The sequence below is a fragment of the Solanum lycopersicum genome, chromosome 9 (genome assembly GCF_036512215.1).
Source record: "Solanum lycopersicum chromosome 9, SLM_r2.1".
NCBI classification, from domain to species: Eukaryota; Viridiplantae; Streptophyta; class Magnoliopsida; order Solanales; family Solanaceae; genus Solanum; species Solanum lycopersicum.
In genome coordinates, this window is record NC_090808.1 from 68409928 (window position 1) to 68481388 (window position 71461).

At 31.9% G+C, this 71461-nt stretch overlaps 10 protein-coding genes across 12 annotated transcripts in view; 6 read left to right on the plus strand and 4 right to left on the minus strand.

The window, feature by feature from the left end:
• The first annotated feature begins 2290 nt into the window (after positions 1-2290).
• LOC101244122 (F-box/kelch-repeat protein At3g23880-like) lies at positions 2291-4925 on the plus strand. The gene has a single exon (XM_069289062.1). The coding sequence runs from the start codon at positions 3070-3072 to the stop codon at positions 4210-4212; it is 1143 nt and encodes a 380-aa protein (XP_069145163.1). The 5' UTR covers positions 2291-3069; the 3' UTR covers positions 4213-4925.
• Positions 4926-7242: 2317 nt separating this feature from the next.
• On the plus strand, positions 7243-9103 carry LOC101244418 (F-box/kelch-repeat protein At3g23880-like). The gene has a single exon (XM_004247904.5). It carries the CDS (start codon positions 7434-7436, stop codon positions 8598-8600), a length of 1167 nt encoding a protein of 388 aa, XP_004247952.1. The 5' UTR covers positions 7243-7433; the 3' UTR covers positions 8601-9103.
• Positions 9104-11446: 2343 nt separating this feature from the next.
• LOC101260477 (2-alkenal reductase (NADP(+)-dependent)-like) lies at positions 11447-12916 on the plus strand. Its single transcript, XM_004247795.5, has one exon. The coding sequence runs from the start codon at positions 11726-11728 to the stop codon at positions 12779-12781; it is 1056 nt and encodes a 351-aa protein (XP_004247843.2). The 5' UTR covers positions 11447-11725; the 3' UTR covers positions 12782-12916.
• A 205-nt stretch (positions 12917-13121) lies between these two features.
• On the minus strand, positions 13122-16561 carry LOC101260766 (F-box/kelch-repeat protein At3g23880-like). The gene is made up of 2 exons (XM_004247796.5): positions 15145-16561; positions 13122-13459 (listed from the first exon to the last, which is right to left on the minus strand). The coding sequence occupies exon 1, from the start codon at positions 16397-16399 to the stop codon at positions 15191-15193; it is 1209 nt and encodes a 402-aa protein (XP_004247844.1). The 5' UTR covers positions 16400-16561; the 3' UTR covers positions 13122-13459; positions 15145-15190.
• An 8532-nt stretch (positions 16562-25093) lies between these two features.
• On the plus strand, positions 25094-27279 carry LOC101244712 (probable indole-3-pyruvate monooxygenase YUCCA10). The gene is made up of 4 exons (XM_004247905.2): positions 25094-25720; positions 26201-26434; positions 26803-26925; positions 27118-27279. The coding sequence occupies exons 1-4, from the start codon at positions 25094-25096 to the stop codon at positions 27277-27279; spliced, it is 1146 nt and encodes a 381-aa protein (XP_004247953.2).
• Positions 27280-36107: 8828 nt separating this feature from the next.
• Positions 36108-39400, minus strand: LOC101261269 (probable pectinesterase 29). The gene is made up of 5 exons (XM_004247798.5): positions 39029-39400; positions 38252-38411; positions 37957-38169; positions 36930-37177; positions 36108-36466 (listed from the first exon to the last, which is right to left on the minus strand). The coding sequence occupies exons 1-5, from the start codon at positions 39265-39267 to the stop codon at positions 36295-36297; spliced, it is 1032 nt and encodes a 343-aa protein (XP_004247846.1). The 5' UTR covers positions 39268-39400; the 3' UTR covers positions 36108-36294.
• A 1367-nt stretch (positions 39401-40767) lies between these two features.
• LOC101261552 (large ribosomal subunit protein uL13w) lies at positions 40768-43421 on the minus strand. The gene is made up of 4 exons (XM_004247799.5): positions 42975-43421; positions 41366-41482; positions 41185-41272; positions 40768-41025 (listed from the first exon to the last, which is right to left on the minus strand). Exons 1-4 carry the CDS (start codon positions 43244-43246, stop codon positions 40882-40884), a joined length of 621 nt encoding a protein of 206 aa, XP_004247847.1. The 5' UTR covers positions 43247-43421; the 3' UTR covers positions 40768-40881.
• A 1269-nt stretch (positions 43422-44690) lies between these two features.
• On the plus strand, positions 44691-54094 carry LOC101261856 (26S proteasome non-ATPase regulatory subunit 1 homolog A). The gene is made up of 13 exons (XM_004247800.5): positions 44691-45238; positions 47865-47928; positions 48043-48148; positions 48609-48720; positions 48833-49001; positions 49706-50181; positions 50275-50410; positions 50508-50756; positions 50845-51065; positions 52082-52340; positions 52411-52643; positions 52732-53248; positions 53390-54094. The coding sequence occupies exons 1-13, from the start codon at positions 45090-45092 to the stop codon at positions 53711-53713; spliced, it is 3015 nt and encodes a 1004-aa protein (XP_004247848.1). The 5' UTR covers positions 44691-45089; the 3' UTR covers positions 53714-54094.
• Positions 54095-54409: 315 nt separating this feature from the next.
• Positions 54410-56802, plus strand: LOC101244996 (transcription factor FAMA). Of its 3 annotated transcripts, XM_069288983.1 has the most exons (5): positions 54566-54732; positions 54820-54921; positions 55041-55385; positions 55902-56306; positions 56548-56802. In XM_069288983.1, the coding sequence occupies exons 3-5, from the start codon at positions 55128-55130 to the stop codon at positions 56626-56628; spliced, it is 744 nt and encodes a 247-aa protein (XP_069145084.1). In that variant the 5' UTR covers positions 54566-54732; positions 54820-54921; positions 55041-55127; the 3' UTR covers positions 56629-56802. The 3 variants fall into 3 exon arrangements, with proteins under 3 accessions (XP_004247954.2, XP_069145084.1, XP_069145085.1); XM_004247906.4 differs by lacking the exon at positions 54820-54921 and having other exon boundaries at positions 54410-54732; XM_069288984.1 differs by lacking the exon at positions 54566-54732 and having other exon boundaries at positions 54805-54921.
• A 14636-nt stretch (positions 56803-71438) lies between these two features.
• krp1 (p27KIP1-related-protein 1) overlaps positions 71439-71461 on the minus strand; it is a 2919-nt gene continuing 2896 nt past the window's right edge. The window contains 1 exon segment of the mRNA NM_001247051.2: positions 71439-71461. This exon segment is cut by the window's right edge and continues 249 nt beyond it. The gene's annotated coding sequence lies outside the window, so the exon portion shown is untranslated.

Genomic DNA, 71461 nt, shown 5'->3' on the forward strand with positions numbered 1-71461 from the left:
TTCGTATTGGTCTTACAATAATTTGTGGGCAAAGGATAATAATCAGATATTTTAAAGGTAAAATTTTCATTTATCCTTTATAAGTTTATAATTATAAAAATCTAAAATGATACAATCGTTGATATATTAAACTAATGCACGCGATACATTAATCAGATGCGCGAGATACTTTAATTATTAAGTAAGATGCACAACATTTTATACATGATACACTAATCTGATGCGCGAGATACATTAGCATGATGCGCGAGATACATTAAATATTTGATGCGCGAGATACATTAATCTGATGTGTGAAAATGAGGGATTTTAAAAATTTGTAAAACTAATAGGGTTTATGGTAATAAGAGAGCTCAAACGTGAAATTTTAGTCATTTATCCGTAATTTTTTCATATGCTAAATAAAACAGTTTTTTGTGCCGTAAAAAATATTTCACACATAAATTATTCAAGAAATCTCACATATAAAAAACAATTACATAATAGATTAATGAAAATCAAAAGGCAATAATACTAGAAAAATTAGAAATCACTATCTTAACTATAAGAAAACTAAACTTATTATTTCTAATTAATCCCACGGAATCTTCAAAGAAACTAAACTTTCAACGTATAAAGGTCCTATTTTAACCCCTAATGGAACTTTTTTCAATTTAAATTCAATATATTCATTTTTTCTCACATTATACTCAAGAAATCGACCATCATTTTTTCTATATTGTAATATATTTCCATTCTCCTTAACACAAAAGACATTACCTAAGTACCATTGATCATGAGGATCCCCATACAAAATAGGTAACTTCATGATGTTATTCCATGCTTTTCCATCTTTTTCGAGTGGCCAAATTGATATTTCCTCGTTAATATCCGTCATAACATATGCGCGAGTCCGAAGCCTAAAGGGTAAAAAATGTTAACAAAAATTCTAAAACGGTATATGAAATTTCTTTTAAACCAAAAGGGCAAAATCGCTCGCGAAGTAGCGATTTTGTCCATTCGAAAAAACAAAATCGCTGCTATAGCAGCGATTTTATTAAATTTGATTTTTTTTTAAAAAAATAAAATTAAAACAAAATCGCTCCCGAGGGAGCGATTTTCAATTTTCAAAATTTTTTTTATACCTTTTTAAGTAAGTCGCTGCTTATGCAGCGACATTACCTTAATTTTTTATTTTTTTTTTTGCTTTTTTTATTTAAAAAAGTTTAAATGAAAAAAATATTTTTTTAAAATTACATTGCTGCAATTTTTAATTATTTCTTTTTTAATTTTTAAAAATTAAATCACTAAAAAAAATGGCAGCGATTTATTTATTTTTTTTAAAAAAAAATATTAATTAAAAATCATTGCTTTGGCAGCTATTTGATTTAAAAAATTGATTTAAACTTTTTTTATAAAAAAAAAAACAAAAAGTATTAATTAAAAAAAATTATACACAAGTCGCTGCCTAAGCAGCGACATATCAAAAAAATATTAAAAAAAAATTTTTATTTTGAAAATCGCTCCCGAGGGAGCGATTTTGTTATAATTTTTTTTTTAATAAAAAGCAAATTTAACAAATCGCTGCTATAGCAGCGATTTTGCTTTTTTCAGTGGACAAAATCGCTACTTCGCGAGCGATTTTGCCCTTTTGGTTAAAAAGAAATTTCATATACTGTTTTGGAATTTTTGTTAACATTTTTTACCCTTTAGGCTCCGGACTCACATATGCGCGATTACCCATGCACATAATTTCACAAGTTCACCACATTTACTCGGCATGGGTGTTACAATAAATTTTTCATCTGCTACGTGTAAAGATATAACCATTTGTTCAGATTTGGATGAAATCGAAGTAGTCATCATGTGAATGACACCGTTTAATGAAACTGGATCATTTTTTACGTACAACGATAAATCACTACTAGGAAGGGGGAAAATATCTTGAATTATTTTCCACGATTGATTTTTAACTGAATAAATTCCAACAACGTAACGTGGATGCATTGTATTACTTTGAAGTTGTAATACTATACATAAGACCTTGTAATCCTCCGCCACAAAATCATAAGCAAAACCGAATATCGGCCTAACGAAATAATTCATGAAATAAGTCATATGTTGCAACATATATAACACGTTGGAATCCGTTTGTATTTTCGAATGACGGGATTCCATAATATTGTGCCAGTGAAAGAATCATGAATAAAGAACAAACCATTGCATGAAATCACTTTTAAATAACCAATGTGTCTACATAATATTGGGATATTCGGGTGCTTCATCAATGCAACTTTGGAATCAGCGCTAATTGAACCTTCCATCGATAATACTTAAATCGAATAATTACAATCTTTATCATTTAAAAAAATGAGATTCTTTTGAAGATTAATATCGTTAAATGATTTATATAGATGAGAATTAATGAATTCGGGATCATTAATCGTACTACACCATGACTTACATGTAAGTTTGAATCGTGAAAGAGATTTAACAGGAAGCTCTAATAGGATGGAGTAGACAATATCAATAGACAAATTTGGAATACAACCCATAGAAGAAGTTAGTTTTTTTTTTTTTTGGGTCACGAGCCAATTATATAGAATATAATAATCCTAATTCAACTCGAATACGATTAAATATAATACTTTGAAAACTATACAAAAATAGAAGGCATAATACATATATTGGACCCTAAATTTGGTTTCAAATTTTAACTTGACCTCCAACTTTCATAATGCACAAACAGACACTTTAACCATCCAACTTTTAAATAAATAAACGCATGAGTCCTACATGACAAAATACACGTAGGATAAAAAATGATATGTAGGATGACATGTAGGACATGTCTGCCTATTTGTTCAACTTTATACAAGTTTAAGTGTCTAATTGTGTACACCCAAAGTTGAAGGACATAAATGTGATTCGAAGCCAAGTTAAACGTATTATGCCAAAATAGAAAATACTATATGGAAAGAACACTTTAAAAACTTTATGATTTTCCAAATTTAAATTAATTTTATAAGTAGTATATATATATATATATATATAAAAAGAACAAAAAACCCTAAGTAAACATATAGTCCAATGAGTCTTAATTTGGGAGATGATGTAATTACTTGCATCCTCTCAAAACTCCCTGTTGAATCTCTTCAACGTTTTAAAATTGTTCAAAAATCATGGTGTTCAATCATCAACGATCCCAATTTCATCAAGTTGCATATAGACGATTCATCGTCCGATATTAATCGTCAAAATATCCTCTTAATTTCATCAAAAACAACTCCATCACCTTGTTTAAAATATAACATGTTAGCATTCAACATTGGTACAACATGTGCATCATCACTTAGTGTGAATTCTCAAGTTGTTTCTCTTAATCCACCAAATTATCTAATGTCTCGAGATATTTCATATCCATTGGTGAGTTCTTGTAACGGCTTGTTATGTGTGGTGTATAAGTTCGCGATATTTATATGGAATCCAGCTATTCGAAAATACAAAACTGTTCAAAAGACTCATCGATACATATCAATGCTATATGAATTCGAATCAACGTTGTATGGATTCGTGTATGATTCTATCTGTGATGATTATAAGATAATCGCTATATTTGTGATTAATTCGAAAGATAGACATTATGTTATTGGAATATACTCTGTGAATAATGAGTCTTGGAAAAAGATTGACTTTGTTCCTATTGGTTATCGTTTGTTTGACCAAAATCCAGTTTCATTAGATGGTACGATTAACATGATGGCCAATGATGATAATAGTGGATTAGATAATAAGTTTGTGACTATATCTTTATTTGTGGCTAATGAGAAATTTATTGTAACGCCCGTCCCATTGCAATATCATGGGACTCGTATGAAATTATATAATTTTGCTAATCGTCTCTATCTTTTCTCCGTGTTTGTTGAGATGGATTTTTTGTTGTGTTCACTCGAGAAAGATGGGGAACGATGGACATGGACTAACGTCATGAAAATTCCAACGATGCCCTCATTCGTTGGAGTTGGAGAGAAGGAGAAATGGTATTTAGATGATATCATATGTTTGAAGGAAAATGAGAATATCCTGTGGAGGAAAACGAATGGTGAGTTTATAGAGTACAATGTGCGTGAACAAGAAGTGAATGAGTTTACCTTGAAAGAAATTTCGCCTTCTACAGATTTATCCATCTTGTTCGCGGGAAGTTTAGCTAACTTGAGAATTCCATGGGACTAGAAGTTCAGGAAGAACATGTTGTCTTATTCTTCGATTTTACCATTACATGTTGTGTTTGAGATTGCGTAGTTTTGCTGATTGTGAAGAGATTGGTTATGAGTAAGTGTGATCTTTATGTTATGTAAGCTTAGACGAAAAACATGCTTCAGTATCTGCTTAATAGTTGTCTATATTGATTGTTTCTTTAATCTTCACGTGTCGTTTGGGGTTTTATTGAATCGTCAAAAGATCAAGTCAGTTTCCTTGAAGGCTTTGAGGATTTTGTATTGTAGGGTTTATATGGGAGATTGAGGATTTTGTATTGTAGGGTTTTTATGGGAGATTGATGCTCCAATTTTGGTATAAGTTGAGTACATAGGACTCAACCTTGGCTCATTGAGTACTAAAATGATTACATGTTTCATCAATCCCTTTAATGTATATGAAAGAATTAAGAAAAAAGAGAACTAACAAACATCAAAATAATGTGATAATCACTCGAGTACGGGGTCGAGTTTGATAGGGAGTGTTTTACCTTCAACATGTACAAGGTCGAGTTTCTTAGGAAGTGTTTTATCTTCAATGTGTACAGGGTCGAGTTTGTTAGGGAGTGTTTTACCTATAATGTGTACAGAGTCGAGTTAGTTAGGGAGTGTTTTACAAGGTACAGGGTCGAGTTAGTTAGGGAGTGTTTTACCTCCAACATGTACATGATCGAGTTTGTTAGGGGTGGTTTACCCTCAATGTGGGACCTCTCGGCGTGAATTCACCGAGCTCTAATGACAAATTACCAACATTTTTAGTAAAGATGTCATACTTCTACTAATATTTTACATGAGCAACTTTCACATATAACAAACATAAAAATCATACTCGTATGTTATAGTTATAGTTTGTGCTTCGTAATAAATTTTATGTTTGCTATGTAGCTTGTATTTTGTATATTTCACTATGCATATACGAATGTCTATTAATCTGTATATTTCGCTATACATATACGAATGACTATTTAATTTGTATATTTCAGTATGCATATACCAATATGGGTATTAATATGTATATTTCGGTATACATATACGAATCAATTGTATAATATGTTTTTATATAAAGTGAGAAAGACAAAAGAACACTAGACAAGGGAAGATCTGTATTTGTATAATTTTAAGTGTATAGGACAAAAATATATGTATTTATATATACAATTTTTTCCTCGCTTTATACAAACGGAAACACAATTTATACATTATGTTTGTATAAAGTGAGAGAAGTAAGCGAGCGAAACAGAATAAAATTAAATGAAACTCTATTTATAATATTTTATTTGAATCAATAATTGTTATTTTATATAATTTTTCTTTTTTTTAATTTAATATGCGTCCACAAAATTCAACTACTCATATATTAAATAACACTTGTTATTTAAGTAAGTATTTAAATAAATAAAAAATGGGTAGTTGGGTAGTTGCTGTCACGTGTACTTTTTAAAAAAAAATAATACAAAACTTAGGAGTATCTTAATATTCACATATAGTTATAATATAAAACTCGTTTTCATCAAACTTAAAATAATCAAAAATAATTATAGAATATAAATATAATATTTTTTAAGAATTAATTAAATTAAAAGGAGAAGAAAAAATTGTGTGATTCAATTTAATTTAAACTTTGTTATATAATAGCTCAAAAAACTTGTCTTTTACAACTATTTACCAAAAAGTTGGAGGAAATTCCAAAGTCAATTATCCAAAGACTTCCACCATTTCTCTCTCCTCACCTACTCACCTCTATTATTAATTGTTAATAATTTTTAAATTTAAGCTATGAATAAAAAAACTTATTAAATATCATTTTTTTAAAAATGGATTAGACAAAGAGTGAATTAAAATTTAATATGACTATCAAATATCGTTAGATTAGATATAGTATAAATAATATTCATTACATAATTTTCTTTAAAAAATTATCTGTTTAAAAAAAAGAATCATCCACAAATACAATGAAAAAGATATCAAAATATTTTGAGTGATAATTATGTCTACATTCATGCTAAATATGTAGTAAAACCTCTTGCATGACTAATAATTTCTCATATATCAATTATACCTAATATAATAGCAAAATAGAGTATAGTTATGGAAGCTAATGCATTATGCATAACATTATTTTTTTTAATGCATTATGCAAAACATTATTTTTTAAAATGTATTCTATAAAATGACACTTAAAGAATCTATCAAAGATAGTTTACTACTCTTTTTAAAATAGTAAAAATAAAATAATGTAGACTTTTTTTTCCAAACCCTACTCATATTAGTCTATAAAACTTTAGATTGGGATCTTACATTCCTATAATTGTGCACGTCGTTTATAATTTCAGTATTTTCTTTGAACATTCTATCACGTAAAATGTTCATACATGTATCAGATAAACTTCTTATTATGTAATAACTTTAAACTATATAAGGATATAAATCACATTAGATAAACGCAATACAATAAAGTCGAATCAAAAAGTTCTAAAAAATATTAAGGATAAGATAACATATACATTACTTTTTTCAAACCCTACTCATACTAGTACTAAAAAACTTTATAGTTGAGATCTTACATTCCTGTTCCACCTTTTTTTTTGGAAACTTGAGAGCATAACGTGCACGCCGCGATAACCTCAGTATTTTTCATTGAACACTCTATCATGTACATTTTACATGTATCAGATAAACTTCTTATTACGTAATAACTTCAAACTATATAAGGATGTAAATCACATTAGATAAACGCAATACAATAAAGTCAAATAAAAAAGTTCTAAAAAATATTAAGGATAAGATAACGTATACATTACTTTTTTCAAACCCTACTCATACTAGTACTAAAAAACTTTATAGTTGAGATCTTACATTCCTATTCCGCCTTTTTTTTCTGGAAACTTGAGAGCATAACGTGCACGCCTCGATAACCTCAGTATTTTCATTGAACACTCTATCATGAACGTTTTACATGTATCAGATAAATTTCTTATTACATAATAACTTCAAACTATAAAAGAATGTAAATCACATTAGATAAACGCAATACAATATACTCAAAAAAATTCTTTAAAAAATCGATTCCGAATCATCCAGGTGTACACACCACATGCCTTGAGCTCCAAAACTTCACTATCCAAAGACTTGGGACCTCATATCTCTCTCTTTCTTATCACCTCTTCCAATTCTCCAATCTAGAAGATTTTTGCTTCAATGGAAACTCAAAACAAATTAGCTGAAGCAAAAATTCCTCAAGAATTGCTTCAATTTTCATGTCTACCAGATGAAATCATCATTGAAATACTCTTGAGGTTACCAGTAAAATCTATCTTGAAATTCAGGTGTGTTTCAAAATCTTGGCTTTCTTTAATCTCAACTCCATATTTCATCAATACCCAGATCAAATTTTGTGTTAAAAAATCCAAAAATGTGAATCTAAGACTTGTTATTGTAGCTTCAGTAGCTGGTTTAATGGGTAAAATGTGCTCTGTTTACTCTCTTGATTGTGAAAATTCCTCTGTAAATGTTGATAAAATTGATTACCCATTAAAACCTCCTTTTGGATCTGCAAAATTTTTGGGTTCTTGTAATGGGTTGATTTGTTTAACCCCTATGTCATTTAAACTTATGATATGGAACCCTGTTACTGGAAAACACAAGGAATTTGAAGATTCATTTGTTCAATGTGCTGTAAATTGTTATATACGATATGGGTTTGGTTATGATTATGTTAATGATGATTATAAGGTGGTTAAGATCTTTAGTTTTCCGCGAAATGAGGGGAGATATGAGAATAAGGTGAAGGTTTATAGCTTGAAGTATGATTCTTGGAAAATGGGTGAGGCGTTTGATAGTGGTTATGTTAATGCACAATCCGGGATGTGTTTGAATGGATATCTTCATTGGGAGGTAAGCCATTGTCGCGACTCTGGTGATGGTGATGGTGGTGGTGGTTCTTCGGAGATAATGACATTGGATTTGTCTACGGAGACGTATGGAATAATGGCATTGCCTAATTGTGGAAATGGGAACACTAGTTGGTCGTTGAGTGTTTTAAATGGATGTTTAGTTGCTTGTTGCAACTATCATTCGGTTAGGACGGATATGTGGGTGATGAAGGAGTATGGTGTGGAGTCGTCGTGGACTAAGTTGGTCTCTAATATCACGGCCCCTTCTGGCCGTTTAGGTTATGTCTCGCCTTTGTCTGTGTCGGAGAATGGTGGTGAGGTTTTAGTGAGGCTTGGTACTAATATAAGTTTGTACAACGCGAGGAATGCTTCACATGAATCCTTGGACATTCATTCATTGGGTTATTGTCTTCAAGTACAAGCGATTACTTACATTGAGAGTCTAGCTTCGCCTAATGTTGGTGATACGTAATGAGCTCGGGAGGTTATGAGTTTGAATTTAGTTAGTAAGACGTATAATGGGATAGTGGCGTTGCTTAGTTATGGAAATGGAAACTTCCGTTGGATAATAGTTGTATGTTGCAACTATTATCGGGATAGGAAGATGATGAAGGAGTACGAGTGTGAAGAATAGTCTCTCTTCTCCGGTCTCCCTTTGCTCGTATGGGTTATATATCGCCTTTGTTTGTGTCAAGAGAACGATGATGAAGGTTTAGTACAGATATAAGTTTGCATAACAGGAGCAACGCTTCATACAGATCCCCGGATATTCATGCAAGTAGTTACTAACATCGAGAGCCTAGCTAGCTACGCCTCGTGTTGGTGATAAGTATTTTAGCTTACATCAAAGAAATTACTCTGCTTGTGTTGTTCTTTCTGGAGATTTACTAGTTATGTTTGTTGTATTATCGAGCTTCGTCTTGTTAAAAGATCCCCCTATGTATTGTTAATAATGTAAAGTTCTTGTTGTTAAAACTACTTGTCTTAATCTTCTTTGAAAATCAAAGTACTATGTGTTTGGTTGATCAGATATAAGAATCACGTGTTTGGTACGATGAAAGTCATTTACGGTGTTTATTGGTGAGTGAAAAATACTTTTCGAAAATGTATATTACAAAAATAATAACAATAGCAATCAGAGGGTGTTTTGATGAAAATTTTGGTGCTAAAGATTAAGGGAAGTCATTTCAGCATTGAAAAATGACTTCTAATTTCTTGCATGTGAAGATAATTACGAAAGGAAATTTATTTTCGTAAAAAATTAACTTTCATCGTATCGAACGTATGAAAAATGACTATAATCAGAAATTAGATGACACTGATAAAATTAAAAAGCCAATAAAACAAAAAATGTTTTTCATTTAAGTTGTTATTTTGATTTATAATAATTTTTTTGTAATAGTTAATTTTGATTTATATGTATTTGATACGTTAATTATTATGATTTATAATAATAATCATATAATTTTAAATATATAACAAATTAAAAAGGAAAGTGATAATACATGAAAAAAATGTTGTGATAATATGATACTTATATAATCTTGTTTAATATTAAAAAATATAATAAATATTATTTCCTTGGTCTTAATATTTAAGTAATTTGATCACCAAATTAAAATGTGTGATGTTACCTACTAATACTTGTTTTTAAAGTCGTCATTCCTTATTATATTTGTTTATTTAAGAAAAGATTTGATTCATTACAAATTGAAGATTTCGAGCCGAAAGAAGTAATAGTCAAAATATGGATCTTTATCAATTCCTCTCCGTTCTCGATTAATTAACCGTTTACTTTTGAATCAGTATATTTATTAAGAAAATAATAATTGATATAATGAGTTTATGATTTGATCGTTTATTAATTGCGACATGGATGAATTGAGAGGTTAAGACTTTCAAAAAGTTTTACATTTTTTAAAGTAATTAATTGAGAGTATAATTGATAAAAAAAAAAGTTGTTCTTATTTTATTTGTCAAAATAGACAAAAATTAGAACAACTAAAAAAGAAAAAAAATGGACAACTAATTAAATATACAAGGAGTATGATTTACTTACCTTTTTAATCGGTCTAAAAAGAATAACATATTTTCATATTAAATAATAATTTAATTTTTAGATGTCCATTTTACCCTTAATGAATTATTTATAGCTATCAAAATATTTATTACTTATTTTAGACCACAAGTTTGTTTTTTTAAAAAATATTTCTTTCTTAAACTCTTTGTTAAATCAAAGTAACTCATACTCACCATATTCTTAATTATTTTTCTACTTATGATTTGACATACCTATTAAGCAAACAATACTATTTTACCCCAATTAATTGAAATGGATGAATTAAAAACTTAAGATTTTTCAAAAAAAAATTCTACATTTTTTAGAATATCTAATTGAGGAAATTAAAGTAAAAAAAATTGTCTTTCTCAATTATTTTAAAATAAACAAATAATAACTAAAAATGAAAAAATTGATAAATAATTAGACACGAAAGGAAAATAAAATAATTTGAAAATGCTAGAGGGGGCAAAAAAGGAAGAACGATCAAACAAAATTTTAATAGGCCCCACTTATTGGATGAATCAAATTTAAAAAAAATTGCATAAAAAACACATGTAGTAAACATTTACGTAAGGACCACACTACATAAAAAAAACATATATTAAAAAAGGGTTGGATAATATAAAATAGCCAGAAAAATTTGGTTAAAAAGATAAAAAAATCTAAAGGAAATTTTTTTTTGGCCAAAATAATTTAATCATAATAACTCAAATACATGTTCACACTATAAACTGATTTATTTTTGACAAATTATATCTTTTTTAATTTGACAAAAAACAATATAATTGTCAAAAAATAAATCAGTTATAGCGTGAACATGTATCTAAATTATTATGGCCGAATTATTCTGATCGAAAAGAGTAAAAAAGCACGTGGTGCGTTTCGTTAAGTAGGTGGGGTTCATAAGTCAGAATAGTAATAAATTTTGTGAAAGGACAGATGAATCATATATATTATTACAAGAGGAAACAAAAAAAGTTAAAAATTTTTACCCTTACTATAAATTAAAAAGTTTTAAAAGCATTTAATTATTTAGTTTAAATGTTAAATTGTATCATTTTGATAAAAATGTAGATGAATTTTGCATTTCCTTAAATTAATTCTTAATTAAAATATAAGCAAATAATTAAATGTTTGGAATGTGAAAAAAAATATATTTTAATTGTACATGTATATCCTAGAATAATTACTGGCATATATCCGATTAATGCCACTTGGTTTTATTTATTTGATTTATTATTACTAAGATATTTAAAGTGTTATTATATATGAATGAATTAGTACAAGTCAGTTACAACGAATTATGTTTGATAATACCTAATTTACCCTTTGTTCGGCAAGTAAGCATGTTGACGAATAGCTGCTGGACAAATCTTGATGCTCGCCACATACTTAGTTGTCACAGACGGCATCTATGCACTTTGTCATTTTTCTAAACAAAAAAAACTTAAATATAAGCACCAAAAGAGCATTTCACATTATATTCATCTCAACTTTTTTCTTACCCTTTGTTTAACATTTTGCCAAGCCAAAAGATGGAAATAAAGAACAAGTATGTAACTATAAAAAACAGCATAAATGGTGCACCAAAAGAGTCAGACTTTGAGATAAAAGTCGAAAACGTCTCACTTATCATTGAGTCTGAGTCTAAGGATGTTGTTGTGAAGAACCTGTTTGTTTCAATTGATCCATATCATATAAACAGAATGAAGAGCCAAAGTTCGTCACAAGGAACCATAAGTTTTGCAACTGCTATAACTCCTGGTGAGTGCATTGACAGTTATGGTGTAGGAAGAGTTTTGTTCTCGCGTCGACCTGATTTCAGGAAAGGTGATTTGGTAGCAGGGCTACTTACCTGGGGAGAGTATAGTATAGTAAAAGAAGGTTCATTGTTGAATAAGTTGGATCCTAATATGGGATTTCCGTTGTCTTACCATCTCGGAATTTTTGGATTCAGTGGACTATCTGCCTGTGCTGGATTTTTCGAGGTGTGTAAACCGAAGCCAGGGGAGAGAGTTTTCGTGTCTGCTGCTTCAGGTTCGATAGGGCATTTGGTAGGACAGTATGCTAAATTACTTGGATGTTATGTTGTTGGCTCTGTTGGTAGTCAAGAAAAGGTAAATTTTCTTAAGGAAAGACTTGGATTCGACGATGCATTCAATTATAAACAAGAAACTGACCTTAAATTAGCTCTGAAAAGGTGTTTCCCTCAAGGGATTGATGTCTACTTTGACAATGTTGGAGGCAGGATGTTAGAAGCAGCAGTGGCAAACATGAACATATTCGGTAGAGTAGCTGTCTGTGGGGTTATATCTGAGTACACGAATGCTACAACACGAGCTGCTCCAGAGATGTTGGATATAGTCTACAAAAGGATTACCATCAAAGGATTCCTAGCAGCTGATTTCATGAATATGTATGCTGAGATCCTGTCGAAAACAGTTGAGTACGTCAAAGATGGAAAACTCAAGACCGTTGAAGATATCTCACAAGGCGTTGAAAGCATTCCCTCTGCTTTCATTGGACTGTTCAATGGCGAAAATATAGGCAAAAAGATTGTCAAAGTTGCAGATGAGTGGAAAAAAAAATGATTGTTGGCATATGAATTAATAAGTGAAGAACTTACTCACTTCTGCTATATTACCAAACAATATCTTTCTTACCTGTGATTCTTTCAAGTTGTAATCCATTTGATGCTCTTAATCGATGTGTAAGCTTTCTGGTAATTCAAGTACTCGAAAAGTCTGTAGAGCCATCTCGACATAGAGTAGGAGGCAATTCAATAATTCATATCCTGTGCAATTCCATAAATAGAATTTGATGTACACAAACCTTACCCTTACCTTTCGAGGGGTAGAGAGAGTACAGTATAAAGGAAAATACAGACAACAAAATAGCAAGATAACTAAATATTGGAGAAAAATACGAATCTTAGGAAGATGAACATTGTATAGCCATTATCTAGAACAAATTTGTCTAAGATCATCATCATCTACTACAAGTAGCAGATGGCATATCATCTTCTACTACAGATCAATATACATACAACAGATGTTCAACGGAAGGAGAAGCTTAAAACTATCAACAATGTGAGATACAATTAGTAGAAGTAGGCAAGTCTCGCTCTGTACATTGCACACAGTAATAACATTAGTACATCACAAATGAACTGTAAAAACTGGGAAAGCCCGCGTTTCTTCCTTGTGCTCCATGCAGTTACAGGTGGTGGATTAGTTGTTCGGTTGTTCCATACATAGCTTTTTCACTTCCTGAAAGTTCAATAATACAGAAAAGTTAACCAAAAACCTCATTGACATCTCATATGACGGAAAAAAAAGCAGGGCAGATATAGATACTAGAAAGCAATACATGAAGAGCTAGCTCTGGCACATTTTGCATTTAACATGTACTAAACACAAGCTGCTGGCCTTATTTGAGCAAAAAAGAACAGCTCCATTTCCGAACATTTGAGAAACGTCAAAGGTGCTTCAGTTCACGTAATAAACAGTCAAGATGAACAAATATTAGGTAGTTAAATAATCTTAAGTCTAGACTGCATGAAAGTGGTGCACAAATGGTACACTTACTCTATAAATACCAAAAGAAAATAAAAACTAAGAATAGGTCACAAAATGTACTCATGCTGTGGATGCAACATATCGACCTGCCCAAAAAAGGGTTATTTGATTCAGAGCTGGAGCACTTCACAAAAGGCATAGCCCTGCTAGCTTCTCCAAATTTTACTCGAAAGAATTTTTACATGCAAACCTTTGGGCGTTTTAACCTTTTTCCTACGTATTATTCCCACTAATATGTACAATTAAAGTTACCTTGGCTACGTCTCATTTCTCCCCTCTTACCTCTGTTTAGCGTCTAACAGATGATGCAAATCAAGAAATAGAACCGCAACAATAACTAAATCCATGTTTCAAATTCTTGAAACTGTTCTACTACAAGGATTAGATATGTTTCCTTGTTTTTACATGCTTGGCTACATTAACTTTGGTCAGATTTCAAACTCATAACTAATAGTTGATACTGTAACGAAATAAGAGTTTCCCTTGAATGATGCATTGAAGAAGGCTTTTCATGTCTCATTTGGTGATACGTAACCATAGAACCTAAGAATTCTGAAAAAGGTCCAGTTGCATATACATCAGCTGCTCTATTTAGAAACAATGATAAAAGAGATCTTTATAGCAGGGGAACTTCTTTTTCAAAACAATGAAGATGAAAAGTATTTGTACATTAGTAACTTAGAAGACAGAACCATCTTAAACAAAGCTTTAAATCCCAATTTATTTCTCTACATTGTCCTGTTCATTAGTACCTCCAATCTACGCTAGCGACTGATCATAACAGCTTAATATGTTTCCTCGACTGTTTTCTCCTTCCAACTCACTTTTGTTCAAATCAGTGCTATTTACCAAACCCAAAGAAGATTCAGCCATTGACTGACCAGATATGTAACAGAATGAGGAGACAATAGAAAATTAGCAGTAAGCTATAAGGAGCAGGGAGGAACACCAAAACTGAGTAACCCTTCTTTAACTCCTATTCCATAATTCCCGTACTTCCTTCTATCCATATTAAGTTTCATGTAAGAAGACTAGTAAAAATAGGCCCTGTATCCTAAAGATATACCCTTGTCAAGATTTACACAAACTCCCCTGCCATGATTTTCATGTCCTGATGGTCTTTACGCTTAGTTTGTCTTGTCCAGATGTAAAAAAAAAACTTACAGAACTTCTCAAGAAGAGAAAAACAAAGGCCTATTAAGTCGTAAACACTAAAGAGTAAAGACTATAACCAAATAACTGCTGTTGCCACAAGCTATTCCATGAAACTATGCAAAAAGAAGAAAGAACAAACAAGATATCTATGAACCACAACTGTAATGACGTTGCATATGTGATATCTACATGTTGAAAAATGTATTAAGCAGAGCTCTTACATGTCATAAGTCATGGGATTATCATTCATCTGAGCTTCTGCAGCCTTCATTGTTGTTGTGGAATTGGCTCATTTTGTAAAATGGGAGATATTAAGCTTTCGGTGTAGATTTCCGCCTCAAGACAGGCATCAAAGTTAGTCACCTCCGGATATCTGATCGAATCATCACTGGGATTGTATATCATGAAAATTGATCCAAACACGAGTAAAATTTCACCTTTTTTTGACATGCAAAGGGGTGGAGAGAACATATACTTCCCAGGGTCATTAGGACAACTGATGGTATACATTTTTTCCCAAGAATCTTTAACCCCGTAATCCTTCATGATCCACACATCTGCCCGAGTTCTGTTATAATTACAAAGCACAGAAAGATTATCTTCCAACACTCCCAACACAAAATCAAAATTTCCTTTTTCATAGCAGGGCTGCTCTATCTTTCCCCATTTCTCATCCTTCAAATCAATAGAAACGATATCCCAGCCATTATACCCACCAAAACGAGCAGAAGTAGCCCAATGAAGCTTCCCCTTCACAAACTTACCCGAATCATTCAACAACACCCCACCGTGATAATCATCAATATTTCTCCAAGAATCACTCTTTAAACCATATACCTTCACCTCAACATCATACGAACTACCAACACCAAAAATACAGAAAACACCCACTACCTTATAATCATCATTAACCTCGTCATACCCAAAACCATACATAAAATAGTAACCACACCTCAATGTTGGCCTAAAACTCGGCAATCTCTTGAACTTCCTAATCGACGGGTTCCATATAAACAAATCATTTTCCTCAATAGCAACACAAATCAACCCATTAACAGAACCCACAATCCAAACAGATTTAACTGGATTTTTCATAGGGTAATCCAAATCAAAGGCCTCAGTAACAGATCCATATAACAAAGAACCAAGAGAACAGTCCTTAAGATTGTTTTCAGGTTGAACAAAACTCAACATAAGCCTACGGTGTTTGTATTCCTTGTCATTAGCAGATAAACTAAGATGGGTTTTAACAAAATCTGAGCTAGAGATTATACCAAGCCAAGACTTCGAAACACACCTGAACTGCAAAAGCGATTTCACTGGAACCCTTTTGAGGATTTCAGCGATGAGTTCTTCAGGCAAATTGGGAGCTGTAAAGGCTGAATCTTGCATCGAAATTGATGCAAATTGAGAATCGCTGATGGGTTTGCTTCGTTTTGAGTTTTGATGGCTGCTTTCATCTTCTTCAGACTCCATTTTTGGTAGCAGAAAATTGAGAAATAGAAAGATTCTCAGTATTGTTCAGTGAATTTCCCCCAATTGTGCTGTGGACATTTTTGTCAAAAGTTAGGGGTATTTTGGACTTTTTATTCTTTCTGTTCATTTTTACGAATTATGTTAGATGTTAAATAATTGTCATGTTTTACTTCCCAAAGAGTCGAATCATATGAACTTAGATCAATATTTTAAGATATATTATTATGGTATGAGATGAATCGTAAATTTTACTCACTTTTTAGTGGTTATGATTTCCTTTTTTAAAATCAAATGATAAGAATTTTGATAAATAGTTTACGATGTATTTTTTTTCATATAGTTTTGAATATCTAAAATTTTTTGTTTAAAATATCAAATTAATGTTATTTAATTTAACATTGAAAATTAGTCACAATAACTTTCGGAAAACGCAATTTGACAATTAAAAGTGGACAGAGAGAGTATCATTTTTTAGAGTCAAATGATAAGAACTTTGACTAACATTTTATAATGTACTTTTTAAATCATATTAATATGCAAAAATTTATAACTTATAGTAATTTTTTTCGTATAGTTTTGGATATTAAAATTTTAAAATATCCAATGAATGTAATATGATATAACTTTGAAAACTAGTGAAATTGTCTTTTCCGAAAAGTGCAACATGACAACTAAAAAAAATGGAGTAGTACCTATGAATGCATAATACATGTTGTGCGGAATTTGAGATAATACGAGAAAATATAAACGCGAAAAATAAGACAACAGATTTACGTGGTTCACCAACAAATTGGCTACGTCCACGGGAAGAGAGGGAGCAGTTTTATTATGGAGAGGCAAAAACAGAATTACAGAATAGGGTTTCCCATAGCGTCTATATATAGTGCTAAGCTACGCCCTAACAGGCTTGGGCCCAACATACAGAATCAACAGAAAATTAAGGGCCCAATACAACAACATTGTATACCGTCGGCCCGGGGGCGTCTCCGCCCCCCCGGACCCCCAGGCCAGGGGGCGCGTCGCCCCCCTGGACCCCCCGACTCGCTGACCGGGCAGCGAGACCCCCGTCCTTTCTGTTTGTAGCGGGTCCGATTCAAGGCATTCAACAAATCTCCACCTTGACTTGAATTCTCCGAACAGATTCTTCAGACGCACTATGATAGTGCCAAGCCTCCCCCTCTTCCTCAGAGTTGCCCCGCAGGGCAATTAACAGCTTCTGATGTTGAGCAAGTCCAAACAGTGTTGAAACTTGCTCTGTGGAACCGGCTTTGTGAACATATCAGCAGGATTATCAGCAGTTCCTACTTTCTTCACCTTGATTCTCTTCTCACTTCTTAGAAAATGATACCTTACGTCAATATGCTTGGTTCTCTCATGATGGACTTGATCCTTGGCTAGACAAATTGCGCTCAAACTGTCACAATACACCGTAGCCTGATCATGATGCAGACCAAGATCACTAACCAGCCCTTTCAACCAAATCCCTTCTTTTGCAGCCTCTGTCAAGGCCATGTACTCCGCTTCCGTAGTAGACAAAGTCACTGTAGGTTGCAAAGTTGCCTTCCAACTGACGACAGATCCTCCAAGGGTAAACACATAGCCAGTCATCGATCTTCTTGTGTCAACATCTCCAGCATAGTCTGAATCAGAATAGCCAGTAACCAAGCACTGAGTATCACCTCCATAAATGAGACCAACGTCAGATGTACCTCTAAGGTACCGGAAAATTCTCTTCACAGCCTGCCAATGTTCTCTCCCTGGTTGTCCCATGAATCTGCTCACTACACTGACTGCATGTGCTAAATCTGGCCTTGTACAGACCATAGCATACATCAAACTTCCTACGGCACTGGCATAAGGGACTCGTGACATATACTCCTTCTCTTCTTCTGACTGTGGAGCGAACATGGCAGTGAGATGGATATTGGCAGCACTGGGGGTATCAATGGGCTTAGATGAAGACATGCCAAACCTCGCCAAGACCTTCTGAATGTAGCTTCTCTGTGACAAGAAAAGTTTCCTTCTCTCTCTGTCTCTAATGATCTCCATCCCTAAAATCTTCCGAGCGGCTCCCAGATCCTTCATCTCAAACTCAGCACTAAGTAAACCCTTCAGCTTCTGAATGTCATACTTCTTCTTTGCAGCTATCAACATATCATCTACATAAAGCACCAGATAGATGAATGAATCATCATTGAGCCTATTGTAGTAGACACAACAATCATATGAGCTCCGAGTATAGCCCAACTTCACCATATAGCTGTCAAACCTTTTATACCACTGCCTTGGAGACTGCTTAAGTCCATATAAGGACTTCTTCAACTTGCAGACGTGATTTTCCTTCCCTGGAACTTGGAAACCATCCGGCTGAGTCATGTATATCTCTTCCTCCAACTCTCCATGTAGAAACGCTGTCTTCACATCAAGTTGTTCAAGCTCCAGATTCTGATGTGCAACTATCGCTAGTAACACTCGGATGGAAGTATGTCTGACCACTGGTGAGAAGATCTCATTATAGTCCACTCCCTCTCTTTGGTTGAAACCTCTGGCAACAACCCTGGCTTTATACTTGACTCCTTCTGCTGGTGATATCCCTTCCTTCTTCTTGAAAACCCATTTGCAAGTAATAATCTTTCTCCCCGAAGGCTGTATGACCAGATCCCATGTCTGATTCTTGTGTAGGGACTCCATCTCATCTCCCATAGCGGCAAACCATTTTTCAGAATCAGAACTTAAAATGGCTTCTTTGTAAGTAGACGGCTCAGATGTATCTACCTCTTCAGCAACCTGCAGTGCATAACCCACCATGTCCTCAAAACCATACCTCGTAGGTGGCCGAACTCCAACCCTCCTTGGCCGATCTTGAGCTATACTCTGATGGATATCTGATGGCATAGATTCTGGAATATCAGTTTCAGTCTGTGGCTCTTGATCCTCCTCTTCAGGTTCCTTTAAATCGCTCTCGTTCTGAATGACTTGAAACTCCACCTGTTTGTCAAGACTCCCAGTTTCTGACGTAGTTGTAGGCTTCACAATGGTTCTAAGCAGAGGACTTTCATCAAAGACAACGTTCCTGCTCATAATAACCCTCTTTTCTGCTGGAGACCAGATTCTGAAACCTTTCACTCCATCTCCGTAGCCCACAAATACTCCCTTTTTAGCTCTTGGTTCTAACTTACCTTCACTGACGTGATAGTAAGCCGTACAACCAAAAGCTTTCAGATTTGAATAATCAGCAGCTTTTCCAGACCACATCTCCATAGGTGTCTTGCACTGTATACCTGTATGTGGTCCGCGGTTAATCAAGTAGCAAGCTGTACTAACCGCTTCTGCCCAGAATCTTCTATCTAGCCCAGCATTAGAGAGCATGCACCTTGCTCTCTCCAGAAGTGTTTGATTCATCCGCTCAGCTACACCGTTCTGCTGTGGTGTATTTCTGACTGTGCGATGTCGAGCAATCCCTTCATCCTTACAGAATTGATCAAATTCAGACCAACAGAATTCCAGCCCATTATCAGTTCGCAACCTCTTGATCTTCTTCCCTGTTTGATTTTCCATCAAAATTTTCCACTCCTTGAACTTCTGGAAGGCTTCACTTTTATGCTTCATCATGTACACCCAAGTCATCCTTGAGTAGTCATCAATAATGGACACAAAAAATCTGCAGCCTCCCAAAGACTCAACACGGCATGGACCCCAGCAATCAGAATGGATATAATCAAGTGTGCCTTTTGTTCTATGAATGGCCTTTGGAAACTTGTTGCGATGTAGTTTTCCAAAAACACAATGTTCACAAAACTCTAGGCTCTTAACCTTATGACCAGCAAGTAAATCCTCCTTTGACAGAATTTGCATCCCTCTTTCACCCATATGACCAAGTCTTATGTGCCATAACTTAGTCATATCCTTCTGGTGAAATTCTGACGATGCAACATGGGCTGAACCTGTAACCGTGGAACCTTGTAGAAAATACAAAGTACCACGCATGACACCTTTCAGAATCAAATTTGAACCCTTCCAGACCCGCAAGACTCCATCTTTTCCCGACCAGCTGAATCCCTTGCTGTCCAAAAGACTGAGAGATATCAGATTTTTCGTCATCAATGGAACGTGCCTGACCTCGTTCAATGTGCAGAAGCTACCGTCATGTGTCCTTATCTTGATCGAGCCTGTCCCAACCACCTTGCAGACAGAACTGTTGGCCATCGAGATGCTGCCTCCGTCTACCTGCTCATAAGTCGTGAACCACTCTCTCCTAGGACAGATGTGATAGGATGCCCCAGAATCAAGAACCCACACATCTGAATGATGAGTGTGCTCATCCGCAACTAGGGCAATATCTTCTTCAGAATTGGTGTCTTCTTCAGCAACAGCAGCAGACACTGATTGTTTTTCCGATTGCTTCTTCTTCTTCGGACAATCAAATTTCCAATGTCCCTTCTCCTTGCAGTAATTACAAACATCATCCGGCTTTGCACCCTTCGACATCGGCTTATTTTTCTTTCCGCCGTTTTTCCTTCCCTTTCTGCTACTGGTGAACAGACCGGAAGGCTGTATGTCCGTACTTGTGCCGTTAGCCTTATGCCGTAATTCCCTGCTATGAAGGGCTGATCTGACTTCTTCCAGTGACACAGTATCTTTCCCAACAATGAACGATTGAACAAAATTCTCAAACGACATTGGGAGAGATACTAACAGAATCAGGGCAGCATCTTCATCCTCGATCTTCACATCGATATTACGCAATTCTAATAACAAAGTATTCAATTGCTCTAAGTGTTCCCTGAGTTGTGTACCTTCAGCCATTCGTAAACCGAATAGACGTTGTTTCAGAAGCAGCTTGTTGGTTAGAGATTTTGTCATGTACAAACTCTCCAGCTTCAACCACAGACCAGCAGCAGTCTCTTCATCCGAGACCTCCGTGATGACGTCATCCGCGAGACACAGCATGATCGTCGAGTGCGCCTTTTCCTCCAGAATCGCCATCTCAGGAGTAACGACGGCGTTCTTGTCTTTCGACAACGGCGCCCAGAAGCCTTGCTGTTTCAACAAGGCCCGCATCTTGATCTGCCATAAACTGAAACTGTTCCTCCCTGTGAATTTGTCGATTTTCACGTTCAAAGCAGACATCTCGAATTCTCCAAGAACACCGATTAACCGAGAGGCTCTGATACCAATTTGTTGTGCGGAATTTGAGATAATACGAGAAAATATAAACGCGAAAAATAAGACAACAGATTTACGTGGTTCACCAACAAATTGGCTACGTCCACGGGAAGAGAGGGAGCAGTTTTATTATGGAGAGGCAAAAACAGAATTACAGAATAGGGTTTCCCATAGCGTCTATATATAGTGCTAAGCTACGCCCTAACAGGCTTGGGCCCAACATACAGAATCAACAGAAAATTAAGGGCCCAATACAACAACATTGTATACCGTCGGCCCGGGGGCGTCTCCGCCCCCCCGGACCCCCAGGCCAGGGGGCGCGTCGCCCCCCTGGACCCCCCGACTCGCTGACCGGGCAGCGAGACCCCCGTCCTTTCTGTTTGTAGCGGGTCCGATTCAAGGCATTCAACAATACATATATTAGACCCTAAACTTGGCTTCAAATTTTAATTTTGATCTCTAACTTTCATAATGCACAAACAAACAATTTAACAATCCAACTTTTAAATAAATAAACACATGAGTCCGACATATCACAATACACGTAGGACAAAAAATGACATGTAGGATGACACGTAGGATATGTGTGTCTGTTTGTTCAACTTTATACAAGTTTAAGTTTCTACTTGTGCACACCAGGGCATAAATGTACTTCAAAGCCAAGTTAAAGGGCATATTTATGTATTATGCCTATCTAAATTGTATTTTTAAAATATTTGAATTAATTTTATTTTATTTAATTTCAAAAATTAGTCAAATCGTCTCTCAAAAAGCAAAAATATGACAACTAAAATGCCTCTTGAATAGTGCAACATTAATAATCTCTTAAATTTGTTATTAAAGTTTATTTAGTCACTTGAATTATGATTTATTTAGTTGAGCATACGAACACGAAAAGTATTTTTATTAGACAGTTTAGGTTCAAATATTATGTGTGCTCTCAAATATCTATTAAATAAATAAGTTAAACCACTTAAAATATAGTATTTCCTTTAATTATATACATCAATCTCAACTTGAATAGAACTAATATTCTATCGTTATTGAGGCTAATGTATATAATGCTGAGAACCTTAAAGATTGGTAACTGTGTGCGTGTTAATACATAGATGGTAATAGTGGTTGTTAAAAAAATGGAACAAAGTTAAGATAGGGAAAAATAACAATTAATAGTGGCATAATACATATATTGGACCCTAAATTTGCAAATTTTAACTTTGGCCTCCAACTTTTATAATCACAAACAAGCACTTTAACTATTAAACTTTTAAATAAATAAGCTTATAAGTCCTACGTGGCACGATACACATAGGACACCACGTAGGATAAAAAAATGACATGTAAGACATGTGTGTCTATTTGTTCAACTTTATATAAGTTCAAGTGTCTGTTTGTGCACTCTTATTATGTCATCCACAAGACAAGTCAAAAAAATTAATCCATTCACCGAACCCAAAATATGATAAAATTCATAAGGTTCTTTAATCGGAAAATTCAATTCTGATGTCTCGATAACAAAATCATAGAGTAAAGATCTAAAAGAACAAACCACAAGATGATTGTTCCAAGGCCCGAAAATTCTCATCATAAGCCTACGATGGGTGTTTTCCTTGTTAGTATTCGATAAATTGAAATGAGATTTGATAAATTTAGGGGTAGATATCAAATTAAACCAGTATTTTGAAACCGACTTTTATTGCAAGAGAGATTTCACAGAAAGCCTTGAAAAGATTTTAGTGATGAGTTCTGATGGAAGGTTAGAGAATGTCGAATTAGAGTCTTGCATTGAAATTGATGAAAATTGTTCTTTCATTGAAGTTGATGAAAATTGAGACGGTGCGTGAAATGTGATTTTTTTTAGAAGTTACACTTATTCATAATATGACTACAAGTTGTATTATTATAAGAGTCTAACTTTATATTAGAAAACCTAGTATTTAATTTGGCCCATCAAATTTCAAAGTTTGCGTAAATATTGACAACTCTAGATAAAATTATGAAAATGGTCCCTTAAGTATACACATTGTTCATATTCAGATTAGATTTAAGAACTTCGGTCCAAATTTTGGATTCGTTCGGGTTGGATTGATTTTATTAAGTTCGATATCAGATTAATGAGTATGATTATTTCGGATTTCGCATTTTGAGCCTCTAAATGAGTTTCTTCTTCGTACGAAGTGTATCAACTATTCTTGTATTTTTTTCAAACAAGGATGTTTCCACATAAATATCGTGTGTTGTTCTTAGTAGTTCTCAGTCACGGACTAGGTCTCATGGTGGATGCACACACCACACAAGCCATCAATTAGGTCAAATTTTCAAAATATCACAAAAAAAAAAAAAGAGAATGACTACTACCTTATAATCATCATGAAACTCATCATATATAAAACAATGGCTATAATTGAAATGTTACATCGGCGCCTCTGTATAAATAAACCCCTATTGTTGGGTATGTCGTCTCTATTTTCAATATCGGGTGAGATTTGTGATTTTTAAATTTTTTCTATTAGTGTGAAACGATTAGGGTCAATTGCACATTGTTTGAAACTCGGTGTATAATACCAAAAATTTGTCAACAGGTGTGGATATGCCGATTTACTGGAATGATGTAATGTTGCTTCAACATTACAAGGAACAAGTTGGACGCGCAAATGAACAAAATGCTGATCAAGATTGGGGCGTTAATGAACAAGAAGTAGGTGCTAATAATCATGATCGAGGTGCTAATGAACAAGATGGAAGCGTTAATGATCAAGATTGGAATGAAAAATATATTTCCCAATTTTAGAGGGGTTCGTCAATGAATTGGTCAAATAAGTACCTTTTTATTTCTTTAAAATTTGGCTTAAAGCAAAAAGGGAAAAGATTCAAATATTCTAAACAAACTTTAAAAAAATGCTCATTTGTGTTATTCTTTAAAAGTTCGGTCATATATGTCATTTTCATTTGAGAAATAGCTCAAATGAATGGCATACGATAGACTTTCTCTCAAAATTCGATGGCATACTTAATTTTTTTTCCTATTTAATATATCAAAAAATCATATGTCTTCTTAGTTCTAATTTTTTTAACAAAGAAAATAATTTGCTAATATAAGTTAATAGTTAATTGAGTGTTTATCTGAAAATAAGACACGGATAAAAAGACAAGAAAATATACTTTGAATTTAGCTAGTGAATAAATTTCAGTCAAATTCAATTAATTTTGGTAATTTATCTCTTTTTTAAAATTATATGACACGTTTTAGCATAAGCTAAAGATAACTTTCAATTAATTGTTTTCACATCTACCTCAAAGAATTGAGATAAAACTTTGATCTTGTTTCAATAATAAAAATTCTATATTTACTTGTAATTGTTGTTTTATATTACAAATTAAAAAAGGAAAAAAATAATAACAAGTATCATCTTTATCCTGTTTGAAGACAATGTATATATACATCATACTCTAAATTTCCTTTCTTAAAGTCTTATTGCAATTTTCTTTTCAACATTCTCAAAAAAGAACTTCTCTGAAAATTTCGCGATGGCTAATTTCACAAAGGAAGAAATCGACGTTGTTGTGGTTGGAGCTGGACCATCCGGTATCGCGGTTGCAGCTTGCTTAAACAATTTGGGCATAAACAATGTTGTTTTAGAAAAACAAGATTGTTGTGCTTATTTGTGGAAGAAAAAGACTTATGATAGACTTCATTTGCATTTATCAAAGGACTTTTGTTCACTTCCATATATGTCACATAAAACTTCATCACCTAAGTATATGCCCAAAAAAGAATTTATTCGATACTTAGATGAGTATGTTGATCATTTTAACATCAAGCCAAAATTCAAAACTTGTGTTGAAGCGGCCTTTTACAACAATCAGGAAAAGAAATGGAATGTCAAATCAAGAAATTTGACTAGTGGAGAGATTGAGTTGTATGTTAGTGATTTCTTGATTTTGGCTACCGGAGAAAATAACTTAGGTTATATTCCAAAAATGGTAGGAATAGAAAATTTCGAAGGCAAAATAATTCATTCAAGTGATTATAGATCAGGTGAAAAATATAAAGATAAAAAGGTATTGGTCGTTGGATCAGGAAATTCTGGGATGGAAATAGCTTTTGATCTTTCAAATTATGAAAGTCACGCATCAATTGTTGTTAGAAGTCCAGTAAGTCGCTATATATTTTTATGCTTTAATTATCTTTACTTTTATGGTTATTAGTTTGCATGTGAGTAGGTTTGTGTCTGTTATAAAAAAAAATTATACGGTTGTGTTCGATCAGTTTAGATGTGCATCAACTATTTTACATGGTACCAGTTACTTTTTACTAGCATTTGTGATTTTGTAACTCGATTCATCAAGAGATTGGTATGGGTTTCTTGACCATCAACAACTAGACATACCCTTATGTGAAAGGGTCGGAATATGAACATAAATTCTCATGATTTTCATTTTACTTTAGTAACAGACATCATAAATATGTACATTTACATTATAGTTAGCAATGTTCTCCCAAAGTGCTATAACTTTTCTATAGTTAGACGATGCAAGTTTTTTCACATGCACAATCAATTGTTATTATTTTTTTGATAAATATGATTGTTAATTCTAAAAGTTTTAAGTTATGTTGTCCTAATGTTTTTGCAGATTCATGTTCTAACAAGGGAGATGGTGTACATGGCAATGTTGTTGCTAAAATATTTACCAATATATTTGGTTGATACTGTAATTGCAATATACGCAAAATTTATGTTCGGAAATTTAGCAGAATTAGGAATACCACAACCAGAAGAAGGCCCATTTTCTGTTAAAATATCAAAAGGTAGATCTCCGGTGATTGATGTTGGTGCTATTAACAAGATTAAACTTGGACAGATTAAGGTACGATACTATCTTTATCTTATTTCATTCTATTTTGAAAAATATTATGTGAAAAAAAGATGGCTTTAATTTTTCTCCAACGGTTTTGGTCTTATTGTAAAAGTCCAACATGTGATGTATTTTTAGGCGCACATCACGAGTTCAAATTTGATTACTTCCAAGAATCTAGCAGTAGTACTTAATGAAGAAGAGTAAAAGTACACGTTCATTGAACTGTTATAGTTACGAAATCTGTAAAATTTAGTAATTTTTACCAATACAGTAAATTTGTGTAAATAGTTCATCTAATATAAATTAATAATCTATTATAAAAAAGGAAATACTACTTCGTTTTTTTGTGAAATAACTTTTGGTGAATTGTTTATTAGGTACTTCCTGGAATATCATATATAAAGGAACATACAGTAGTGTTTGATAATGGAAATGAACATCAATTTGATGCAATTATTTTTGCTACCGGATACAAGAATATTGCTACCAAATGGCTAAAGGTATGTTTTGCAAATTATTCTTCTTTTTTTTTTTAAATTTTATATTTGAGTCTTAAAATTTTTCACTTGCCTATAAATATTGTATGCTGATAAGTTTTTCTCGATAAATTTTCTTGATTACTACTTTCACTTACTAATAATTTTACCATTATTATCTCAAATAATATACCATTTTTTTTCATTTGTATGTAGGATTATAGCTCAATATTCCTTGAAGATGGCACATTGATAAATTGGAAAGGAGAGAATGGGCTCTACTGTGCTGGATTTTCTAAAAGAGGAATTGCTGGTATTTCAATGGATGCTATAGCTATTGTCGATGATATTAAGACTATTAGAGGAGACAAAATTTAAATTTTTTATTATTATTATATCGACTATGTTGTAAATAAATTTTCCAAAAATCCTGCGTGAATGCAAGATGCTTTTTGCATCGGGCTTGACTTGTACAGTTCAGCTAGTACTTAAAAACTTTGTTTCTTTTAGTATGTTTTTTATTGGAATCAAGTTTTTACTGTCACAGAAATTTGATGAAACTTTTCTATTGATTGTCTTTCTTTGTTGATTTTTTTTATTTTTATGATAATGGTGTGGGATTTAGATCTCGCGCATTTCAACTATTATATCAAACAAACGGTTTAGACTAAGATTGTCAAAAATGTAAGTAGCAAATTGAACACAACTTCTAGTTCAAAAAAGAAAATGTAACTCCTATTTCATATCTATTTCATATCAACTTCAGCTTGATAACACAAAAAATTGTCAATTGGCCTCTTATACAAACTATATTTTCGACGTAGATTTCTCTCTCGCTCGAGCTATATATTAGGGTTAATAACCTGTGAATCCCAAAGTGAATCACCCTTTGTATCGTATATCTTGAAAGTTGGCACAACTACAACAAAAATTTCACCTTAAATTTCAATATGTAAATATTTTTGCCTGATATTCCCATACTCGACTTGTTCCTCAAGATACTTATTGAAATATATATATTTGCTCAATTTTAGCAGGGTTCATCAATGAAGTCAAACAAGTATCTTTTTATTTCTTTAAAATTTGGCTGAAAATAAAAAGGAAAAAAGACTCAAATATTCTAACAAACTTCGACAAAATGTTCATTTGTGTTATCCGTTAAAGGTGCAGTTCATATATGTCATTTTCGTTTGAGAAATAGCTCAAATGGATGGCATAGAAGAGTTTTTTTCCTATTTAATATATCATAAAATCATAGTTCTTCTTAATCCTAATTTTTTTAAAAAAAGAAAATAATTTGCTAATATAAGTTAATTAATAAAATTTAATTAGTTGAGTGTTTATCTGAAAGTCTAAGACACGGATAATAGACAAAAAAAAATATACTTTGAATTTAGCTAGTCAATAAACTTCAGTCAAATTCAAATAATTTTTTGTAATTTACCTACTTTTAAAAATGTGAAATTCATTTATAGATAAAAGTTCATATGACACATTTTAGCTTAACCTAAAGATAACTTTCAATTAAATGTTTTCACATCTACCTAAGAATTGAGAAAAAATTCAGATTTTGTTTCAATAATAAAAATTCTATATTTACTTGTAATTGTTGTTTATTATTACACTTCAAAAAAGGAAAAAAAAATATTTATCATCTTTATCCTGTTTGAAGACCATAATATATACATACATCATAGTCTAAATTCCTTTTTTGAAATCTTCTTGCAATTTTCTTTTCAAAATTCTCAAAAAAGAACTTCTCTTTAATTTCCTGAAAATTTTGTGATGGCTAATTTCACAAAGGAAGAAATTGACATTGTTGTGGTTGGACTGCCATATATACCACATAAAATTTCAACACCTAAGTATTTGCTGAAAAAATAATTTATACAATACTTAGACGAGTATGTTGATCATTTTAATATCAAGCCAAAATTCAATACTTGTATTGAAGCGGCTTTTTACAACAAATCAAGAAATGAAATGTCAAATCAAGAAATTTTACTAGTGGAAAGATAGAATTGTATGCTAGTGATTTCTTGATTTTGGATACTAGAGAAAATATCAAAGGTTATATTCCAAAAATGGTAGGAGTAGAAAAATTTAAAGGCGAAATAATCTATTCAAGTTAAAAAGGTATTGGTCGTTGGATCAGGAAATTATGGGATGGAAATAGTTTTTGATCTTTCAAATTATGAAAATCACACATCCGTTGTCTTTAGAAGTCCAATTGTCTCTCTATCTTTTTATGCTTTAATTATCTTTTCTTTTATCACTACATGTGAGTAGGTTTGTGTTTTTTTAAAAAATTAAATGGTTGTGTTCGATCAGTTTAGTTGTACATCAACTATTTTACTTGGTACCAGTTTATTTTTACAAGCATTTGTAATGCTGTAACTCGATTCATCAAGAGATTTGTATGGATTTCTTGACCATCAACAACATGTCATATCCTTATGTGAAAGGGTCGAAATATGGATATAATTTCTCATGATTTTCATTCTGACCATAAATATGTATATTATAGTTTACAATGTCTCCCAAAGTGCTATAACTTTTCTATAATTAGATGATTCAAGTTTTTTCACATGCACAATCAATTATTTTTTTTATATAAATATTCATGTTCAAATAATGTACAATTTTTTTTCTTTTCTATGTAGGAATATAGCTCAATATTCCTTGAAGCTGGCACATTGATAAAATTGGAAAGGAGAAAATGGGCTCTACTGTGTTGGATTTTCTAAAAGAGGGATTGATGGTATTTCGATGGATGCTATAACTATTGCCGATGATATTAAGACTGTTAGAATGCAAGATGCTTTCTGCACCGGGCTTTACTTGTACAGCTCATCTAGAAATTAAAAATCGTGTTTTTTTTAGTATGTTTTTTTATTGGAATCAAGTTTCTACTGTCATAGAAATTTGATGAAACTCTTCTATTGATTGTCTTTCTTTGTATACTTTTTTGTTTTCATAATAATGGTGTGGAGTTCAGATCACACACATTTTGACTATTATATCGAACACTTGCTATCTCTTATCAGCATAGATATCTAATAACTCTACACATCAAATGGGGTAACTTTTATTTGAGGCAATTTATTGACAACGTGAACGAAATCTATTATTTCCTCTGTTATTCATAATAAAGTTGATCGAGAGAGACATAGAGAGAGATAGTCGGAGCAAGATCCTTCTGCACAGTCTGACATTTCTAGTGGTGAGTTGGGAGTGTGCATGAACTGTCATGTAATGGGAAGGAAGAAGAATTAAGCAATGATGTTGTTGTAGAGATGTTTGAGTGTACATGGAATCAAAAAGTTATAGCATCATTGCGTATGCTAAAACATTCAATGTAGAATTTAGTACATCGCATATGCTGAAACATTCAATGAGTAATTTAGTGTGTGTCTTGTCCCACACCGGTGGCAGATGACGAATACATATATTTTATAAGAACTCTAACATACATTGTATATCGTGAGCTCAGTAGCGTAAGATTGTGACCAAGCTAGAGCGGTAAGGTGATTGGAAAAAGTAGAATCTTCAGCACAATTTGTGTAAAGGGCTGAAGATTTGTACAGTCCCAATCATCTTGCCGCCATAGTTTGGGTCCCAAACTTGTGGTACTGAGTTCAGCAATGTACAACGTCAGTTGAGCTCTTATTAAATGTTTGTATTCTTCTTCTGCCACCGGTGTGGGACAAAGACACACTAATTCTACATTGAATGTTTTAACATGTGTGATGATACGCCTAGCAAGTCAAAATCGCATATGCTAAACCATACGATGTAGGATTTAGTGTGTCTTATCACACACCGGTGGTAGTAGACGAATACAAACATTTAATAAGAACTCAACAGACATTGTATATCGCTAACCTAAAAAAGGGGGCACAATAATATTTTGGGCCCTGAATTCTAGTTGTTTTTCCTCTTTTAAATTAGGGAAAATGACATCAATTATATTTTTGTTTCTAACCAAAAAAAATAGCCTAAGTTTCAGCTAATTATCAATTTAGTTATTAACTAATCATGTTTATGTCTATACTCAAATCTTGACCTTGTTGTTGCTTCACTTGGAAATACTGGAAAGCTGAAATGTTTAAATTTGACTATTGAAAATGTCTTAAGAAAATTTTGACTTAATAAATATATCAAAAAAAAATGAAAATATCGAGAGGAGCTCATAACGAAATTTCAGGACAAGTTTGGATGAGATTTAAGTTGGATATCCATTAAAGAGCTTTGAAACTCAAATTTAAAATTCAATATGCCGCGAATATGAAACGTTTCGAGTGGATAATATATAATCACAACACTGAGATGAGCTTATGTGAAAATTTTAGAATTGTTTAGAAGAGATTTGAGTTGGATGTCGTCTATTAAAATCGGCCATCAAAGAACCTTGAAGCTCAAATCACATGAATCTGTGCAGTAACACAAAGAAACTCACACATTTAATGGCGCTTTCACAACAACAAAAACAACTTTTAGCAGCAATAAATATTGATATTAATGAAGAGTGTTAAAGTCTTTACCCATATTAGTTAAGTGTCATTAGAACCAATGTTGCTAAAGATTTTAGGGACATATACAAAAGTACTAATTGCCGTTAAAAATACATCTTTAGTGGCAATTAGGAATGAATTGTTGCTAATGATCATTTTGAGGTAGTGTTTTCAACTCTGAGGCTTGTGTAAGACATAACTGCCGCCAAATCGGGTTAAAAACTGGTGCATTAAATTTTGGTTACTTCATATTTCAGCAAAATTGTCCCACACCAGAGGCAGATGATGAATACATATATTTTAGGATTACTTACTTAAGTAGATTTCTTTTAAAAAATAATTACTTATTTTAGATATACTCTTTGATTATTACCATTTAAAACAATAATTATTACCATTTAAAACAATATGTAAGAATACTATATATTTTATTAAAAAGAATTTTCTCTCTCGCCTCTTTCTTCTTTTACTCTCTCGCTTCTTCTTTTAATTTCTTATTCTTTCTCTGTCTCAAACTTTCTCCTTTCTTTCTTTTTTTCACGTGTTCTTTCTCCGTCTCGTACTTTTACTCTTTTTCCTTTCTTTCTTTTTCAACTTTCTTTTGTAGAATAGTCAATAATTCTACTGAATAAAGCTTGTATTAATAATTAGTTAGACAAGTAATTTAACCGTAACAAATAAAGAGACATAATGAACTAAAATTAAATTGAATTAAACTTCAATTTAAAATGTATTACACATATATTAAAGTTGAATTAGAAGAGAATTAAATATGAATGCATAATGTAGCAAATGAAAAAGCTTTTTTTTAATCTATAAACTGAATAAAACTTGTATCAATAATGAGTTAAACCAGTAATTCAATTGTAACAAATCAACCAATAAATTGTAAAATGAATTAAACTTGTATTTAAAAGTGTGTTATACAAATATTAAAGTTGAGCTAGAAGAGAGAATTAAACTTGAATAGAAAACGTAAATGAAAGACCAGACAATGATCTATAAGTGAACTAAACATGTATAGTAATGAACTAAACGCAAGTACTCTTGTAACAAATGAGAGACATAGTGAACTTCCAAACGAATTAAACTTGAATTAAAAATGTATTACACACGTATTAAAGTTGAATTAGAAGCGAATTAAACATGAATGCAAAATGTAGCAAACGAAAGAGCAGTATGTGATTTGTAAATTGAATAAAACTTGTATCAATAATAAATTAAACAAATAATTCAATCATAACAAATCAAATGAATAAAGCGCAAAGTGAATTAGCTTGTATTAAAAGTGCATTAGTCAAATATAAAAGTTGAATTAGAAAAGAAAATTAAGCATGAATAAAAAATGTAACTAATGAAACACCAGACAATAATTTATAGAGTGAATTAAACTTGTATCAATAATGAATTAAACAAGTAATCTAATAGCAACAAATAATAAACTATAACATGAATTAAATTTGTGTTAAAAGTGTATCACATAATATTAAAGTTGAATTAGAAGAGAAAATTAACAATAAATGAAAAAAACTAACGAAAGACAAGACAATAATCTATAGATTGAATTAAACTAGCATTATTCATCAATAAAATATTTATTATATGTGTCTCATAAATTATTTTGATTTGTATCTAAAGAGCATGAGTATTGTTTGTGCCGATGTTATAAATGTATCGCAAGGGTATTACTTAAATTATTTTGATTAATATCACTAAAAAGGAGCGAAAGTTTGTAATATGTATTACAAATGTATCTTTTATGATTTTAATACAATTATGAAACATACCTAACACATATGATTGTATTAGATATGTTTCTATGTTTCTATAAGTTTAAAGATTTGAAATTTCTATTTGTCAACATGATATTATAATTTTTTTGATTTTTCTATTCCTCTTCTCATGTTATTTTTGAATAAATTAGTGCAATGTGGATAAAAACTAATCTAAAAACAGTTATTTAAATGAATTTATTTTCTTAAAAGAAGAAGAAGAATTAAAAAAAAAAGAGGAAGAGAAAGAATACACAGAAAGAGACGATAAAGAAGAAGAAAAATAAAAAAAAAAGAAGAGGAAGAGAAAAAAGGCAAAGAAAGAGACGAAAGAAGATAAAACATACAATTTTCTTAATTCTAAAAAAATTGTTATATTTTAATTAGAAAAGTTGTGTTGACATAGATGGTAAATATTTTTATAATATAGCATATTTATGTGATTTACCCTATATTTTATAAGAACTCAACATACATTGTATTGTGACACAAGTTGGAGCGGTAAGATGATTGGGGCTAAAGATTTGTCGAGTCCCAATCATCTTGCCGCCATAGTTTGTGTTCCAAACTCGTGCTACTGAGCTCAGCGATATACAATGTTTCACGTGTTTCTATTTATGGTTCTTATGGAGCAACAAATCTTCTTTTTCTGCAGCATTGCTTCTATGATCTCAAGAGCACTGTCCGCCATGGCCCAGTTGAGCTTTTATTTAATGTTTGTATACTTCTTCTGCCACCGATGTGGGACAAAAGAAACAAAATTCTATATCAAATGTTTGTATACTTCTTCTGTCACCGATGTGGGACAAAAGAAACAAAATTCTATATCGTAAATATTATAAATAAAAAAAAAACAACCGATTAAACTGAACAATTGACAAATAAAAAGATGATGGTCCAGATAAATAACAGCTTGACCTAGCTAGCGGGGATTTGTGATTATGCGATAGAGTGCTGCTCTGTTAAGCCAGCCAACGATGGGAGAGTTACCCCATCTACTCACACCGCTATGTCAAAGTATTATTAGCACTACTTTGTACTATACCAGCATCGCGTAATCCCAAATGAACCCTCTATATATGTCAAGGATTGAAGATTTGATTTGTCCCAATCATCTTATTGCTCCCACTTAAGTTACAAGCTCACGCTACTGAGCTCAGCAATATACAGTATCTGTTGAGTTCTTATTAAATGTCTGTATTCGTCTTCTATCACCGATGTGGGATAAAGACGCGCTAAATTCTACATTGAATGTTTTAGCATGTGCGATGATATGTCAAAATCTCATATGCTAAAACATACGACGTAGGATTTAGTGTGTCGGATTCCAAATCGGTGGCAGTAGACGAATACAAACATTTAATAAGAACTCAACAGACATTGTATATCGCTAACCTAAAAAGGGGGCACAATAATATTTTGGGCCCTTGTTTTTCTTCTTTTAACTTAGGAAAAAAATGACATTAATTATATTTTCTTTTCTAACCAAAAAAAATAGACTAAGTTTCAGCTAATTGTCTATTTATATATTAACTAATCATGTCTATGTCTATACTTAAATCTTGACCTTGTTGTTGCTTCACTTGGAAATACTAGAAAGCTGAAATGTTAAAATTTGACTTGTCGCAAATGCCTAAACAAATTTCGACTAAGTAAATATATCAAAAAAAAATTGAAAATATCGAGAGGAGCTCGTAACGAAATTTCATGACAAGTTTAGACGAGATTTGAGTTGGATGTCCATTAAAGAGCTTCGAAGCTCAAATTTGAAATTCAATATGCCGCAAATATGAAACGTTTCGAGTGGATGATATATAATCACAACATTGAGATGAGCTTATGTAAGAATTTTAGGATTTGTTTAGAAGAGATTTGAGTTGGAGGTCGTCTATTAAAAATCAGCCATCAAAGAGCCTTGAAGCTCAAACCACATGAATCTGTGCAGTAACACAAAGAAACTCACACATTTTAAGGCGTTTTCGCTACAACAAAAAATAATTTTTAGCGGCAATAAATATTAATATTAATTAAGAGTGCTAAAGTCTTTACCGGCATTAGTTAAGTGTCATTAGAACCAATGTCGCTAAAGACTTTAGGGACATATACAAAAGGAAAGTGTTAATTGCCGCTAAAAATACATCTTTAGCGATCAATTGCCGCTAATTATCATTTTTGAGGCAGTGTTTTAAACTCTGAGGCTCGTGTAAGACATAATTGCCGCCAAATCGGGTTATTTACACCAATTATTAATAGTCAAAAGTACATTTAAATTATCCCAGTCTTTTGAATTTCAATGGTTAGCGAAACACATCTAGATCGAGCAAATGTTTGTCTACTAATGCTTCTAGGCGCGTTTGGCCATAAAATCTTCCACCTGACATATATAACGGCTCTCTCGGTGAGTTGATGTGAGTTGAATGAATTCATTAAATTCCTAACAAAGAGGAATGATGCATGAAGTTCAGTGCAATCTTGTTCAACCTTTTGTAACGAATCACGATCAAAAGGTGAAGCCATGATTTTAACTTTATGAGTTTTAAATGGTTATAAAATCTTCGTCCACCTGACATATATATATATATATATATATATATATAGCTTGCAACCTTCATTCTTCTTGTGTGCTTCGTTCATTTTCACGTTTCGTGAAAGGGCGCAAACTAGGCTTTCAATGTGGATGTCTGATACCTTAACGCCATGAAAGTTCACGGGCGTATAGAGACATAATACTGAATAGTACCATACATACATAAAAAAAATGTATTATTTCTCCTAATACTCCCTACCAAACGACCCTAAGTAAATACCTAACACAACAATTCTTAAGATTGAATTGTGATTTATAAGCACACACAAGCCTGTGTAGTAAAGGTTCATACAAAGAAAGAAAAATTAAAGAATCAAGAAAGAGAAACACATGTTTGCACATAGATAAAGAGTGCTAAAGCCTTTACCGGCATTAGCTAATTGTCATTAGATTCAATGTCGCCATAGGCTTTAGAAAAGTTTTACAAAGACTGTTTGTCACTAATAATTGCCTAAAAGACAAACTTATTCAGCATAATTAATAGCCGCTAAAGATCATTTTTGTATGCAGTGTTAATTCTCTAACTTAATAAGATAACAGGTTGATCATTAATCCAATTATCAGTATTAATGAAGGACAAATCTGTCAATGACTCCACCATATCTTTGCTTAGCTTTTTCTCCCATTTAACTCTCTTTGATGTGTCTGCTCCTAATCCATCACACTCTGCTTCTGAGAAAGTCAATTGATTCCTAAAACAAACCAAAAAATAAATAAAAAAATTAATAGTTTTTTTTTAAAAAAATCTTAAAATACAAAAATTAGAAGCTAGTTGACCCAAACACTAGGTGATCTCTTCATATCTGTCCAAGCTTTGTTAGATATGTGTTGGTGAGAGGTAGTCGACACCACTCAAAATTTAGTTATGATGCTCGCTAGTAGATGCGGACATCACGAATATTCCAAATATATATATTTTTTCATTATTTTAAAATTTTGTATATGGAAGCTAGTTGACACAAACACTAGGTCATTTCTTCGTATCTGTTCAAGTCTTGTTTGACAGATTAACCAAGTACCTGTGTTGATGAGAAGTAGTTGATATATATATATATATATCCCTCAAAATTTACTCGTGGTGCTTGCAAGTTGATTCAAACACCACGAATATTCTAAAAAAAAAAATTATGTTAGGGGGGGGGGGGGGGGACTTACTCATGGCCTTTGTAACTCCAAGCATCCCAACCTCTAGGAACAATGATGTTAGAGAGGGAGGTTTTGTAAAATAGGACTCTAGCATAAGCTCTCCATGCCCTTCCTAAGAGTGTTTTGCCTGTCCCAATAACTTTACAATTTTTGAACACAAATGCACTTGCATCATTTGGATGTGATCTTCCTTGTGCTGTTATATATCCTCCATAATTTTCTGATACTAATCCAGCATTCACCAATATTGTACAATCCTAGTAAAAACAATATACATGTCATTTCAATAATCGAATCAGACCTGTGATGTGTGAAAATTTTCATGTACGATTTTGTACACAATCCTATAGATACATGTCGTTTAAACAAATTAGAGATATGAATATGAAAATCTTAGTAAAGGTAACTTATTTATCGACTTGAAATTACCGCTTACAATAATCAGTATTGACCATAATTTGCAAGAACGTTATGTGTAGTCATAGTAATAGAGGAAGGTTTATTATCCTCAATGTAGGATTTATTCGAACGAAATAAAATTCAATTGGGCCTAACACAGATATCGAACACCAAGTGAAACTAAGAATCTAACATAAAAAAAAAACTGAACCAAGGCCTATGTATGGATTTTTAGTTCATTAAAATTGTCCAATTAAAGGTAAAGACTATAATAAACCAATAAACTTTGTTTCTCCTACTTTTTTTTAATTTGTATTTATAAATCATTTGACTATAAAATTGTCCTCAACTCCATGAATAAAGTAGACAAAAACCTTAATGTCTTCATACATATCTAAAGAAAAAATTCACATTAGTTAGGGATTAGCTAAAGTATCAATTATTTTTAAAAATTTTTTTTTGAATATATCTCAAAATATTTATCATCTTAAAAAATTAATTAAAAAGTTGTTTGCCCCTATTCTTTTAGTTGCTATGATTAAATTAAATCGCTTAATTCAATATAGATATCGTAAGTACACAAGTACTAAATACTCTTTAAAACTATTAAGACAGACGAACAGATATCGTAACGTACCTCATAAATTGATTGACCATTACCAAAAATGAAATCCATGGCTCCTTCAATTGTACATTGCTTGAAATAATGTTTGCCATTATCATCCAATAAAGTATCTTGTATACCAGAAAAAGCACAATCATAAAATGATGTTTTGTCCCCAGAAACCATTGTTGCTAATGCTGGTTTCATTGGATTTTTTTTATTCATAGGTGGATAATTGTAAGAATTCTACCCAAAAAAAAAATATATTAGAATTATATTATTTTTTTTAAAAAAAAAAAACTTAATATTGAGATTTAAGATTACTTACTGTAAAATTTAACTTTTCCACAACAATATTTTCAGCAAAAGAGGAAAATGTTGGGCTTGTAATAAGTGAGTCATGACTATCCCACATAACAATAGTATTTTTCACATCTGAACCTTTTAAATAAATAAAAGGTTTATCAAGTGGAATTGTCAACTGTTCCCTTCATGATTAAATACCAAAAAAAAACAATAATTAGTCTTTAATTAATACAAAGTATTGAAACAAGAATTTTGAAAATAATAATAATAATAATATATGTACGATGGACATGTAGATTAAGATGTATATTTAAATTAGACTCGATGAGTTCCAAGAAACACGTTTTTTTTTCATGATTATTTTCTATAAAAATAATTTCTACCCGTCGTAATTCATACAGATTCCTCGAAAAACACATTTTGACAGAATTCATTGTATTCAACTCAATCTTGAGTGTAAAGAGAACTAACACATATATCAAAAAAGAACAGGATCTAATGATTCTAAATCTTGAAATCGCCCCTATACTCGTTTTTTCTTACGAATAAAAAAAAAACATTTTCCACCAAGCACATCTCATACAAATCCCTCAATCAAAATGGAAAAACTATCAACAAAACTTACTATATCTAGCTCAATTTATATATGTGTAAGAGAGCTAAAGCACATATACCAAATAAAGAAAATACACGAACTCTAAATTCTGAATTCACACATAAATAAAATAAAAATGAGATTTTAAATTCTGAATTCGTAAATAAAAGAGGAAAAGAAGAGTGTAGAGTATAGAGAAATTACTGATACAAGCCTGGCCTGATGAAAATACAAACCCAATGAGAATTATTAGTAGGAATTGAATCAATTGCAGCTTGAATTTTCTGAAATTGAGCAAATCCAGATTGATCAACATAAATTGTTGGAATAAATCCAAAAATACTAATTCCAATTGATGGCCATAGTAAAATTCTTCCATTTGCTAAACCATAAAACAAAAACAAAAATAAAAACACTACACTTTTTAAAAAATGTAGTGCCATTTCTTGAAACTTGAAATTATTTTTTTTTTGTAAGAAAATCAAGAACGAATCTTAGTATATATATAATATATGGTTACAAAGGGGGAAAAAAAGTTATGAAATGAAAAGTCAAAAATAGAAAATTGGTAAACAAAAGTCACATTAAAATTCATGAGAAATGGTTTTTATGTTTTTCTTTTAAAAGATTAATGAAAAGTCAAGAGTTGCTAGTTAATAAGTAATTAGTAGATAGTAGTGGGATAGTAATATTAATTACAAATTTAATTAACTACCCCAACTAATTATTTTGGTATAAAGTTAAAAATAATTTATTGCTCTTCTCTCTCTTTCATAATTTTATGTTTTATTTGTGGTAAATATAAAACTAGTACGTAAAACATAAAAGGTTTAATTTTGTAATTTGTATAGATGTGATATAATTTTCCATTAAGTGTGTATTTTCAATAAAATAAAATAATTAGTATTTGTTTAAGTTTTTCTCAAAAAGATTTTGTAATTTTAGAAGAAATATAGTTAAGAGTGTTTTGAAATTATTAAGAGCTTGTTTTTAAGATGCATTAGAATTGAATTCGAGTGTAATCGAATATGATGATACAGTTTGACTTGATAATAATTTGGTTAGTAGATATTTGAGTTTGACTGAGAGAGGGAATTGAATTCATATGAGAGTTCAATTTAAATTTAAATTTGCACATTAATAATGTTTGACTAAATTACGAGTCTCATTAATAAAAAAATTACTTTCGACAGAATTTTTCTTATTCTAAAAGAATTAAATTTTAGATTTATAATTAAAGATAAAGATATCGCAACCATACCTCCTTTCTCCTTGTCTCCTCAAAATTTGCAAATGCATTCTTCCAATATTTTAAAATTTTTGTTTATTATTTATAATTATATCAAATTGTAATTAAAATGCCTCATATTTCATTAGCACTTGAATATTTTATACATAAAAATTAATAATTATATTTGTCCAGTCAAATACGACAAAGAAAATTACATTGTAATAGGTGATTATAATTAATATATACGGTATAATTATCAAGTTATATAAATTACATAGTGCTTTCTTTAGTCAAAATGGAGAAATCTTGCATTGAAAAAAACAAAGGCAGTTTATTGTTGGTTGATTTCACCAATGAATTAATTAATAAAATTAAATGCAATTTAATGTTTTTAAGCTCAAAAAAGGCATTAATTGATGATTAACTAATAACCAAATTTGCCTACATTTGGCCACTAATAAATCTAAAATAAAAGTGTTTACTAGTCACTTTTCAATTTGATGATGCTTTGAAACTAGTTGTCTTAGAGTTTCAAACTCAACAAATAAAACCAGCAACCATATAATTATGATTTTTCAATTTATGGTTCGATATAAATATCCATGGTGCATAAGTTTTTACCAATTATATGTTGGTTAAGATTCAATTAACAAAAACTTTCCATATGTTAAAAGCAAAAAAAAACACGAAAAAATCAGGGAAGAGAATGATCTAATGAGGAAAATATTGCTAAAAATGCAAAGTGCATCCCCTAACCAGGAACAAACTAATGTCAAAACATCAATCTTCATCAAAATTGTACTTCAAAACAAACTATATTTCAACTTCAGTACTTGATTGGAGCAATAACCGCGAGTTGAGGACCAAGCTTCTCCTCAGCAGCTTTCTCGGCCTTGACCCTAAGCTTTGCTAACTGCTTTCTCCTCTCGTATGTTACTTGAGCTCTCTCCTTTCTCTTGTTCTCGAGATCCTATGGTAAATCATAAACGGAGGAGAAGAGTAAGCTCAAACATATAAAAGTTGCAGAAAGAGTAGTCAGGGGCTTCGTAGTTTAGATGAACCCTGATAGTTGCTACTTGGAGAGAATCGATGTAAGGTAGAAGAAAAGGGCGACATGCAAGAAACTTACCCTGATAGTGTCATAATGGTTCCATCCGACCTCTGATGAAAGCTTGCCCAAGAGACAGTATTTATGTCCAGCACGGAGCCTCAATACCCTATAGTTACAAAAATAAGGGTAAAAACTTCGGTACTAAAAGAAACACTACTACCAGAACAAAATAAGCTATGAATGAGGCAGTGCAACTCACTTGAGTGCATCGGGAATGACCATCCTCTTGATCTTGTCATATGGGGGTGGAACACCCTCATAAACCTTCAAACGGGCAAGTGCAGCAGCTCCACGCTTAGTTTTGTGGGGAATCATCCTAATATAAAATGGATACAGATATTATCATTCACAAATTGTAGAAGTAGAAGGAGCTTGCAATACAGGCCTAATCATCAAAAATATTGTTCATGATACAGTAGTTCTAAAGGTACAAATCCCAACGGAAAAATTCATCAAAGGGAAGGGGAAAAAATATTTAACTGCGAAAGTGAGTTGTAGACTATAAAACACATCAACTATGCCTCAATCCCAAATTAATCAAAACCATCTGCATCCACTCTCTTTTCAACTCAATACCATTCCAATACAAAGCAGTTACCTTCCAATGCAAATAAACTAGAGTTCATCTTAATTCACACTTCTAAAGTACACCATAAACTCTAACTAAACTAAATAAAACTTGGGAGAAACGCCATATCCATCAACGTAAACTTAAACAATGTTGCATCACTTGGACAGTCATGCTGATATATGCTAGACGGAAAGGTCATATATACTAGTAGAAACAACTTTCTTGACAAATTAGTGAACAGATTAACACACAAACCAAAATCAACATCGAGGCAGACATTTATTACTTACAGATAAATACAGTATTGCACAAACTATCAACAGGATCCCAAGCATAACACAGATACCTCTAAATTTTACTCCAACAATATAAACTGATCTGTATCTGTTCTAGTCAAGAACAGATGCTACAGCCCAAAAGACTATCCAAAAGTTTTTTGCACCACTGTAATACTTATAACAACATATATACATCAAAACGAATACAAAATTTCACTTCACTTTGTAAGTTTACTAACTGAGTAATGTGTCAACGACTTCAGCTTTGTCACTACAAAATAAAGATCTTCACTTTCTGAATGTATGTACTGAAAACAAGATCAAGTTCAGTTTTTTTCTACTACAGAGACCATTCTTTGTTTGATGCTGACTAAGTTGGCAAAGCTCTATAGTAAAAAGATAAATGTGCCTTGGCTATTTTCCCGAAGTTCTTCCAAGATAATTCGATTGCAAAATAACACTTTAGAACCTAGCTTCACATCTTATAATGAACTCAAGGAGTATCTGCACTTTTAATACTAGCTCACACATGCTTAATTAACATAAAAAAAGACAGCTTTTGATACACAAAGCATTGTGCGAACCCCAAATGAGTGTAATGTATAAAGCTTAACCAAACCCAAGCATCAGCTCAAAACAACTTAGCATTGCGCCAAGGCTCCCTTTCAATCAAACTACTAACATATTCTCACCTAATCTAATCCTAAAATGAATCTCACATTACACTCCACAGCATAATTGTCTCAATTAAAAGGATTATGTAAACCAAATCATCATTATGTTACTCATACTCAATTAAAATGGCGACGATGCTCCAACATAGACTATCATATACATCAACTAAACAACAAAGCAATTAACTCAAAATACTAGATCTACCTCTTAATTCTGCTCTAAACAAACAATGTTCAAATATATATCGATACAATTATATTCAAATTTCAAAAACAGAAGCATACCCACGAATGGTACGCCAGAGGATTTTCGAAGGAGCACGAAAATGGATTGGACCATGAGAAGGCTTCGTGTTCATCCTCTTACGAAGGAACCTAAGGTACTTCATTTTCTGACGAACAAGTCCACCGGATAAGCAAATCTCCTCACACCTAACAACGACTACTCTCTGTCCATTAAGCAATTCTTTAGCTAAAATCGAAGATAATCTTCCCAGCATATGGTGGCGAGCGTCCACCACTATCCTCTTTGCTGAGATCCCTGAACCTGACACCATTTTCTCTCTCTACTCTCTCTCTAGAGCTCTGTCGAATTGAGCTGCTGCTAGGGTTTTTTCAGCAGTCGTTTTTCCGGTTCAATTTATATGATGATGATGATGAAGAAGAAGAAAGGAACGTAAATGGGCTGTGGATCTGTACATGTTTTTTGGCCCAATAAGTGCCTTTTTTTCCACTTATTCTATAGTTTATGGACTTTTTAAATCGTGATTTCGAAAAAAATATATTTTTAATAAATTAATAATTTTAATGCTAGGAACGCTCATGAAAATCGTCTTCACAAAGATGTATTTTACGTGAATATACGAGTCAATTGACATTCATAGTACCCTGTAAAAATCATGTTAGAATTTAACTTTTAATTTATCATTGATGTAATGTGAATACAAAGAGATGACCGACAGATTATGATTGTAAATTGATCACGGAACTTAGTTACCCATGACATAAGGATAATTACATTTACTAGTTTAGCTTGTAAAAAATTACATTTGCTAGTTTAGCTTATTCAGGACATGATCCTAAATAAAAAAATGATTTGTTAGTTGAAGATTGTGTTAGAAAATTAATAGATAATCAAGTGTTAGTATTGTTATCTTAGTTGTATGCGGGAGAGATATAAGACCAATCATCTCTTTTCGTTTTTGTCTAAAGTGTAATCTCACAAATAAAGTACACATAAAGTTGATTTAGCTTGTAGAATTAACGAAATTATTTCTAAAAGAACCTTGACTCAACTATATCTAATCATAATAGTTATAAATGAAAAGATGTGAAAAGCGTAACAACATCATATGACATAGAAGTATAAAAAAACAAGAAACTAAACTAATAAGATTGATATCTAAGACATACACGATACTTCAGACTATCACTAAATCTAATTTTGATTAAAAAAAAGGCGATAACACTCAATAATGTACTAATCTTCCACCTATCTACGACCTCCACACCATCTCATCTAAGGTCATATTTTTAATGAGCTATAATTGTGACATGTCATATCTAATCACCCCATTCAATACTTCATCACATACTTTTATCTTCATTTGTCCCCAACTATGCAACCCCCTCCGTATTTCTTTCTATTATCACTCTCTTTCAACTAGTGAATGTAACTGGAGTAGAATCGATTTTTCTTACTAGGTTTAGAAATCCATAAGAGTTTCTTATTAACCGGTAAACCTTCTTTAGTTTTAAAGATGGTTCGAAAACAAGCTCACAAAATAGTTAAGTGAAAGTTAGATATTCCTAGAACTTTTAAACTACCTATGTTTTGGTAAACTCCACCTAAACTAAAATCCATCAGTTTCCATCATTTATTTCGTGTTCCGAGTCTTTTATCCTTCGGAAAAGGGTCATATTTGTCTCAGCTCCTCATCGGACGTCCACATATCTCTTCTTCACATACTCAAATTATCTCAATCTCCCCTTTCTCAACTCGTCCATCACATAAGCTACTCCTACCCTTATATCAACCTCATCATCCTTATTTACACAACGAGTTATATCTTTTGAAGGACAACTTAAATCGGATTAATCATCACTCTATAAAATTTATCTTAAAATATGCCCGAGGCTCGACTCGATTTCATTCACCCTACCCCACCACCCCACCCCCACAATAGGAGTCCAAAATAAGCCAGGAGTGAGCTAATACAAAAGAACCTTTTATTTCCCCATTAACAAGAAATCCCACCTTTCAAATCTCTATATTTCCTCTCCCCTGTTTCCTTTGGTCTCCGGTTGCTCTGTCCGCCGTGAAAACCCTAGCTTTCTCCTCCCTTCTCACAGATCCGAACGCGAATTCCACAAGTTATATAGAACAGTTAAACGGCGGCAATGGTCACGGCGACGATGGTGAGTTCGGCAGGTGGTTTATTGGCGATGCTGAATGAGAGCCATCCGCAGTTGAAGCTACACGCTCTATCCAATCTCAACACCTTTGTTGATTACTTTTGGCCTGAGATCTCTACCTCTGTCCCTGTCATGTAATTTTTCTGCTTTCTTTTATGTACTCTCAGTTTGAATTTTGTAGTTCTTTTTTGTAAGTTGATGCGATTGATTGAGATTATGTGGAATTGAAACTTCTAAGCTGTGTATAGTGGAAAGTTGTTATCTTTTTGTGTTTATTTTCCTATTTTGGTGGATTCTTTTGTTTTCTGATTGTGATCTGAAGTGTGGACATTTGATATTCGAGTAGTAGAAGAAATTAACAGTCTTTTTTTGGTGGTGAATTGAGCTCATGAAATGTTGTGGCTTTAGGGAAAGATTAAAGAGGGAAGTAGATCAATGAGCTCGTTAAAAAGGACTGTTGAGCAGAAATTTTGTTACATTTCAGCTTGGATAAGTGTTTTTATTGTGGTAAATACTTATATGTCATCTTTGTGCAGATTTGCGTTTTTTCCGGCATTAATATGACAGGTTTTGAGTTTCTGAAGTATTTGAACTTAGTGGGATTTCTGAGGAAGGTAGTTAGTGGATGGTAACTTGGATATTCTAGAGAGAAAAAAAAGATTTTGGCCCTAAAGATGAGAACTTGAGGGTAAATTTGTCGAGAAGAACATAAAGCTGGGAAATGTGGAGGAATTTTTAAGAATTAGGATTAGTGGCCTTGCTATGTTTGGATTCTGGTGTGAATTGGAAAATTTTGAGCAATGGTAGTTTTTATTCAGTTGCTTTGAAAAGTGATACTCTAGGTTGCAGGGATTGATTGCCTGTATTTGAGTGCTTATGGTTTTATTTGTAGTTCTTATTAATTAATTTCTTGACTTTGGAGAAAATGAGTCACAATTCATGGACGAAATATGTTGAACTTTCTGAATTTCACAAGCTTGGCTTGAGATTGTATGTTTTGGACTAATTGTTGATCTCACTTTACCAAACAAATGACTTTAAATGGTTCGTTTTAGTTTTTGAAAGGTAATTTCAACTTTCTCTCTGTTTCTTAATTGAGTTGTGAAATCAGCATGCTTATGTGACTGTTCATAATTTACCCCCTTTTTGGTCGGCATTGTGAGATGAGTACCACTGACATTCGTGTAGTCGTGGTGCTGCTATGTCTTTTAAGATATCATTCCAGTGTAGATGTGGAATTATCTTTCTTTACACTTCAAAACTTTTGAACAATCTACTTGATAACTATAACTGAGATCCCTTGTATAACTGGATTAGGTTGAGCTAATTGACGCATAAGTTTGTCAAAACGTCATAGAATAGGCAAAGAGAAAACAAGTCTTTATGAAGCCATTATTAATAACAATCAGAATAATCTAATCAACGGTACCTCTTAAGCTGATGTGGCCTATGTAGACTTGTACCTGTTGTAAACTACTAGCATTTTACTCTTATGATTTTACTGAAGCATGGGCTCCTTAAATTATGGAGATGTTCCCTTCTGTTACACTTCTGGGTACATGAAGGAGATGGGCATGTGGAACTTGAATGTGAGTAGTGGTTGGGAATAATGCAACAGCGTATCCAAGCCCAAAGGAGATGGCTTAGTGTTTTTGAGGTACTAAAGTGACAACTTGGAGAATGTAGTTCCTATGCTTGTGTGCTGGACAATTTGCCTGGTAGATTAGTGTGTGTGTGTGCGCAAACTGGTCATGATACTGTTGGTGTAAAAAAGATGCAATTGGAATTCTAGGAATTAATTTGCTGATTTCTTTGTCCAAAAATGTAGGATACGACCCCTCAATTGAACTAAGCTCATTTCCGCCCCCTTAAAAGCTCTCCTATTTCTCTCTTTCCAAACGACCCACATTAAGGCCAGAGGAATAACATTCCAAGTCCCGTGCCTTCTTGTCCTAGCTCCACTCTCCAGCTGAATATCAACTCCTTCACAGATCCTGACACTGCTCAAGAAATTCCAAACCACCTAAGATGTCCCCCCGTAACGTCGTGGCTAATTGGCAATGTAACAAAATATGTTCCATGTTCTTACTCATCACCGACCTTATTACATAGGAAACACCAACTTAAGCACACAACCTTCTTTTTCTTAAGATTCTCCACATCATAATCACCCCTACAGTAGCTAAGCACGTGAAAAAACACACCTTGGCACCGTAGGTATCCAAATTGAAGCATGTGGGAAAACATTCTCCGCCCTAACAAGAAACTTCTCAACATAAGTACTAGGCTTTTGTTTGTGACAGGGTATGAACACATGTCGTGCACCTAGTACACACATCACTGTTGCGCTCTCACCACTGGATGGAAGCCCAGAAAGACTAGAACTTTCTTAATTAAGTCACCAAATTGTTTTCTGAACATAGTTCTCTTAGCAGACACTCATCCTTATTGTACACTAATTCATACAAGTATCATCTAATCAGTCTATCAATGTTATTGGGAACTCTGAGCTTTGACTTTATGTTAGAATGGGCATCGTAGAAACCTGGTATTCTTGTTTACTGTCGAGTTTTCTTGACTGTGTATTACATTTGTTTGATTGTGTCAGTTGTGATATTGGGTGACATCATACGCTGCACCATATATATAAATATTATGCAATTCTGAAACCTGAGCTTAAGTCTTAATTTGCTATCAATTGAGTATTCATGACATGTGCTTAGGGATCTCACAGACCTTTCTAACTCCCTGTTCGTGCAGTGAAAGCTTGTATGAGGATGAAGAGTTTGACCAAAGACAATTAGCTGCATTAGTTGCTTCAAAGGTTACATTTTTTTATCCTACCAATTCCTTCCCATCTCGCGCGGTAGATAGTTTATTATGGCTGGAAGTAATTTTGATCTTGGCAGTCCTCGTAATTTTCTGTTTCTTTCCTCAGGTTTTCTATCATTTGGGTGAACATAACGTCTCATTGTCCTACGCCCTTGGAGCTGGTCCTCTTTTTGACGTTGCTGAGGATTCTGACTATGTTCATACAGTTCTTGGTATGAATTTCTCATGTGGTCATATTGTTCTGATATATTTGGATCTTACATAATTTCTTTCTCATGATTCATATGTTGCGTTTGATGAAATTACATCTTTCAACCCTTCTTCCTCAATATCCATATTTTTGCAACTTCTCTTGCCAATTATTCTTGTTGTCTTCCTACTTCTATCCTGTATAATTTGAGTTCTTTGGGTCCATAAAAGTGAATTTTCGTGTCATATCACTGAGTACTTGGGAGAAATCATGTAAAACTCGAGATTAATTCTTTATTTGGGAGTAAGAAGTAAAATAAGTAACTGGTTCATGTCATAACTGTTGGTTGAACTTCTAAATAGAGACTTGTGCTCACTTAGTTTTATGTACTATAAACCTGTCAACTTTTTTAGATGTCCTTCGCTGTCAATTGTTGACTCAATATTGTTGGATTTGCAATATATTTCCTTTCCTTGCTTCAGCTAAAGCCCTGGATGAGTATGCAAGCTATAAGATCAAGGCAGCAGAGTCAAGTGACGAAGCCACAAAGGTGGATCCCAGGCTGGAGGCTATTGTGGAGAGAATGCTTGATAAGTAAATACATTTTTTATCTTTGGTTGTGGAAGAATAAGAATATGAACCTGTAATTCTCACATTATATTCTGGGATGTCCTTCTGGTTTGTAATTGCCCTTCTTCTTGCTTAGGTGTATAAAGGATGGAAAATATCAACAAGCCATTGGCATGGCCATTGAATGCCGAAGGCTGGATAAGGTTGCCGAAGCAATTGTAAGGAGTGATAATGTTGATGCCACTCTAGCATATTGCAGTAATGTCTCCCATAACTTCGTCAATCGTAGAGAATATCGTAGTGAGGTATAGTCTTACTCTGCCCTATGTGACATACTTGATCTTAAGTTTACTCCTTCCCCCCTCTATCTGTGTACTCTGTTAATTTATATGATCTTCTTGCTAGGTTAAGTTATTGCGTTGATTGATCTGTTACGGTTCCTCGAAGAAATATTAGCCCCTGCATGTTTATTATATGTTTTATTTTAATTATTAAAAGCCTTAATGCTGTAGCATAAGTCATAACATTTTTGCATTGAGGTAAGGTGTATACTGTGAGATCCCCTAGGATCATATTCCACCAAAATTCCCCTTTGAGTCTTACTTTCTTCCCGTCTCTCCTCACTAGCATCGTCCTAATATCATCTACAATGGGGAAGCATATAAATGGAAGAACAAAAAAAAGGAGTTGATTAGAACAATATGGGTTCGAGTTTGGGATTCTACCACAACCCAGTCGATTTACTTTTGTATGGAATCTCTATTATTTGCACTTGTTTAGTGAATTTATTTGTAACACATGCATGGTCTATGCAGGGTCTGATCCAGTTTCACCGGTCTCTCATGAACCCTTTTTTAATGAACTACCTCTGACATTATCCTTATTTGCTTTGCTTTTTTCTTTCGCTATAGATGTAGAACGATTACATTAATAGATTTGTTACTTCTGTAGATATTCTTCAAGCAGATTCAGAGAATTTTCATTTTAACCCCCCAACTTTCTCTTTCAGGTGCTTCGTCTTCTTGTGGAAGTGTATGAGAAGTCGCCATCTCCAAACTATTTGAGCATGTGCCAGTGGCTTATGTTTTTGGATAAACCAGAGGATGTAGCAAGCATATTGGAAAAGCTGCTAAGATCAGAAAATAAGGATGATGCTCTATTGGCATTTCAAATAGCTTTTGACCTTGTAGAGAATGAGCACCAAGCTTTTCTCTTGAGGGTAAGAGACCGGCTTTCCAGCCCAAATCTACAACCTTCAGACACGGTACAGTCGTTACCTGCAGATTCTGATCGAGCAGCGACTGAAGATGACGAAGCTTCAGAGGATGTTCCGCTGTTAGAGGAAAGTAGACCTTTAGGTGGAACATTAACAGCTGCAGATCCAAAAGAAGTTATTTATGCTGAAAGGTTGGGAAAATTGAAAGGAATTCTATCAGGGGAGACCTCAATACAGTTGACTTTGCAATTCTTATACAGCCATAACAAGTAAGACAAATGTATTTTAATTTTTGTTACCTATTTGTTTAATTGATTAATGGAAACATGTGTATTCATAGTTTTGTTAATCTTTGCGTACAGGTCAGATCTCCTTATTCTTAAAACAATAAAGCAGTCTGTTGAGATGAGAAATAGTGTCTGTCACAGTGCAACGATATATGCGAATGCAATCATGCATGCTGGAACAACTGTGGATACATTCCTCAGGGAGAACCTGGTGATTATATTTTTCCTTTTACCAGCGTACTTCCTCATTTGGATAGATCTACAGCTTTACATAGTTTCCACTGGAAATCTTGTTTTCCCAATGTCAGGACTGGCTAAGCCGTGCAACAAATTGGGCTAAATTCAGTGCAACAGCTGGTCTTGGTGTTATTCACAGTGGCCATTTACAGCAGGGTAGATCACTGATGGCCCCTTACTTGCCACAAGGTGGAGCTGGTGGAGGTGGTAGTCCTTATTCAGAAGGTGGTGCCTTGTATGCTCTTGGTTTAATTCATGCAAATCATGGGGAAGGTATCAAGCAGTTTCTTCGTGAGAGTCTACGTAGTACAAATGTTGAGGTACTTGTATTAGTGAACCGTATCATTCTCGCTGCCACCTCGTTCTTTCCAGTAATTGGTTTCACATTTGCAACTTCTGTTGGAACAGGTTATTCAGCATGGTGCCTGCTTAGGACTTGGATTGGCAGCTCTAGGAACCGCTGATGAAGACATTTATGATGACATTAAAAACGTGCTATATACTGACAGTGCTGTTGCCGGAGAGGCTGCTGGTATTGGTATGGGTTTACTGATGGTTGGAACTGCAAGTGAGAAGGCAAGTGAGATGCTTGCTTATGCTCATGAGACGCAACATGAGAAGATAATTAGGTAATTGACAGATAAATGCCAGATTGTGAACTATAATTTCCTGTTCTAGCTCTTAGCCTATTCTTATCTATTACATATGTGAACTTGAGAAGTTCTTTTCTAAAGGTTTAGCTTTTGTTTTCTTAAAGAGTAAAGTTTTTTAAATCTCATTAATTGATATAAGGAAACAATATAGGTTGTTCTATACATTTGATAGACTGAACATCAAAATAAAGATTTAACGGCTATCTTCAGAATCCTTCCTTGAGGTTATCTCTGTTAGACTGGCCTCCTTACTTTCTTTGCAACAAATCCAGTTGATAACATATAAAAGAAAATAATTAGCCAGAGGTATTTTCCTGGGCTTAGAACCCAGTGTTTCATTTCCCACTTGAACCGATGTAGCATCCATTTTATTGTGAATGACACATTTAGGAAAGTAAAAAATAGGGTATGTCTGTATTGAAAGAAAATGTCCATTTGAAAGCAAATGCGCTGCAGTGAAAAATGCTGCCGACTATGTGGCCGGTGACGCAAAAGATATGCTGGCATCGTCTATCTGTTTCAAAAGAATGCCAGGAATGTCCATTGCCAAATATTTGGCAGATATTGCCTTTTTTTATTATATATAGTACAATTACAATTTAGATGCTATCACCTGTTTCAGTCACCAAGTATGACTTTTGTATGTCGTGCCTATCAATTGCACGAACGTGAAAACCAGTAATTTCAAATTTCAAGTTTCAATGTGAAAAATCTAGTTGTGTACTGGAATATTCTGTTCCGTTTACCCCCTAGATTTTCCTTTTCACAAAGTTCATTAGCAAAAAGTTAATATATCAAACCAGAGACGATATGGATATGTAATTAGCCTTCGGAATAATGATGAGATTAACACCGTGGTGTAAATTAAGGATGACAATTTCTCCGCTCCACTATGCATGAGGCCTGAACACAATTTTCTTCTGAAAAAATTATTACAGTACAAGAGTCTGTAGAGTACTGGAGTTGAACATTCTTTCTGATGCTACATGTAGGGGTTTGGCACTAGGTATAGCCCTTACAGTCTATGGTAGGGAAGAAGAAGCAGATACATTGATCGAGCAGATGACTAGGGATCAAGACCCTATATTGCGTTATGGTGGCATGTATGCTTTGGCATTGGCTTACAGAGGAACTGCAAATAATAAGGCTATCCGTCGGTTGCTTCATTTTGCTGTATCAGATGTTAGTGATGATGTCCGCCGGACTGCTGTATTGGCACTTGGATTTGTTATGTATTCCGAGCCTGAGCAGGTTGGTACTTTCTGTTCGTGTCTGAGGCGGTGATGTCCTCTTTGTGCTGATATGCTGATATTGTTTGCAGATGCCTCGTATAGTGTCATTGTTATCGAAGTCTTACAATCCACATGTGAGATATGGTGCGGCTATGGCAGTTGGAATTTCTTGTGCAGGTACTGGTATGAGTGAGGCCATCTCATTGTTGGAACCTTTGACATCAGATGTAGTTGATTTTGTACGCCAAGGGGCTCTCATAGCGATGGCCATGGTGATGGTCCAGATAAGTGAAGCCAGTGATTCCCGTGTTGGTGCCTTCAGGTATTTCATCTGAAAATGAATACAACATCTCCTTTTGTTTTCATCTTTTCTCTGTGCTTGCTACAATGCTATGCTTTCTTCTGTTCAGGCGACAACTGGAGAAAATTGTCCTTGATAAGCACGAAGATACCATGAGCAAAATGGGTGCTATTTTGGCTTCTGGAATTCTTGATGCTGGTGGTAGAAATGTGACCATAAAATTACTTTCGAAGACAAAGCATGACAAAATAACAGCAGTTGTTGGACTAGCAGTATTTAGTCAGTTTTGGTATTGGTATCCTCTTATATATTTTGTTAGCTTAGCGTTCTCACCAACAGCCTTAATTGGTCTGAACTCTGACCTAAAAGTGCCAAAGTTCGATTTTGTATCACACGCCAAGCCCTCGCTGTTTGAGTATCCTAAGCCAATCACTGTAACCACAACTACTTCTGCTGTCAAACTTCCCACAGCTGTTCTATCAACATCAGCTAGGGCCAAGGCTAGGGCTAGTAAGAAAGAGGCTGAGAAAGCCAGTGCCGAGAAGGGAGCTGGAGAGTCATCTTCTGGTGCAACAAATTTAGGGAAGGGGGGCAAGTCTACTGATAAGGATGGGGATTCCATGCAGGTTTGTATCATGTAGTTCTGTTCAATTGATGCCTTAATCTAGCAAAGGGTTGGATTGACGATCTGTTTTCTATGACATTTTGTGTAGTGCATAAACTTAGCATCGAGTTTGTTCACCAAGTTTAATCTCCTTTATTGGCAGGTGGATGCTCCTGCAGAGAAGAAAAACGAACCGGAGCCATCATTTGAGATCTTAACCAACCCTGCTAGAGTAGTTCCAGCTCAGGAGAAATTCATTAAATTTTTGGAAGATAGCAGATACATACCAGTTAAATCATCACCTTCCGGATTTGTGCTTCTGAGGGATCTACGTCCTGATGAACCTGAAGTACTGTCCCTCACCGATGCACCCTCATCAACTGCATCCAGCACTGGCGGTGGATCAACTGGACAACCAGCCCCGGCATCAGCAATGGCTGTTGATGAGGAGCCTCAGCCCCCACCTGCATTTGAGTACACATCGTGATTTTTTGTAATTTAAAAGCTTCACCCAATTCGTTTTTCATTCCATGTTGCAAGGTGATGTTGGATGAGCAGAGATGAAAACCTATAGCACTTTCCATGATCAAATTAAGTCGTGAGATACATCGAAAAGAGCCCCGTGGGCTGTTTCTTGGACTTTTGATTACTCGATTTGTGCTTGTCATCGTATTTTTCGTGCTAAACGACCAAGGAAGATGTGTACTAGAAGTTTCGATTGCTCGTTATCTTTCTCTGAATCTTCCTCAACTCTCCTGTCCTATATTCAGATCTTTAATTTATGTTGTTTGGATCTTCAAAAGAATGAAAAAAAAAAGAGGCTGTAGTCAATTGTTTTAAGAAATTATCTATTGCAACATTCTGGTAACTAATGTTCTTGTTCCTCGACAAGTCACAACTCATATTGGCAGACTGTTACAAATATTGGCTGCTAGCTTATCTCGTTGCAGGATCGTAGTGGTGTGATAAATACATTAGAGATTTAATAAAAGAAAAGCTATGGAAGAGCATGTAAAGTTTTAAAATCTAACATAAGCATTTAATAAAAGAGATTTTTTAGAGAAAAACAAAGGTATCACATGCATGATACATAATTAAACCAATCTATTTTTAGAAAAATTCACTCATCTTGATTCATAAAATCATATAACAAGGTGCTAAAGTATTTATTAAGAACTCGTGCAAAGAGGTGGTAAAGTTAGTTCTACTTGTGATTCAAATAAAAGTAACATGTTAAAGGGCGGTGAAGTGAATATTCATGAGGTTTAAATTAATTTATTAGCTCCTTTACTCTCCTTTTTTTTTTAAAATTCGGATCGATATATATAAGTTAAAGTTTGATATATCCATCTACGTTATTTTATTTTTGTATATATATATATACATATGTACTGGAACCAAAATACAGCCAAAAAGTCAAAAGGCAACATCTAGCAGGACACACTGGTCCATTATTTCTGAGATAATCTTATCAAGCCTTTCAACACCATATATACATTTTTAATGGTTTGTCTTATTTATTTATATTGAAGAAATTTCAAAATTTTATTTTCTCACAATATTATCATGATAGTTTGTTGCTGAATTTGTCAGGTTTCTAAAGGTGGACCCAATGATTGATAATTATATTTTGTGTACAATTTAGTAATTAATATATATATATAAAAAATATGGAGAAAAAAGAAAAAAAAACAGGTATATATATCTAACATGTATCCACACATAAACATCTATATTTTTCCTATGTTCTTTTTGATCCTATACTTTTTATTTTCACTATGTTGTCTCACTTTGAACATGAAATATTATTGCAGCCTACAATTTTTTCAAGTTCATTAAATGATGATAATTATAGCTACTCTCTTGATGATGATTCTTATAATTATTATCAACATCAACAAATGGTTAATATTGATGAAGAAAAGGCCTTGATGGTGTCACAAAAAGAAGAGGAAATTAATGTGACATTTGTTGGTGAAAATAGCAAAGGAAATGAAAGCAAGAAGAAGAGAAAAAGAACAAAAATAAGAATGAAGAGTAGTGAGGAAGTTGAGAATCAAAGAATGACACATATTGAAGTTGAGAGGAATAGAAGAAAACAAATGAATGAACATCTTCATGTGTTGAGGTCTCTCATGCCAAGTTCATATGTACAAAGGGTATTAATGTCAATTTCTCGATAAATTTATATTTTCGTCTTTTCAGTCTGTTTTAAAAAAGAATGACATTTTTTTTTATAAAGGGTATTTAATTTCATTATATACAAGTTTAATTTTTCCATTTCACATATGTATAAACAATATTATAATAATTTTTCTAAATTTTATATTACATTTCTTTTTTCATTTTTACAGTCTGTTTAAAAAGGAATGATATGTTTTTTTATATGCGTAAAAACTCTCTTTGAGTTCAATTTTTTCATTTTACTTATGTTTAACACCAGAAGTTCAAAAAGTACTAAAATCGTCTATGTCAAAATTCTGTCTTTCTTTTTTTCAATTAGACCTAATTTGCGCTTATCATCATTCAACTCTAAAAAAAAGCTCAAATTTCGTTGGAAATTTGTATATATATCGTCATATAAAATGAAAAGAAATTAATAGGAATTATATCACATTGAACAAAATGAATTTTATTTTTTTTTTACATTGATTTTTTTTTTGGAAAATTTGTAGGGTGATCAAGCTTCAATTGTTGGAGGAGCAATAGAATTTGTAAGAGAATTGGAACAACTTTTACAATGTCTTGAATCACAAAAAAGAAGAAAACTCTATGGAGATAATCATCAAGATTCATCATTATTAATGGAAATTCAAAATCCATCTAATAATTTAGTATATGCTCCAAATAACAATGAAATTGGGATTATTCAAGAAGATATAGCTGAGATTAAGTCATGTTTGGCTGATGTTGAAGTGAAAATTATTGGTATTGATAATGCTATGATAAAGGTTTTGTCAAAAAGAAGGCCAGGGCAACTCATTAACACTATTTCTGCATTACAAGATTTGCAACTTAACATTATTCATACAAATGTTACAACAATTGAACAGACTGTTTTGTATACTTTCAATGTTAAGGTACGTTTTTCGTTGAACTATCTGACTATCTCATCTAATATACATATATAGAATAATACATGTTTATTTACTTAAAAGTAGTGATCGAGTTAAAATTTTTGTCAAAATAGATTCAACATTTACTATACAGTAAGTTTCTGTTGAAAAGAATTCAGATAAACTCTACCTAGCTCCGCTCTTACTCAAAAGCTTAGTAATTAACGAAGTGATTTTTATTTTTTTTTTGTATTTATTTGTGCAGATTTGTGGTGAAACAAGGTTTTCAGCTGATGATATAGCAAATTTGGTGCAGCAAATATTCAGTTTTTTTTCATGCAAATAGTGCAATATGAAGTAAAATTAGTGGAAGCCAGCTGCCTTAATTTATTAGTATTTGTATACTTATATTATGTAGTAATTAAATCTTGTTTAATTTTGGAGTTGATATCTTAGTAATTATTCCTTACATATAGTATATTTTATTGACCATTCAAATAAAAAAAATTTCAAATTCAAATTTATGCATAATTAATTTTATGATATGTATTTATGAACTCCTTGTGGTTGATTATATCATATGATTTGATGGCAATTGTCACTGTATATGTGTTCTCTCTATTTCTATTTAATACGTGGGGCGTGTGTTTTCAATAAAATTTTAATTTCTCAAATAAAATGAGATAATTATTTCTCTCAATAACAATTTTTTTTAACGTAAGTCATTATAACTATCGTGAATTTCTTATCATATACCTTTACATCATATAGTAATTAATAAACATGATAATAAAAGCTTTTGTAAATATAAATACATTTACTACGTCAAAATTCATTATTTATCGCTTAAAAAAAGTGTACGTGCTACTTACATTTTGTTTGAATCATTGTTACTCATTGTTTCATAATGTATTGTATTGTATTGTATTGTGTGGTAGATACAATGTTTGGCTAGACTGTATTGTTTGTTGTTGTTTAATAACTTTTTAGTTGTTTGGTTTGATTGTATCGTACTGTATTGTAATTTATAAATTTATAAAAATATCCTTAATTATCCTAGTGTAAGAGGTTTGACTAGATTTAAATAATTAAGGTAAAGGGTAAAATAGTATTTTTGAAATATTATATAAAGATATAATCGAAAAAGAAATAAGGAAACAATGGGAACACACCAAATTGGTTGTTCCATAAAATAGGACTTTTCATTGTTACGTAACAACGAAATTTAATAATACAGTACAAAACATTTTAAATAACAATCAAAACGAACACTATAGATATAATAACGATACAATACAATACAATGAATAACAATGATCCAAATGTCGTGTTAATATTTAACAAAATGAATAAATATCATAGGAAATAATTTAAGCTTCTAAAAAGACAAAAAATAAATAAATACTTATCACAATTTCTTTTCACTTTGTTTAATTTTTGGTAGACAAAATTGTTTGCTATTTATGTAAGTGACAAATAACAAGTTTGGAGAATAATTAAAGTTGTATGTCATCTAGTCAAACATCATGATTATCTCCTAAAAAGATAATTTTAACATATATATAATTTTTAACCATTTAATATATACAAAAATTTACTATCCGACTAATCAAGATTCAACCTACGTTAACTGAGAATTACTTTTAAAAATTTTATTCTCAAAATTTGAATTTATAACACGTGATATAGTAAATTCGTCCAATCCTTTCCGTTGAGGGGCGTTTTCATTTTATTTTTTTAATTTCCCAATCGATGTTTTATTATCTGTATTAAATCCGTTTGGAGTGTGTTTTATTTTCATTATACACTGAGATAGACTATTAAAAGATAAAGAAAAGAAACATACAATTACAAAGGTTGCTATCAACATAAAATTTAAGGAGAGAAATGCTATAAAAGGGATAATATCTATCTATAGTTGTGGTGTTTATTTGATAAAAATAAATAAATGGATTGAAATTGAGAGGTTTTATTTATTTATTTATTTATTTTTTAAATTTTTATTTTATTTTTTATTTTGTGGCAATTATATATATTAAGGTCAACCTACATGCACTGCCAAAATGTACCTTGTTTTCAGAGGGAAATTTGACTTTGTCAGGATTAAATCTTGGAAGTATTTGACTCCTTTAATATTTGTAGGGTCAACTGTCCTAAGAGTTTGGATTGGTCTTTTCTTTATTTTTTTTAAAAAAAATTTGGAGATTTTTAGATAGTTTTTTGTAAAAAAATATATAGTTTTCTCATGTATTGTAGTTTTGATAATTTTTATAGGAAAGATTACATAGGTTAATACATTTTAAAAAATAATTACTGATTTTAGCGATGTTTTTTGTTTTATTATTATTTATAGTAATATTGTGATAAATTTATAATATGTATTAGAAGTGAATTATGTATGCAATATATTTGAATTGTTTTTGAAATATATTATGTTTGTTTGGTAAAAAAATTGTCATATTGTATCATAATTGTATTAAAATGTTTGATAAATGTATTATGCATCATTAAAACTTATATTATATATGAATAATAAATTGTTCTTTGTAATATGTATTAAATTTGTATTATAAATGAATTAAAAGTGATCAAATAAAAAAATATTACTGTTATAAATGATAAATATTTTTTTTATTATATTATATTTACGTAAGTTCCCTAATTTATACGCGCATGCCAAGGAATGGCATGTGGGGTTTTGGATTTTGATGATCATTTGTTTTTTGTAAATGCAAAAATCAAATTGCAATTTTGCTAGTTAGAAAGATATTTGTAAATATGTAATTATCTAATAGATTACTTTACTTGTATGGCGCAGAAAATTGTAATTTTAGAAAATGAATTAGTTGATGAAATTTAATATGAGATCGAAATTTCGATAAAAAGCGTTTATGAACTATTCATGTGGTTGAGACTCGAGAGTCGTTACAATCGAAACATATGCAAGAGCCTCCCTATGGAGGTTGGCTATGCCTTTTCATATTCGGACTTCAAGAATTACTGTAATAAAAATAATTTTTGACGGCAATAAATATTGATATTAATAAAAGAATATTAAAGTCTAAGCGATATTAGTTAAATGTCATTAGGACTAATGTCGATAAAGGCTTTAGGGACATATACAAATAATGTTAATTGCCACTAAAAGTACATAATTAACAACAATTAATTCTTAATTATCGCTAATGATCATTTTTTATGTAATGAATGTGTCACGTTCTACAAAATAGTGTATTTTTAAAAAATATGACATGGATGTAACAAGGAAAGTGAAGAATTTGCGCAACTTAAACTAAACCATATGATATTCTGAAATGGTGTAACATAAAAAGATGACACTATCAACTTGTTCTGACCTAATATAATAATTAAGCCTAACGAATTTGACTATACTTCATAATCAAAAAAAAAAATTCAAAACTTCCATCTTCAAGTTTAACTCGGATTTAGTTCCCCTTCTTTGCAAACCGATGAATAAGTACATAAATCTAAGTGTGATAAAACGAATAAAGAAACTAAACAATATAATGATACAATATATATTAATAGAAAAATACAATATAGTTGAATAGGTGGTCCTGTACATAAAAAAGTAGCTCTTTGTTATACTGATGAAAACATATGGTAGCAATTAATAATTATTTCACATAAGACCAAACCATAAAATTATGTTTTTTTTGACAAATTTGTTCATAGAAAAGGTCAACTGGACAAAAATACTGTCCTATAACACACTCCTATAAAAGATTTTGGTTTTTGTCACTTTTGATATATCGAGAAAAAAAATATTTAACATTAATTACTTATGTTTTAAATTATTTTTCAGAATCAAAGACTATATATTAATTTAGTATTGAAATTGTGATAATATATTTATGTTAATTATTATCTATTAAAGAACGTAGAAAGTTCAAAATGATCAAGAGGGAGTATTATATTTAGATTATTACTCAATCATTTGACTTACATAACTATTCAAATAATAATATAATTTAGCTACTTACATTTAATATTTCTTCTCCTTTTGTGTTATTGTTGTAGTAATATAATTATCTAATTTCATTATTAATTTTGAGAGTCAATGTGAAATTATATATATACACTTTAGTTAGTCGAATTGTATATATAACTTGCCCTAGTGCACATGATTTTATGTTCAAACAACAAGTTATAGCTCATCAATAAACATCATTTTGCAAATTTTCATTTTGGGATGATCTTAACATAGATAATTAATATTTATATTATGATATTAGATATTATTATACAATATATATAATTAAAGTTCAAACATTTTGGTATGAAGTTTATAGTTATTCTAATAAGATAGCCATAGTGGCATTAAGAGGGGAAAAATAACTTTTCTCATGGAAAAATTACTTGGAATGATACATTTTTAATAAATAATAACTGATTTTAGCGATATTTTTTATTTATTACCATTTATAACAATATTATGTTAAATCGGCAATATGCATTAAAAGTGAATTATGTATGCAATAAATATGTATTATAAACTGTTTTTAAAAAATATATTATGTTTGTTTTTGTAAGAAATTGACACATTTTATAATAAGTGTTAAAATGTGTGATAAATGTATTAATCATCAATAAACCTTGTATTATATGTGAATAATAAATTATTCTTTGTAATATGTATTAAAATGTATTAAAAGTGATCGAATAAAAAAAATTATTACTATAAATGGTAAATTTTTTCTTAATATAGTATATTTACGTAAGTTTCCCTTTTTTCATCCCTAACAAGATGGAGTTTGGGTATGGGCTTGGGCCTTAACTTGTACCAATGAGTTGGACTGGACTTAATATTTACTTATTATTTGGGACACACTTGTTTCGTAAATGATTTTTTTTTTATTAGAGTAATTATTGAAATTTCACCTTTTAGTTTACTTATTACCATTGCTTCATATAAGTTTCACAAATCTTCAAATCCCTCTTTTGTTTCTTGAGTAAAAAATGTCATTAATGTATTCTTGATATCTCTACAATGAAGAGTGATTATATTTCCATCTTGTTTAAGAGTAGAAAATTTACTTGTGAACTTCCTTTTACTTGCTATGTATTGCATATCTCATGGGCCATATGGAAGAACTTATTTCTGAATGTATTTCAAGTGAAGTTAGAGAAAGTGATATAATGGCTATCCTATTCATTCAAGCGCGGGGAGCACATGTGATTTTATATCGTTCTCTCAAACGATTTCAATCTAGGACGTGTTCTAATGTTTGTAGATAGTAGGAACATCATCAAAAGAAAAAATTAACAATCTAGACAGTGACAATAGATGTTTTCTTCTATAAACAATGCTTCTTTATGTCAAATCATCGTGAATTTCAAAATCTTTGATTGTAAGATTGAGCTATTCATGGTAATTAAAACGAAACAAACAATTACATTCATTGAATAAGAATTAACTTACAAAACTGAAGACAATCAATCAAAGTTTTGATTCCAGAAATCAAGTTATCTCCGAATAAACTTCAATTGTAGCGTATAATGTGAATGTGTTCTTTCCTAAAACACATCGCAAATAAAATAAACCCTAAAAGATATTATATATAATCCCTGAAAAATTAAAAAAAAAAAACGTGAAAGTTGACTCTTATTTATACTTGACTTCATTTTAATTATTTTACCTTTTAATTTGTTTTTCTATTTAAAATAATGATGAGTAATTTAGATTTTAAAAAAATTCAATTTATACGAAAGATTTTGAGTATTATGATCAAATTATTCAATTCCAGTTATGAATTTGTTTATAACACCAATAATTATATACTTTTATATAATTTCATAATTGAGTTATGAAGAATGTAATATCTTACCTATATATTTATAATCAATGTATATACAAAAGGCTCTATATTATTTTTTCAAAATTTTAAACATAAGTTGTATACACTACACAAAAGTCAAAAGGTACTATAAGTGAACATGAATAATAATTTAAAATATTTTATTATTTTATTGAGAAAGTGTTCGGAGTATATTTCAATAAATATTTTAATTAATTAATGAAAAATAGCAGTGTTTTCGTATGAAAAAAATAAGATACTTTCGATTATATCAACGATAACCTATTGTCCTCCATATATATATTTTTTTAATGAGCCGATTTGGTGATAAAGGAATGAAAATATCATATATTTTATATGTTATGATAAGATGATATCTTTCGTAATGCCTAAATTTGTAAATTTAAATTATTAAGAAAGCAAAATAGATGTGAACTTATTGAAAATATTTTTAAAAAATTCTCAATAATTTAAAATTATTTAATTAATTAACTACTTAAATTTTTACCTTTTGATTTTATTTTTTTCAGATTATAATTATTCCCATCATTTCCCTTTCTCTTGCCCTCATTTTTTTCTTTTTAAAAAATGAACTAATTAATATTATGTATTTGTTTTTTGGAAGAATTACACGGATAAGCAAACTTATACTATTTAATTACTCATCATAGTTCTAGTTTGCTATAATTACCACTCGCGACTAACATTATACATTAATTATATAGGTTGACTTCAAGTTTGTATTAGAAGTCACGCTTGTATATATATAATTCACCAGAATATACATATAAATATGTTTAATATACAATTTTTTAGCCTATATACATATAGAATTCACCTCTTGCCCTCTCTCGCTCGCCTCTCTCCTCCTTCTCTCAATCTCGCTCGCCTCTCTCTTCTCTTTCCCAATCTCGCTTGCCATTTATACAATTGTATATGTATAATATACAATTATATACATATACAATTCACCTCTCTCCCACTCTCTGCCCTCTCTCGCTTGCCTCTCGCTTGCCTCTCTCCTCCCTCTCTCGATCTCGCTTGCCTCTCTTCTCCCTTTCTCATTCTCTATAGACATATATACAATTACATATGTATAATATACAATTATCTAACCAAATATACATATACATTTCATCTTTCTCTCACTCTTTTCCCCCCTCTCTCTCCTCTCTCCTCCATATAACATATAGCTACAAATTGTAATTATCAAACTATAGTTATAGAGAGTAATTAATTATTTTTTAAATGACTATATATGAAAGTTTCCCTTGTTTTTTATCTCAAAAAATAGAATTAAGTGGATAGGAATAATTGGAATCTTTTGGGGATCCTTTTCTTTTTTCTAATAATTTCTTTTTGCTACGTGGGAATTTTTGCAAAATAATATAGTGTAACTTTCACATATAGCAAATAAAAGAATTATATATATATGCTATAGCAAAGTTTACATATTTGCGCTCCATATCAAACACATAAATGTATTATTCGCTATACATATACAATTATATAATTCGCTGGACTATTTTGCTGTAATCGTAAATTCGCTGGCCTATTTCGCTGCAATTGTAAAATTCGCTGGCCTGTTTCGTTGCAATATTTATACATATTTTGCATTTGTATACAATTTAATCAAAGTAAAATGTTTGTATATTGTATAATTATACTTGTATAGGAAGAAAATATATATTTTTTGCATGTGTATATATACAATTTTCTCTCGCTTTATACAAAAGCGAACCACAACATAATTGTATATGTTCTTTTTGTTGTGCTTTTATATGTATATAATAATAAAAATTTTATTAGTTGAATTTGTATATGTATAAGAAAATTCATGAGTTTTTTTCTTTCTTTTTTTATATACGGTTATATGTCTGAAGTAGACGCTATTTAATTGTATACTCTATTTCTGAATCCCGCCAGTTTTATAACCGCAGCCGAAGAAGCAGTCATTTTCTTGTCATAACATTATATGAAACAATAGTTGCGAATTGAAAATAAAGTAAACTATAGTCATAACATTTAATTTGAATTAATAATTTGCTATTATATACAATTTTTTCAATAAAATAACAAGTGGAATTTTTTTCTTAATACTTTTTTCACAATGTTTATTTTAATTTATTTTTTTGCTTTACAACTTTGTTAATATTTTTAAAATTATACGTCATCATGTTTAGTGTGTAATTATGGGAATGATAATTTTAAACCATTGCGTAATAGTGTAGAATTGTGTATGGAATAAACTCTTAAAAAAAACTCCCTAGATTGTATTAAAATGATTTCTTATATTTTCTTTTTATTAGTTTTCTATATTAATATTAGAGTCTGATTAATTTAAATTTATACATTATAAAACTTGCTTTTGAAGACATCATTTTTCTTTACTTTTCACGTAACTTAGAAATTTCTAATTAAATATTTTATAGATTAAGAAACTATACTATAAATAGGTTACGTTGCTCTTAAGATTCTCATATACATGAATAGGTTCCAAACCACACCTAATTGCCCTACCACCATAATATAAAATACAAAAATTAATTAAAAGATAGTGCTAGAAATTAAAAAAATGAAAGATGACAACAAAATGCCAAAGTTTGTGAAAAAATTGTGTTTGCTTCAATAATTTTTGTTATCTTTATATCACAAATTTTACGAAACAAATAACATAGTAATATAATTGAATTTGGCTCTGATATCATATATCATTGACGCACGCGTGGGTCTATAATTTTCTCTTAAGTTGAATTTTTGGATTTAATCCCTGAATTACCTAGCTGTTCATATTCCTCGAGATTACTCTTTGTAATTTGTTTCTTCTTTGTAATTCTCTCTAATCGTATAAAGATAATTGTTTTATATATTTGTTTTTGATATATAAACCACCAACTACGACTACTACTACATAAAATGTATTCTCTTCCGTTCTCTCATCTCCAATAAAAGATTTATCGATTCAAAATTACACAAGTACACATACGACTTTTTTGCAATACATAGTGATTGGCTTTGAATCACATGAAGCACTACTACTACTATTATTAGTATGGAAGGACTAGCGAGATAACACATTACTATCAACTAATCCTCTATCCTTTGCAACTTCCTATCTAAGGTCATATATCCCGAATTAACATAACTATATGATCATATTTTATTAAATTACCTCTCTCCAACATTTCTTGGATCAAGCTTTACCTCTATAGCCAACGCTAAACTTACAACATAGCAAAAAATTATTGCTTATTTTGATAAATAAGTAGTAAATGAGGGATCTTAACTATCATGCGTAAGAAAAACAAAATAAATAAATCAAAGGACGAAAATATTGCTAATAAAATAAGCAAAACACAAAGTGCAAGTAACAAACTTATGTGAAAACATCAAAATTGTACTTCAAAACAAAACAAGCTATGTTTTCAACTTTTGATTGGAGCAACGTTTTGCTAGCTGCTTTCTGTTAAAAAGGGTTCCATCAGTTGGATTATGGAGTAATAATGTTAACGGTATGCCTGAGATTATGGAGCCCAGGGGAATGACAACACCAAACGTAAACCATGACCACATATTATCACCCTCAATAAGATTACCTGGCCAAGAAGGTAGCAACGAGGTTGGGGTTGCGTTACGGTCCAAGCAACGCCCAAATCAGGACGGTCAATGCACCACCAACTCCGGTAGATGGAGTTGCGCACGGAGTGAGCATCACGATAGGCGATTGGCAAGGTAAAACCAAATTCACCGTCGCTCCCTTAGATATTTTTGATATAATTCTTGGGCAGGAGTTCTTCCAGCAGTGTCATGCGGTGATCGATCCTTACCTCCAACAACTGATGGTCATGGAGAAAGGAGGAACATGTATGGTTCCCATGATGAAGGCACAGAAGACGGAGGGACAAGTCCGGCTGACGGCCATGAAGCTCGAGCGGGTCGACGAGGGAAAAAAGATGACATATGCAGCTACCATTGCAAGTTTGGGAGAAGACAATGGTGCTGAGAAGGCCTTGCCACCGCGCACGAAGAAAGTTCCAAGAAGGAATGGAGGAGGAGGAGCTAGAGTCTTGAAGAGGTTTGCAAGAAGGCTCTAGAAACTTCTAGTTTTGTGGAGAAGACTAGAGAATTCTAGGGAATTCTCTAGAATACTTTAGAGCTTTGTAGAAGACTTTAGCATATTCTAGACAATGTAGAATTCTCTAGAATATGGACTAAAGTGTAGTTAGTAGAAAGACTTGTATAGTAAATTTTATTTACACTAAGGCTCTTAGGATGTAGTATAAATAGGAGGGTCATTAATTTGTAAATCATCCAACAATCCAACCAAGTAAAGTAGTAATACAAGGTTCCTTCTTCTAAAGTTCTCTTTGCATTTTCTAAGTGTTTCTTCATATTCTCGAGTTTAAAGGCTTACTTGAGCTTACGAGATAGTGAAAGAATCGTGAGTAAGTTGTCAAGTGCCATACGAAATCTTAGCAAATACTCTAAGTCCGTGACATGTCCCTGCTACCTCAAGCGTCTCAGGCTGTCTACGCCTTACCTCATTGGTAATTCATCTTTCTTTTTCCACAGGTAGCACATGATCATCATAGCAATTAAAGTCTTGATATTAGTAAATCCTTAATCTCGCACGGACATATTCATTATCAAATGAGAGACGATATAGTGGACGCCGCCGTCAGTAGCAATCGGTCTAAAGGCCATTAGAATGCATAACAAACCTGACATCCCACACATTAGCCCTGCATACAACATCGTGTCTAACTTTGGTTTTGACAAGAAATGGGATGTAACCCACAAGACGATCCATCCCAAAAAATCCACTAACCTTACCAAATTAGGACGTCTGATTTGTTCGTCGCCATGCCTTCTCGTACTGAGAAACGCATAAAGATGCACCAGTGGTGAGAAGGCGACCCAAGCTAGGCTCAGAAGCATAATCACTGTTTCACCTCGAATCATGACAAAGCACGCAGTAGCGAAGTGAAACAGTACAGCTACGACCTGCCACACTATCTTTTCAATATATGATGCAGGCATTGTGCCTGGAAGAACAGTAGTTTGGGAGAAGAAACAGTGTTTGGGAGAAGAAATAATGGAGAGAGAATTCTTGAGAAGAAACAATGGAGAGTGAGAGAATTCTTGAGAAGAATAGTTACTGGGGAGAGGAGAAAGTATTTTTGGGGAAAAACGGTTATACAGCTCAACAAAACGAACACGTTTTGAAGAAAAAGAAAAAAGAATTCAATAACTTTCCAAAATTTTGTTACATTTCTCAGTTTTGGGGCTTTTTAATTTCTTTGTCTTATAGAATTGAGATATATATGATGTGCTGGCCCAAGATCCGGCCCACTAATTATAAATTATGTCAAAAGATTAAATTAAATACATCTAGGAGCATCAAAACTAATCTTAGATGTATAATCAGGTTACTTAGAAGATAATAATTATTAACTTTCATATCATCCTTACCAAAAATATTCAGCAGTAATATATGTAGTATAATTCATGTACACAGATTTTATCAGGTCTTACTTTGCAAGGATAAGAAAATCGTCTCTGATAAATCTTTCGTAACAAAAAGTAATAATAACAAGTTTTTTAAAAAATATCAATATCCCAATTATCATTTTTACGACAATTCATCACTAAAAACATTTGGTATCAAATTGGCCAAGGCAATTTTGGAAGTTAATCATTTTGGGAGACACATATAGAAAAGGGAAATTTGGATCAATTAGATTATGGCATATATATAGGACCACAACAAAAGGTACAAATTAATTATGTATCTAAAAAAACACACATGTAATTTGTGCTTTAAATTACCATGTGTGTTTGCTATATATATATATGTAATTTTATGTAATTCTTTTCTACTTTAACCATCCGGTCGTTAGCTCGACTAATTTAAATTCGTATATCGTAACATCCAGATCAATTTATGCGCAAAGAATAAACCTACTAACTCCAAATCAATATTTATGCACGTAGAATATTCGGATCGATTTATGCACATAGTGCATTCAAAAAAACTTACATGAATAGACTATGGTTTGATAATGTAGTATTTTCGATGAAAATATTTTAGGAGATTTTACGTATACTTTAACGAAGACGGATCTGTAGCTATCACGATTTTGACTTTTATGTTTGTTTTCCCAATATTTGTGTTTGTGGGATGGAAAGAGAAGAAGAGACACAATCTGAGCATATGAGCACATTATGGGTCTACTTGCCTCCCTTTTTTTTTTTTAATCTATACTTTGAAAATTACCCTTTGTAACTTTTTCTTTTTTATATGTAAATAAAAGCTTTGATAATTACCCTAAACCATTTTCTCAAAATGTCATTTCAAATTTTAGTTGTCTAAAGTATTTTGTGGAAATTTATGTTATAGGGGCCGGAGTGTACCTGGTCACGTCGAGATAATGAAGATAGTAAAGATGAGGATATTTAAATAGATGTCTGGATATATTAGAAAAGACGAGATATAGAAACGAATATATATATATATATATATATATACGGGAAATAATGTGAAATAGTAGTCTCTTGGGAAGACAAGATATGTGATGCGACAAAGAAATATGAACGTGATAGAAACAAGATTAGAAACGATAATGGAATAAGGTGAAATATTAGCCTCCTTGGAGAACAATATATGTGAAGTGACAAAGAAATATGTATGTGGTTGAAATCAAATTATATAAATTTTTATCATTTTAATATTATTTATTTTTCATCCTATTTGATATGAGAAGAATTGTAACTTTTTTTAAAAAAAGAATCATATAATTTTTTAATATCTAAATTTTAATTTCAGAGAAATACTTTACCAAAGTAATAAATTACTCCTTCATTACTTTGCCACAAAATGGACAAACAAATATAATATTTTAATGGTCAAAAATCAAAATATAATTAAAAAGAAATCAGTCAAAAAGCAAAGTTATTGTGGGAGACAATAATTTTAAAACAAGATTGATTAATTGGTCACCAAGTTAATTAATCAAACCCCACTTATGTCTAATGTGTGAATGCTAATAAGAGATTATTGGGAATTGGAAATTGGGAATTGATTTTCCTAAAAGTCTATGTAATAAATACACTCTTCATAAATTTATTTTACTTGTCATATTATTTTTTTCACGCCCCTTAAAAAATAGAAAAAATTCTTTCTCGCCAGAATTTGATCAAAATAGCATTTTGCTATATTATTTTACCTTTTTAAATATTTTAATATTTTAATTTCAATACTTTTTAACTAAAGATGAAAAAAATCAATTTATTTTAAAATTTAGAAAATACTATAGATTTTTTAATTTTATGGCCAATTGACCCTTTAGTATTATCCTAAAAATACTCTTTTATTTTAAAATAGTCGTTATATTTCACTTTTCGAGAACCAGTTTGATTCATCTACAAAGATTATCATTTTCAAGATGATGAAATGCTTTTCCTATCAATTTTTAACTTTAACAAAATTAAGAGTAAAGAAGAAAATGAAAGAAAAGAGAAAAAGAAAGTATAAAAAAAAGAAACTATTTTTGTTGAAAGTTTTTCTTTTTTCTTCTTTTTGGATTTTTTTGCATGGTAAACAAGCAAGTGGAAGTAAAAGCCATTTGAAGACTTTGTCGTAAAAAGATTCTTTTTTTTTTTCAAAAAAAAAAAGAATAAAAATTTGAAAAAAAAAAAGAAAAAAGCTCAAAAAGAAAGAAAAATTGAAGAATATTTTAATATTTTCAAACATTGATGATTACATTAAGATATATTATCTATTAAGGATGAACATGGTACGACAAATATTAAAGATTATGCTAAAATCAAATGTTTTGATATTAATATATTTTATTATAATATTTGATATGATTCTTTTTATATTAAAAAATTGTATTAGGTAATATATTCCATATTTATAAAAAGAATATTATATTGAAGTATATACAATTCATATATATTATTTTTATACTACTAATTATGTTTAAACATTGAGAATTTGACTATGTATTATTAAAATTTCATTTTATTGTGTAATATAGATTAATGAAGGGAATTATTCATACTTTTTGTGGAATGTCTATACATTTTTAATGTACTAGGATAATATAATTCAGATCTATCTTAAAAAGTTAAATTCATAATTCTCTATTATATGATTTTTGCATATATAACAAACTATAATTATCAATTTACTGAATTATAAAATATCAAAATCGAACTTACAATATATACTGAATCATACTAAATTAATTTGATAATGTAATAATATTAGTGAAATTTTTAATATCCCAACATGTCCACCCCTACTATTCACTCCACATATACCCCTTTATAGAGTATAATCTTTCCCTCGATTCAAAATCAACACAAAATATTTCATATATCGAACTATCTCTTAATAGAAAATACACACATGAAAATGGATAAGTTGGAGTAGTTGTGTTAAAATAATAAAATGCCAACAATGAACATATCAAATTGGGACAATAAATCAAAACTTAAACATATTAACAAACTAATTTTAGTCTTAAACCACTTTCACAATCTAACACCCACTTCTTGGATCAAGTACCAAACTATCAATATTTTTCGCTTATCTATCGAACACAAGAAAATATAGTCATCAAGAAAATCTAAAAAAATATTCATTTTCCCTCGTATCGAACACATCCTACACAACAAAATTTAGAGATCTTTACCTAATCGATATACATAGATTATACATCTATCGACTTATTTTTAATTTAAGCAGTTGAATGAACGACTATTTAAGTTCCATTTTCACTACATTCCTCCTCCTTCTTTCAACATTTTCAAATCTAAACAAAAATTTACAAACAAATAAGTACAAAAAAGAACTCATGATGATGGTTTTTTTCTTCTTCTTTTTTTTTTTTGAGAATCTTTTCAAATACATGCCCACTAACCAAAGCAACCCCACAACAATACAAATTTTCACAAGCAGCTAAAAAATATGTCTCATCTCAACAGTGAAAAGACAGCAACAACTTGTGGTTGATGAACAGACTTGTATGTCTCACATGTTTATAGGAATATGACAAAATCCAACCATACATTCATCAAATCAGAAATAATAGGGAAAAAGAAACACTTTTTGAGGGTCAATTTATTCTAAAACCAAGTTTTCCATCAGTACAATTTATCAACATAACAACAAAGATTAGCAGATCACCTTACTACCCCCTTTTGTACCACCACCACCACCACTACTACTACTAACACAACAACCCTTGCTTCTTTTTTCCCTTTTCAGCATGATCTGTTAGAGTCAATGGTATCTGTTGTTTTAATGTCACAAAGCAACTGTTATGTTACACAGATCATATTAGTCTAACC

Excerpts from the sequence above, each read along its gene's own strand:
- LOC101244122 (XM_069289062.1), top strand. The coding sequence starts at position 3,070 with ATGAGTCTTAATTTGGGAGATGATGTAATTACTTGCATCCTCTCAAAA.
- LOC101244418 (XM_004247904.5), top strand. The coding sequence starts at position 7,434 with ATGGAAACTCAAAACAAATTAGCTGAAGCAAAAATTCCTCAAGAATTG.
- LOC101260477 (XM_004247795.5), top strand. The coding sequence starts at position 11,726 with ATGGAAATAAAGAACAAGTATGTAACTATAAAAAACAGCATAAATGGT.
- LOC101260766 (XM_004247796.5), bottom strand. The coding sequence starts at position 16,399 with ATGGAGTCTGAAGAAGATGAAAGCAGCCATCAAAACTCAAAACGAAGC.
- LOC101244712 (XM_004247905.2), top strand. The coding sequence starts at position 25,094 with ATGGCTAATTTCACAAAGGAAGAAATCGACGTTGTTGTGGTTGGAGCT. Across the intron at positions 26,435-26,802 it reads TTAAACTTGGACAGATTAAG|GTACTTCCTGGAATATCATA; the intron begins GTACGATACTAT and ends ATTGTTTATTAG. Across the intron at positions 26,926-27,117 it reads TTGCTACCAAATGGCTAAAG|GATTATAGCTCAATATTCCT; the intron begins GTATGTTTTGCA and ends ATTTGTATGTAG.
- LOC101261269 (XM_004247798.5), bottom strand. The coding sequence starts at position 39,267 with ATGGCACTACATTTTTTAAAAAGTGTAGTGTTTTTATTTTTGTTTTTG. Across the intron at positions 38,412-39,028 it reads ATCAGGCCAGGCTTGTATCA|GGAACAGTTGACAATTCCAC; the intron begins GTAATTTCTCTA and ends TTAATCATGAAG. Across the intron at positions 37,178-37,956 it reads ATGGTCAATCAATTTATGAG|GATTGTACAATATTGGTGAA; the intron begins GTACGTTACGAT and ends TGTTTTTACTAG.
- LOC101261552 (XM_004247799.5), bottom strand. The coding sequence starts at position 43,246 with ATGGTGTCAGGTTCAGGGATCTCAGCAAAGAGGATAGTGGTGGACGCT. Across the intron at positions 41,483-42,974 it reads CTCTGGCGTACCATTCGTGG|GATGATTCCCCACAAAACTA; the intron begins GTATGCTTCTGT and ends ATTTTATATTAG. Across the intron at positions 41,026-41,184 it reads ACCATTATGACACTATCAGG|GATCTCGAGAACAAGAGAAA; the intron begins GTAAGTTTCTTG and ends GATTTACCATAG.
- LOC101261856 (XM_004247800.5), top strand. The coding sequence starts at position 45,090 with ATGGTCACGGCGACGATGGTGAGTTCGGCAGGTGGTTTATTGGCGATG. Across the intron at positions 47,929-48,042 it reads CTGCATTAGTTGCTTCAAAG|GTTTTCTATCATTTGGGTGA; the intron begins GTTACATTTTTT and ends TTCTTTCCTCAG. Across the intron at positions 53,249-53,389 it reads AGGATGGGGATTCCATGCAG|GTGGATGCTCCTGCAGAGAA; the intron begins GTTTGTATCATG and ends CTTTATTGGCAG.
- LOC101244996 (XM_004247906.4), top strand. Across the intron at positions 55,386-55,901 it reads CAAGTTCATATGTACAAAGG|GGTGATCAAGCTTCAATTGT; the intron begins GTATTAATGTCA and ends GAAAATTTGTAG. Across the intron at positions 56,307-56,547 it reads TGTATACTTTCAATGTTAAG|ATTTGTGGTGAAACAAGGTT; the intron begins GTACGTTTTTCG and ends TTATTTGTGCAG.